The 72,089-nt window shown below is 40.7% G+C and overlaps 1 protein-coding gene across 2 annotated transcripts; it reads left to right on the forward strand.

Moving 5' to 3' along the window:
- Positions 1–18,934: 18,934 nt before the first annotated feature.
- LOC144931512 (catenin alpha-2-like) lies at positions 18,935–45,806 on the forward strand. 2 transcript variants are annotated; one of them, XM_078855446.1, is made up of 19 exons: positions 18,935–19,023; positions 20,874–20,918; positions 22,632–22,745; positions 23,649–23,844; positions 24,346–24,512; positions 25,262–25,381; positions 26,616–26,882; positions 29,055–29,258; positions 35,060–35,140; positions 36,301–36,453; positions 38,240–38,332; positions 38,532–38,688; positions 39,657–39,857; positions 40,500–40,651; positions 40,818–40,922; positions 42,088–42,269; positions 42,688–42,793; positions 43,273–43,407; positions 43,823–45,806. In XM_078855446.1, exons 3-19 carry the CDS (start codon positions 22,641–22,643, stop codon positions 44,105–44,107), a joined length of 2,709 nt encoding a protein of 902 aa, XP_078711572.1. In that variant the 5' UTR covers positions 18,935–19,023; positions 20,874–20,918; positions 22,632–22,640; the 3' UTR covers positions 44,108–45,806. The 2 variants fall into 2 exon arrangements, with proteins under 2 accessions (XP_078711572.1, XP_078711573.1); XM_078855447.1 differs by lacking the exon at positions 18,935–19,023 and adding an exon at positions 19,315–19,333.
- The last annotated feature ends 26,283 nt before the right edge of the window (positions 45,807–72,089 follow it).

A 72,089-nucleotide genomic window follows, 5' to 3' on the forward strand; every position in this document is an offset into this window, starting at 1 on the left:
GCGTTAATTACAGAGGTCGCAAACGGGTTTTGATTCCTTACCCGTACCCGTACCCGGCCGCACCAGGGTCGCAAACGGCTACCCGTACCTGGCCGGGTACAGGTAGCCGGGTATCGGGTAGGGTACGGGTATCGGGTACCCGGTTGCGACCTCTGGTTAATTACGAATAATAGAATGCAATGTGCTCACTTTAAACCTTTGGACCCTTTGCTTGTGAACTGCCGCAGGACTTGGCTCTGCGTTTATATTTAACAATTATTTAGCCGACGCTTTAAAACATATGACCGTGACATTTAAAAAAAACACAATGACACTTTTATGATTCTCAAGTAAAAAAAATATACCAACGCCATATTCTTCTGCAATGTAACAATCCACCCAACGTCTGCACGTGGACTAATTTCGTCGCTATACCTCAATTGATGTCTCCTCGGACGTGTTCCATCCATATTGAGCATGTGTTTTTTTTTCAATAAAGCAGGATTATACCATTCTATAATCTACATGATTTTTTTAACCAAATGTAAGAAATGGGAATATTGGCAGAAATACAAACAAATACGATTTCAGTAGGACTGCATCAGTACAATGGGAAATAGCCTTACGTATGCAACAAGGAACCATAGCAAATCCCCTATCGCGACTGCATTTATTTTTCACTGGAAGCAGTTCTGCCGTGGTTCTCGCTCGCTCGCATGCACCCCGGGGCCACGTATCCTACCGTGACACATTTTTCATCAATGCTTGCAAATAACCTCTAGCTATGGTTGCTGTACATTTCCGAGCACCATTTTAAAAGCACACACTTGTACGTGCTGTGTGTGTGTGTGGAAAAATATAACTGCGGAGTGAAGTACGTGGAAGCTCTCGGAGCATTGTCTATATTCGGTACTTGAACAATTAGACACGAAGCATTTTTTTTTATTTGTATATACAGTCTTTTCACTCCACTTACATGCACAGTACTGCCTTGGATTGGGTGACCTCGACGCAAAAAACAGATGTTGTAGGCTGCTGCTGGCCTATTTTTGCCAGCAGAGGGCAGGGCAGTATAGTACATCATAGTTGTACTATACTAATGCCCCAACGTCTATGTGCCTCGCCTTCACTCACCCGACAAGGGTTGCCAGTTGTCCGGGTTTGACGTGGACAGTCTGGGAATTGGCATCTGTGTTCGGGTGGCAGGGATCGATTTTGTACCGAGGTCTATTATGCTGCACAGTTTTGATAGCCCTTGGCTCCCTGACAAATATCCGGGGTTGGTCCGTGGGACAGGTGCCAACGCTACAAACCACACTGGCTAACGTGGTGAAGTATGGTCAAATAACCCCATTGCCTGCATGGATTAAGAATAATAGTTGTAGTAAAAAAAAGGCCGCACATTTCACACATTTCAATATAGGATACAGGACAGTGTCACGTGTATGGCTCGTTGTTGACAAAGGTTATGGGTGGATATGTAAAAAAATTGGAATGTTTGGACAACGCGAGAAAACTAGTAACAGTATTCGACGCACAAATACCGGTGTGTGAGGTTAAATGCGTTAGCGATTTGCCAATGCAGCAAGGTACAATTTGTTCATATAATATCCTTCTACTTTGTGATAACAAAACAGGCATAACACACACTCTATGTGTTGACCATGAAAATAGAACGAATCCCTCAGGGAAATATGGTGCTTAAATAAAGCACATCAATCGATCAAGAAATCGAAAGACTCACGAGTGGTAACATTGCCATTTTTTTTCATTAAAAAGTATTAATACTGAATTCAAACCCCAAGTAGGTCGTTATCTTTTGCTTATAGGAGAAGCTGTCTCAAAAATAAACAAATTACATTTAATTGCTCGAGATTGTATGATGCGCTGAACTGTTTAGTATTTTTAAAATAAATGTTCGTAAAATAATAGTTATGCACACCCTTGTCAACCCATTTCTGGCTGAAGCTACCTCCCCATACCGTGTTGGTCGTCAGGGATATTTGACCATACTTCATCATAATCATTTGCTAAAGATACAATGTTGGGCTTAAGATAAATGATCAGAACAAAGGTCATGTACTACGAGTCACTGAACAAAAATAAATGTTGGAGGGACACAACTGAAAACACAACACTACTTCATTCATAAACGTAACTAGCCTTGATCCCAAGGTCAAAATGAAAATGATATAATATGTGGGGATTCTGGCAATGACCCTTCTTCTATGTACTGTGAAAAAGTGCTGTGAAGATGTGCCATTGCCCAAACCGTTGCCTATTATACTTTCATTTTAAGGCATTGTTATTGACGAATGTGTTGGAGTTTTACTTATTTGTGCTTTTGCACCGCTGCCAATGCAGTATCGCCAAATAATTTTCTCCCATGGGGTGTGCTTATATACAGATGCAACTTATTAAATGAATTCAGTGTTGTATGGGCCCTCTTTACTTTCATCCCTCAAGGCCCAAGCTATTTTCTGAATTCTGAACTCCAGATCTGTATTGAAGAATACATTAGCTCTGTAGTGCTAATTTGGAAGTTTGAGATGTAATGCTATGTAAGAGACATGTCCTTATTTTCTCATGACTTTCACACCAATGTGCTGACCAAACTTTGTTGCAATCCTCCGGGGTGAATATAACTCATGTAGTGTACTTAGATTTCCAGGAGTTGTCGAGACATAAACTAACCCGATGCTATATGACACATGTCTCCGGCTAACTCTACACACGGTGTCTTGGAATTCTTAAATGTTGCCGAAAATGGTCCGGGTAAATAATCGGTCGATGGGAAGCGTTTGGTGTCGGTGTCACCATATGAGTGAGCACTCTGATCTTAGCTCGCCTCGAGGCGACGCAAAAAAAACGGCCGCACGCATTTCAAGGGCAGACGTGAATTCTTCACGCCCACACTGGATCCCTCCACTGGCACGCAAGTAGTCTTTTACTGTTGACCCCCCCTCCCCCCATCTTCTCGTTACATTACGTAACTGCACTCAATTAAATTTTTTGTTGGATTATTTTAACAGTTAAAAAAATGTACTTAGTTCAACCTAGTGTAGCGTAACCCCAAGAAAATTAGTTGCCTGCAAAGTGTTCGCCATTCCATTTGGGAATATTGCCTCTGTTGCCCTTCACATGTCCTCTACATTTCACTTGCCAATCTCTGGTTCATGTAATCCTTTGGGCACCATTAGCATAGAATTGCTTGACTTGCCTCTATAAGTGGCTGTAAACAATTGTTTTCCCATCAGCATCACTGTTGGGGCAAGTGAACATTAATGCCCCTCTAATGCACAAATATTCCCTCCTTAAATTTCCAAATCTGTTACGCTACCTCCTTCTTAATTTAAAATCTGTTTTTTTATTCCGACTGCTGGTTAAGTCCTTATGAATATTTCCTTTAAAAATAATCTTTTGTAAATTATCTCCCACTGATTTCAGACTCTATATGTATCATGCATGATATATTTAATTTTTTAAATCGTAGGTTTATAAACGATGCGTATATTCATTGAGCAAAATAGATTCTTACACTCATGATACATGTGTAGTGATGTAAAATGGATCACTACGGCGCGTAGCGCTGAGTGCAGTCTTCTTCTTCTTAAGTGCTGCCTAACGGCGTGTGCGACTTCACGATGATATTGGTCCCGGTCTAGCACGGCGTGTAGAGTTTGTGCTGTTATTGTTAATTGTAGCCATGTTTTGATGTCACTGAGCCATGTCGTTTTTGGCCGTCCTGGTCGTTTTTTCCCTTCGATTTTTCCTTCCAGGATTTGCTTTAATAGCTGGTATTTGTGGTCGTTTCGGGCAATGTGGCCTAGGTAGTAACACTTCCTGCAGTCTAACATGGAAATATGGGGACAGAGGTTAGCACACCGTGCAGTACCGTAGTGGGTCACTGGGGGCGTGGTACCGGGTGCTCGCAGAAAGACGCAAAGGAGCCCTACCGACAGAATAGGGAATAGCAGCCACTCCACCAGCGCCACGAGTAACTGCCGCATAATTGGTCACGAGGGAACGTGATGAGGGCTGCTGGCGGAGGGGGTCGGTGAGGACGAGTTACCCCGGCTCTGGGTGAAGAGCGTGATGGGCCGGGGTGAGGGGTAGGGGGAACAGGTGACCGAGGGGACACGGGTCGTGTAACTGAGAAGCTTCTGGAGAGTTCCTGAGGGGGGCGTGGTTAAGGGCGGAGCCGGGCAGGTAGAATGTGCGAGGTTGTCGGGAACATTCGAGAATGTTCCAGGGGGGGGGGGGCGCGGCCGAGGGTGGAGCCAGGTCGCGCCGACAGGGATAAAAGGGGAGCCCCGATCGCATATCGGGGCTGTTCGTGGGTGAAGTGGAACCAAGGTGCTACGTCTACGTCTTCAACATCGTGGGTCAGACAGCACGTGGCTGCTCTGACCCGATTATAGTTATCCCGTATAGGTAACAAGAGTGGGAGACAGGCGTATTAGTCCTGTGTATAACGGTGTCGTGTAAAGTGTAGAATAAACGTTTCCTTCTAATAGTGTCTCTGAAATGATTCACTACACATGCACTAAATCAAAAATTAATATGGTGGTAAATAATTGTTGTAAATATTTAATTGTTAATGGTTAGATATATAATGCATGTTGTTCATAATTGTTGTTTTTCATGTGTAGTGACATAGCGCTGACTGTTGTACAGCAGCTGCAACTGCTGGTAGACACTTAGAGCACACGGGTGTGCTGGCAGGGCAGAGGAACTGGGGCAAGGGTCACAGTAGACCTCGTGGGGAGGCCCCTGGAACCCTCTGGTGGGTTCGAGAAGGCAAACGCGGCTAGGGCAGAGCCAAGTCGTGCCAAGGGGACTACAAGCAGCGGAGAGCGAGAGCTCCGGGCTGCCCGTTCTGGGAGTGGACTCGTCTCGTCGTCACTGATGTCGTCGCCGCCTTCGTCGCTGCCGCCTTCGCTTGATCATTGCGCAGCCGGACATTAGTTGGCTGTCTTGGTCGATGCCGTCGGTGCGTATACGTGGACGGGGTCATGTCTGGGCCGTGTCGTATGACAGAGTGGTCGTGAGAGAGGCGGCAGGAGTTTGGTTGCGTGAACACAACAATGAAAGGGAAGGACGGTACCTCCTGCGTCTCCGACTGAGTGTGTGTGCGACGCACGCCACCCGCACACACTCACACAAGCCTCGAGCAAAAGGAAGAAGAGACCTACAACACTACACATGTATTGAATCATGCATGTAAGGAATACTGATTTGTGTAAATATATACACACTTGGGCAAATTAATTGACCAAAAATTGTACACAATACAGAAATTATATGGTTAAAGCAAGGCAATATTCATGGATTCTTGAATTGACTCAAGGTCTCAAATCATGATAATGCATCAGTAAACCACTGGGGAGGAGGTTCCTTATTACATGCTTATTCTTCTACATTTCATGGGTGCCGTAGTGGCGAGATGTTAACTACCTCGCCTGGTATACAGGAGGTCGTGGGTTCGATCCTGACCCTGAAGCCTGTATGTTTGGAGTTTGCACGTTCTCCTCGTGGTTGCGTGGGTTTTTCTCCAAGTCCTCCGCTTTTTACCTCCACATTAAGAAACATGCGTTTAGAGTATTTTCCTGCTATAAAATGTCCACATGATAAGCCACTTCATTGGGCTATCGCTTCTGAAAAGATCTGTATAGCTCAGATGGTCTTACCGAATAAAATAAAAACAGTTAATAATTTATAGGTTAAGAGGCATTATGCCAATCAGCCATGTGCTATCTATCCACTGTTGAATGAAGGTGATTACCAGTCCCTACTTTTAGCTGCCACTCTATTGTTAGTCTCAACCACTGGGAAAGTGAGTAAAATACCAAAATGTGTTTCTAACATTGCGGTGATTACAAATGCACGGCAGTCTTAATCCTACAAATCCTACAAATCCATTTAAACCATTGATGAATGTGGCCGGCATTCAGTTTTGCCTCGTTTGGAAATTGAATACCCAATAAAAAAAAAAGGACTCATAACCTCTACCCGAGGAATCACCCATTGCGTTTAGTACCACACTGTTCCACCCATCAAGTACTGTACCGTATACCTAAGGGTACCCAACAAACGCTGACATGTTGTGGTTCTCAGGCCACGACAAACATGATGAATGACTCCCACGTTCAAAGTCCTCTTTCGTGTGGCTCAACGGAAAAGCACAATAAAAGGTGTTTGACTGTCGAGTGCATAGAGGTAGCTATTGTACAATTGCAGATAAACAATACGTGTATTCACGCTCAAAATGATCATTTTCAGTTTTGACCGTTATCCTGTTTAATATACATGCTTAATATTAAAATTACTTCTGAGGTCCTATAAGCAGGCTAAAGTTAGGAACATAATGTTAAACTACGTGTTAGCGTCTCGACATGAACCCTGTTTTGATCTTGGGGCTTCGAATATTTAAGGCCAATGTATATGTGCGTTTCGTGTTAATCTTCACAGTCACATTTTATTTGCCCTAAGCAATTTAACTGAGATGAGTAAAAGCATCCCAAGTAACTATACGTACTTAACATTCAAGATGCGAACATTCAAATGATAAAGTATTTTATTTGCTCTTTAGCCAGTTAACCTCATGAAGATGCCCATTATTGGTGGGTGAGACATTGCCGTTTTTCTCAAAAGGGGATACTTTTTTTATGACTTTAACAGGTTGAAAATTACATCGCTCATTTAGCACCAGCAATACGGACGTTATGGTAAATAATTGCATCCATTTCATAAAAAAAAACTCGACAGTACTGTCTATAATTCAAGTCATAAAGAAGATATGCATAGATGGAAACCAACACCGAAGTGTCAGATTAACTGGCCTTGGCCAATGTAATCTAATGTTAATACAAAAAACAATGTACAGCCCTTTGTCAAATTCAATACTGGATTGAGCCCCCCCCCCCCCAGTGCCTTTTATTAAATGGGGGTGTTTGACCATACTTCTCCTACACTGGTCAATGCAAGTTGGTGAAGACGGGCGCTCACTTCCAGTTCAGATGTCGTTGCCCACTGATGTTATCTGTTGCCGGGAATCAAAGTCAGCTTTGCTGGGTTCATAGTGCAGTAGAGCGAACAACTGCACCACCATTCCACTGCTCCACCCCAAACCGCCAATTGTCAACATTTAGTGTTGGGGTAACAAAAGCAGCTGGTCGTGTGAGCAAACCGCACCACCCCCCAAATGCACCTTGGCAGCCTTTATAAAGTTGAGAGGTCTTCTATTCTCATAATGCTTCTCTCAACAGTCCTCAAGGGTAAATGGGGGGGGGGGGGGGGATGTTTTTTCTTATTTACTGGATACAGCGAAATGTCAAGTATAGTTGCCAAGCACGGATATTGCCAACCTCAAACTAAGTGTCGTACTGTACAATGCTCATCAAACATTTAGCACACAATGCAAGAATTGTGTTTTTATAGCTATGAAGATGCAATTTACAATGTACATGACACAGGCAAAAAAATAATGCTGTAATCATGCCCACAAAATATCAGTGGTAGTAGAGAATATATTAATTCCTCTTGTTGATAGCTCAACCAACTAGTAAATGTGCACGCAGTATAAATACAGTCAAATAAAGTGCTTGACTTGTCAATACTAGTTTCTGGAAGTGTCCTAAACAAAATGTGCACAATTGAAATGCTACGTAAATAATACAATTATAAAATAATAAAAATAAAACATAATAAAACAATTCTATTTTTATTATTTTATTACTTCCCTTCTACGTGACTTTACCGAAAGAACCAAGAAGATGAATCCCTGCAGTCACGAAAGCTTTAAATCGAAAAATACAATTATAATTCCTGAGCGTCTGCAAAATTACATATGATGCACAAAGCGAACGAGCGTAGCAAAAGACCACATTCATAATACCAAAACGGTTGAATATTTACCGAAAAAAACATTTCCATGGGACAGAGTGCGCCGTGAACGGCACTTTTTCATTCCCCCTATTTTTCCAGGCTGTGTGTGGTATAGGGCACGGCATGGCACAAGCCGCAGTTCCTTAAAGGTATTTGGCACAGCATGCCACGAGCTGCCCAGCCCAACATTCCAGCGAACACAGCTGTGACAGATTCAGGGCTGATCCCTGTTGCTGAACTGCCACACATGCTTGAGATGCAGGCACACGGGGGGTGGGGGGTGGGCTGTAGAGGCACTCTAGAGGCAGACTGCATTTCTGTTTAATGCACCCTGTTGGCAGTGTTGTCGAGAGGCCCTCGGTGTAAGGAATACTAAATAAGGAAACCCTCTCGGTGTAGTATTTGGTTCTTAATGAGGGCTTCGGGGTCTTGGAACAGAAAGAGGTGGTGTTGTGCAGGAGCCTCTTGTGTCACCAAGATGCTGCCCGTAGGCAAGGTCTGCTAACGTCCCCCGATGACCGAGGATTTTCATCGCCCTGGGGCCCCAGGTGTTTTAAACCTACCACCACTCCCATACTCTTGACCCTCAATGTATGAGCATTGCCATATGGGAATGTGAACAAGCCATGAAGTAAACAGTCTTCTGGCTGCGGTCATTACAATATCAATCCCTGGACACCCGTCGAAGTTTTATGGCGAAAGCTACTACAATCACTTCAAACACCTGTGCTTGTTCTGCCATATGCCCTTGCTAAATGAGACCTGTCTGCTGAAGTGAGACAAGCCGCGTTAACAGCGTGTCCTAGCGAATTCTTAATGTTTAATGAAGAGAGGAAATTGTGTTCAAAAGGTATTGCATTTTAATTTACCGTGCTGAGCACGTACAGAGTTTTCTGAACATTCAGTACACTCGCATAATCCCAGATGTAATGAATAATCATTAAAAAAAACCTTGACCTTTCATACCACTTTAATGATTACTTACACAAGGTATCCTGAAGATGATTAAAAGTACTAGGGTTAACATAGGACATGTTATCACTTTAGGGTCATGCGAATCAAGACATGTTGTACCAAGACTGGCTGCTGTATTATGCAGTACAACATTCTGCAAACTACACTGCACTTTTCTCTCACCCTTAAACCTGCTCATGTTTGTACAAATACAGAATTTGCGGGAAACCGCCGTGGTCTAATGAATCACACATTCTACTTACAATCCAAATGTTGCCGGTTCAATATCCCGCTATCTTCATCCACCCAACAGTATTAATGGGTACGCCACATACAGTCAGTTGGCAGGTTGCTTGGTGTCGAGTATTGGATGGGTGCTCCCATCTCTATCATGATGTCTGGCCAACGTGGAAGCGTAGGTCGAATTCCCTCTAGAGCTATCCTCTGGTAATAACAATTTCCATTTGTAAATGGAAATTTACAAATGCAATAGTCAAGAATTGTGCAATATTGGGCATGTTGTTCGATACTTTTTTATGCAAACAATAAGATTGTGCCTGAGAGGACATCCACCGCTGAGATGGAGCGATGACAATGGCTTGGGGAGTCCTTCACCCAGCAGTGGATAGATCATGGCTGATGATGATATTGGTAGGGATCAGGAAATTGTACAGTACTCTTATATTAATGTTAGAAAATTGTAAGAGGGTAAATAATCAGGAGCATCATGCTTATGTCAGAACACGATTGTTTCTATCAACTTAAATTCTCTTTTTAAAGAACTGCAAACGATCCACATTGCAGACACATTTCCATGCATTCAATATAGCTTCCAAATGGATGTGGTTCCTGTGAAAGTAGCTTAAGATGACAAGCTAATTTGCAATTCAGTACATAAATAATGGCGGGAAAAAACTGCCAATGCAGTCTTGGCTGCACAAAGGCATACCATTTATGTAGACCAATGCAATTACCATGTTTTACACAAGCTCAGAGTTGATCAATTTACATTGTGAAAGGATTCCAAGTAATTTAAAACATTTGTAGTGCTTTTTTATTCATGCAAATAAAAAAAATAACATAAATCTAATAAAACATTCCCTTGATTTTGTGGTGCAATTATATTTCAAGGGGCTATGTTAAACATGTGTAACATTTATTTTAAATAAACATATGCTATTACAAAATATATTTAAATGGTAACTGTGCAAAATACAGCTTGTAAACTCGGTCTCATACCATCCTGTGAAAGATTAATGTGGAGCTGCAGTGTTTTTACTGCATCTGCCTTCATGCTTTACTCTAGAAGCTGCAACATATCTAAATAATGCAGAATTTGTTTTTGGTTAGACCAGGTATACAACTACCTACTATTTTAAAAAATTAAAATCGCAACGGTGTTATAAATTGCCTGATTGTTATTTTGTGTGAAGGCTGATATTTTAGGGAGATTTTTTTTTACCATGATATAAATACACAACATAAATAATATTCATGGACATATATTGATGGTGCTGTTGTATTGACTTATACATAATTTAAGTTACACTACTCCTGTCTGTCACACATGAGAGGATGATGGCATTTACGAACATATTTGTTGCTTTTCTGAGAATCGTATAAAAGGCTTGGGAATGGTGGCTGTAAATGATTAATGGACACCTTTGGCAGCTGTATCTTACAAAATTGATCTTGCTGGTTTATTTATACATCAGCACAACATTATAATGAGTTTTACATTTTGGATAACATTCATGGTATTGTATGGTGTCAACTTTCATTTTTAGTCGGCATGTGGTTTTATTTTTATCTGCAGTTGCTTATTTTGACCTTCCATTAATTCCACTGTGAAGGACATGCAGATGTTGGAGGGAAACTAAATAATACCATTCCACTGTAATTTTAATGTATACAGCATCCATGTCAGGTCGTCATAGACAGCTGCGTGGCTGTACTTTGCTGTGTGTAGCTGAAGGCAGAAAATACAAATATATTATTGTACTGTGATTATATGTTCCTCGTCTGCTGCTCCACCTTCACCAACCTGCACTGACCAATGTGGGGAAGTATGGACAGATAATTCCCATGATCCCAGATGCACTGGGGAGAACCTTTTCCCAGCACAAAGTTGCACTTACCACAACCCTGTCTCGCTGCCATTTAAACAGTGTGCATACTTAACCAAGCAAAACTCATCTATGAATTAACACAATTTACATTTAATCATATTGGTAGAAAAAAAGCCACGTGACTTCTAACACCCCCATACGCCGAGAACACACTCATAAATATAGAATCACATATACTTTCTGGTAAATACATTATACATTGTGCACACATAAATAATTAAGATAATTATTGACGAGGAGGTACGGGAAACATCAGCCTTGGTTCTCAGAAAAAGCATACAGTGTGTAATTTAATTCACATTTGGACGTACACCCAAGTCTATGTATCTTCTGTTCACAAATTCAGCACATGCTTCTGGATGTAAAACTCATCTTCCAGTTGATTTGGTGGTATCATCGAAACCACTGATATTATTTCTGCATTGGGCAGGTGCAATGGTTTGATTAAATGTCGCGTATGCGGTCCATATGAGAGTAAATTACCACTTAAAGTATTTTTTGCCAGACAGTTAAACAATTAACCACACTCACTGCCTTTACATTCCCCCTGACTTGAAACAAACGATAAACACAAATCATACACCACAGTGTGTGGTGTGTTCGGGTTGTAATGATTTACTACCCACGGCTGGCTCCTACCGTCGCAATTCAATGAATTGTCAGGATACAGGAGTGCAATTGGATTCAAGAACACATTTTTTTTTAAAGCATTGTGATGATTATAGCTGTGTCTAGTGGAGGGTTAAGTTGCCATAGTGTAATGATCGCACACTGGAATTTCAATCTAAGAGTTGCCGGTTGGTTCTTCCGTACCTGTCAGTTGAAGCAATTGGAAAAAGTTTTATTCCGATTTAAAGCTATCGTGACTGCAGGGATTCATATTATTTTTTTCGGTAACGTCACGTCTGTCTTTCCGACAGCTCTGTTTCTTCACCTGATGACGGCTGCTTGCGTTGTGGCCGAAACGTCGTGAGAATTTTATTTTATTATGTTTTATTTGTATTATTTTATTATTTCCCTTCTACGTGACTTTACCGAAAGAACCAAGAATAAGTATTTTATTCAACAAACGATTCAGGTACACACAGAGGGCAAGTATGGGAATTCACACGAGTACAAACACAATGCGAAGTTCAATTATAATTATTAATTGGAACATTTTTTTTATTACTCCCTCTGTCTACTAAGCAGTACACCAATGTGGATTGACAGGTTACCTCTGCTGGGGTAAAACGTGGGTACACCCACCTCTCCCAAGACATCTTGCATGAAAAAGTCGGCCAGAATACACTCTGGAGCTATCTCTTGTTGAGGTCCTTCCACCAGCAGTGACACGAGGAAACTCTTTCAGGGCAGTCTATCGACAAATTCAATCACGTGTTTACAAACCACATACTGTACTGTGCTGCATATACATGGCATTGACTGGTGTAGGGGAGGAAACGGTGAAATATTGAGCAGATTTTATCTATTGAAACAATAACAACAGCATGCCAGATTTGGCGTCCGCGTCTGCCACTGAGATGGAGAAATTTACATCAGCTCGTGTGCCGGAGCTACCGAGGCGCTTCAGCCAGCAGTGGAGTGAGCAAGCAATTGCAGGGCTGCACCTTTACCTTGTATGTACAACTACCTTGTCAAGAGGAGGGGTTCAAGTGAACCTCCTACATTTGACATTTACGAATAAAAAAAAACATCGGCTCCTTACAGACACGCAATTTGTTATATGTATCGCGAGATTATGAATCAAAGTTATCAATGAATGTATGCACTGTCAGTCCAATAACGTTAATATCACGGAACAAATATGATTTGACGAGCAGGCAAGACAGGATAGCCAGAGAGCAGAGGGAGTGCAGAGTCTGAGAGTGTGTTAAAATACAGTCGTACCATGTGTGTGCAGTTGTTCCTGTAACACCTACATTCATCACTGGGCAAAGAATGGGTAGCTATTTAAGTTTTCTTTGGTTCTTTCGCTAAAGGCACGTAGACTGTAGTAATGGTTATTAAGCTGGGTGAGCGTATTTGCTTTCTATAATGTAGACTGTAGACTGGTTCTTAAATTGAGTGAGCGTACTGGCAGTCTATAATGTAGACTTATTCTTGGTTCTTTCAGTAATAAAAATAATAAAACATTTATAAAGATAATTTGTATTTATTTTTATCTGTATTTATTCTTTTTTTATTTTATATGTTTTTTATTACTGAAAGAACCAAGAATACGTCTCCATTATAGACTGCCAGTACGCTCACTCAATTTAAGAACCAGGCTACAGTCTATACTGTAGACTGCCAGTACACTCACCAAACGTAATAACCAGGCTACAGTCTACATTAATGTTTTTTTTTATTGTTTAATAATTTTTATTTTTATTCACTTTATTTTGTTAAATTCTTCTATCTACGTGACTTTACCAAAAGAAACAAAGAATATTAATGCCTGCAGTAAGTCAAATTAGCAATCTTTGGGAGAACGTTAATCAACCAGGCTATGCGTTAACTGTGTGTTAACCGACCCTCTGTGTTGCATTGCATTACACTTAATTTTACTGGTAGGAACCACCTGGTTCCACCAGCCCACAGGGGATTATTGTGTCCGTCCGTCCGTCGTGCATCCAAAAATGGGAGGGGTCGGGCTGGGTGGAGAGGGGAGGGTGGGGAGGGGCTGGGTGGGGAGGGTGGGGAGGGGCTGGGTGGGGAGGGGAGGGGGGGGTGGGGAGGGTGGGGCTGGGTGGGGGGTGGGAGGGCTGGGGCTGGGTGGGGAGGGGCTGGGTGGGGAGGGAGGAGCTGGGTGGGGAGGGGTTGGGTGGGGAGGGTGGGGCTGGGTGTGGAGGGTGGGTGGGGAGGGGCTGGGTGGGGAGGGTGGGGAGGGGCTGGGTGGGGCTGGGTGGGGAAGGTTTGGGCTTGGTGGGGGTGGGAGGGGTGGGGCTGGGTGGGGAGGGGCGGGTGGGGAGGGGCTGGGTGTGGAGGGTGGGGCTGGGTGTGGAGGGTGGGTGGGGAGGGGCTGGGTGGGGAGGGTGGGGAGGGGCTGGGTGGGGCTGGGTGGGGAAGGTTTGGGCTTGGTGGGGGTGGGAGGGGTGGGGCTGGGTGGGGAGGGGAGGGTGGGGAGGGGCTGGGTGTGGAGGGTGGGGCTGGGTGGGGAGGGGAGGGTGGGGAGGGTGGGGAGGGGCTGGGTGGGGAGGGTGGGGCTGGGTGGGGGGTGGGAGGGTTGGGGCTAGGTGGGGAGTGGCTGGTCACCCCGTGGTGCCCTTATAAAACTCAACGTTTAACCTACTCACGCCGGCTTGTGCCCGCCCTCACAGTCGGGCATATTTGTGGAATACACCACGCCGCCGTTGACCCTGGCCATTGACCGAGCAACCCAACGTTCTTACCAGCTCCCTCCGCAGGAATGTGTTACTAAATTTGCTTTCTCAAACTTTCGATTTTCTTGCTCTAAACCATTGTCTCTCCTCCGGCCACTGTGGTCCGGAATTCCACATTGCTCCCTCCTTGTCCCCATGTCTGTCCGCCTCCCCAGTCCTCTCTCTGCCCCCTCTCTCTCTTTAAGGCCTCGGCACAGATTCGTTGTCCTTCTGTTTGTCTTGGTGTATGTCTTTGTGGGTGTCTCTCTCTGCATGTGTGTCTGCCTATGTTGTTGCCGTGTCTGTGTTTTATCATACATTCCTACCTGTGTTGCTTGTGTTGCAATCGAAACGTCGTCTTCTATTATTATTCGATTTTATTTTCTTCGTGACTTTACCGAGAGAACCAAAGAGACTATTTAAGTGTATTTGTATTTCAAGTTGAGAACTCAATACACCAGCACAGTTTCGTTGGCAAGGAGTACCTGCGTCAAAAATTACAATACGACGTAAAATCAAATGATATGCAGCAATGAAGCAAATTTTAATCAGGGCATAAACAACTGTATTACGGAATAAATCGATACGCATTCAGTACAGGTAGTCCTCTCCTAGCGATGGAGATGCGTTACGACAACCCCATCGTAAGTCGAAAATATCGTAAGTTAAAGATGGTCAAGCCTACCCATGAGTCTTAAAGAATGGTGATAATTTAGCAAAACAGAGCAATTGTATAAACTATATACTGTATGTATTTATTAATTACAATACTGTATTGCACAGCAAAATGTAAAGTAAAAAATACAAGGTAAATTCTTAGCCTACCTATATGAACTGCAATTTAATAGAAAGGCGAGAGATGCGTATAATTTTGTCGTATCGTTATCACCATCGTAAGATCGAAATATCGTAAGTCGGGCCATCGTAACTCGGGGATGATCTGTATATGTGCAGTCATAGCTAAACATCGTTATGTACATAGTGCCATACGTGACTCAGCTTTATCGCGAAACGCAAATACATTTCTGACTGTTGTTGTGATGCCACACATACAGGCCCTAGTTCATGGGAGTTAAGTAATCCGATAAGTGACCACAAAAATGCAGTACAGTACGGGGCAAATGTGAGCATGTGTCACACCCTCCTGTGTTCTTAGTCATTTCCTGGGAGCACGTAAAGCCTTTGCTGGTTTTTAGTTGTTTAGTAGCCAGCGGCTCGACGGCCTATGTCCAAACATTCCATATGGAGAGTATTAAACGTTAGATAAGACGCGGGGTTGCTTGCGTCTGATATGCAGTAAGAGCTTGTTCTTTGAAGTGCATGCACTTAGAATATATTTTAGACTTCAAAATGTGCAAGTTTTTCATAAACCTCCGTGGACTTGGCCCTCTCTCCCTCTCGTCTCACTCAACGTCTGTCCACACACCCTCCGCTCCAGCGGACCATGGCTTTTTGTCGAATTCCCGAGTCATCATTTGCTCAGTGGAAGGTCGCTCATTCCTCCTCAACTGGCCACATGATCTGGAATTTCCTCGCCCCCCCCCCCGTAGCTGACTGTGCTGTTGACTCTCTGTCCATATTCAAGTCAACACCTCCTTATCCTCCTTTTGCTCAGCGAATGCCTCTTTATTTCCATAACATAAGTGGGGTGGAACAGTGGCATTGTGCTTGAGTGCACTGCATCATGAACCCAGCAACCTGAATTTGATTCCTGGCCGAACAGGTCCCTAGCGCGCCTCACAAACTCGCACTGACCAGAGTGGTGAAGTATGGTCAAACAACCTCGACAACCGATTTGGCGTAGCGAGCCCTACATCCAGCAGTGGATTGAGAAAGGTCTAAAAAAATTATGAGTTAAAATAAAAAAATAATGATGCCACCTCTTTCCGTACAGCATTATTCAGATGCGATTTGCATTTAGACGCCGCTATATAAATCCACACTGTATCATATGAATCCACATTGTACTGTATTGTGCAAGTGTGCTGTAGATTTTTCATTGCAACAAAGGAGAAAAAGTCCATTCACACGCCGCACGCGTCGGGGGTAATCCTGATTGCATCATCTGATTGTTGTTTAGTCATGGAATGTTGATGAGGTCATTCGCAGGGGGAAATCTCTCTTCAGCGTTTCCTGTATTTTGTGAAAACATATTCCGTTCTCTCTTCGACCTAACTTGTTTGGCACATACTCACGACACAGAAATGACACATTTCTTTACAGACATGCTTGTAAATATACGTGGCCAAGTCACCCAGACTGAACCTAATCTTATCAGAACGCAGATGCTAAGCAGGGTTGAGCTTAGAAGTGGCTCGGATGGGTGACCACCACGCATGCCAGGTACTATAGGTTAATTTGGTGCTACATTGTGGGCAGCAGAGGGGAATGCAGACAAATCCATGAATGTGCTCTACTTCTATGCTCTCGCATATGCTCATCCATTTACCAATCCGTTATTGGCCAGCGTGTTGAAGTATGGTTAAATATTTCCATGACCTGCATTCCAGTAGATTTACAACAGGGCTGTATATGGTTAGTTTGTTATAGCCCTTTGTTAATCCACTGCTGGATAAAGGCTACCCACACCGTGTCAATCATCGGGTTGTTTCACCACTCCTCACCATACTGGTCGTCGTGGGTTGATGAAGGGGGGCCCAGAACAGGCTCAGATTTCACACACCACTGATACACGCTTGATAAATGCAATTTAGAATAGTACTCATCATGCTTTGTCTTATTCATATAACGTTGGTTTTTTTTTCTGCCAGGAAAACAATTACTGTACATGACACTGTAAGTTTAAATTAGGATTGCCACCGGTCTAGATTTAACTTGGACAGTCTGGGAATTGGCATCTGTGTTCGGATGGCAGGAATTGTTTTGTAATGAGATATGGTAGAACTCTGTTGCACATCGTTATCAGAATAAAATCGGATCAGAATATGTATTTATACTGGAGGGATCTGATGACCTATTATAGTGTTCTGCACAGTTTTGATAGATGTAGGCTGACTGATAAAATGTCTGTGTTTAGTTTGTGGAAAAGGTGGCGAACCCAGTTTAAATCATGTGGCTAGACTCGAAGACAAACCAAGAGGGAATTTCGTGTTGCGTATTAGGCGTGGCAAGTGTGGGGGCGGTTGACCGAGACAGACATTGTGCTGTAGTGGGCACCCAGAGGTCAGTCAAGCTTGGAACATTCTTCAGAACAGATGGTGAGAGACAAGTGAGTTACAGTCTGAAATGGGACCCCTCCTTAGAATGTGTGGATTCCTAAACACTTGTGGAACCCCGAATGGCAGATACCCCTGGAACAAAAGAGTGTGCAAATAAGCATGGGGAGAAAATGAATACATGGATTCGAGAACAAACATAGGTTAATGACATCATTCAAAACCGTTTAAAAGAAGTGGACTTGGGCAGAAGACGTCACAAAAAAAAACTATTTTTAATTACCATCTAAGGTCTACTGAACTATACAGATTTTTTTCAGAAGCCACCTGGCCACAAATGATAGCTCATCGAAGCGGCTTATCATGCCACTCGACCACGGGGAGAGAGACACGCACACTGCAAATATACAGGCGTCAGGGTCGGGATCGAACCCCAGCTCTGCTTGCTCTTGATCATCGGGATGATGGCCGATGATCAAGATCAGTGACGGTTTGTCAGCCAGAGAATGGAATGTGTCCGAGAAATACATCCATCAAAGGAGATGGAGTGATGAAATTTGCTCGCCGAGTGGATTCTTGCACAAACAGGATTGTGAGATATTATTACGGCTGTGGGAGGATATCATCCAGCAGTGGATTGATCATGGTTGATGTTAGAACAAGTGTGTGGGGAGGCGTGGCCTTGTTGCATGTCAAGAAAATACTCAACACGCTCGTCGACAACAATGCCTTTAAAAGATAAAGTTTAAAAATGATGGACCACTTTGTTGAGCTATCATTTGTGGCCAGGTAGCTTCTGAAAAATTGGTTAACATCTCAGTGGGCTTTACTGGTAGGATGGGGATGATTTATTTGTATGTGTTTGGGTGATTTGTTTACCTTTATTGTACTTTGCATAATCGTATTTGTTTTACTGCTTGTTGGTGTAACGTTCTTACTCGCTCTTTCTGGACATCCGTGAAAAAAAGAGCTTTATAGCTCATCGGATTCCTCCAGTACAAATAAATATCCTCGATATATAATTTGCGACGTTTCGGGAATTGTTTATGTTCATGCCTTTAAATCCTCCCACTCACAACACGCGCCCCCAACATTACCACCCAAGCCACCCACCTCAATTCTAGATTTGAAGCTTTCGTGACTGCAAGGAATAATACTCTTAGTTTTTTCGGTAAAGTCACGTAGGTAAAAAATGAAATTAAAATTAATATTCTTTTATTTTTTATAAATTTTAATTTCATTTTTTACCACCCACCTCAATTAATGAGACCCCCCTCGCCCACTGGCGAGTTAGCCCCGCCCACTGGCGAGTTAGCCCCTCCCACTGACGAGTTAGCCCCACCCACTGGCGAGTTAGCCACGGCCACTGGCGAGCAAGCCCCTCCCACTGGCCAAATAAACCCGCCCACTAGCGAGCAAGCCCCGCCCACGCTGGCCTACGTCACGCCTGTTTCCACACAAGGCCCCTCCCACTCGTACAACAAAGCCACGCCCCCACCATCGCGTCGTCTGCTCGTCGTCGCTTCCATTGCTCGGCCGTCGCCTTCAACTTTGGTACGGCAGGTACGGGCCTTGCTTCCGCAGCTTTGAGGCACATTTTCCTTGCGTAATTTACCAGAGTTGAGTTATCGTTTTAGCTCGACGACGGCGGCCGCGTTTGTGTGTGTGTGTGCGTTGGGTTTTAAATGTTGCGTTGAGGTTTGTAAATGGGTCGTTCACTGCCTGGGGAGGTGCCCACCACCTAATACGGGGCCGCCATGTTGGGCGCTGGTTTTTTTTTGTATTTCCCCTCCTCGACTGGCGACTTTAGACATTTATTTATCTCTCTACTCTCTCTTTCTCTCCTTCCTCTCGCCTTTTTGAGGTACGCACACACAGTTCGATTTTTGTTGACGATTCTCTCGTTATAATTAAAAGGCACCCGCGCTGTGGTTGAGCGAGCGGGCGGGCGGGGAGGGGGAGATTATTTATACGACTAAAGTTTCGCATCTGGGTTTGTGGTGATATGGGACTGAGGCCCTCTGGGGGAGGCTTTTGTGGGGGTTTTTTTTATGTTATACGTACACTTAGACGATTGTGCTTCTTAACGCGTTTTTTAACGATGCTTTTGCTGCGTGTAAATGTGGGTTTTGAAGCGGATCTTGCAGGGCGGAAATGCCCATTGTTGGTCTCGTACTGTGTTGAGTTCGGGCCGACTAACCCCGGCCCGCCCATGGTCACGGTGCTTTAAGTCACAGGGATGTAATAAAGTATACGCATTTGGTTCCCCCTTATGGTATTACCACGTTATTTTACCTAATCCAGGTGGGACGTCCTCTGTAAACGAATCTAGCAATGTATTGGCCTCGACGTAGCTGTCTTTGAGAGTTAATGGATTGTGTACGGTGCACGCTATGGGCATGCTGATGTGGTGAGTTTACATTTGTGTAATATACTCTTTGGTTTTTTCGGTAAAGTCACGTAGGTAAAATTTTATTTATTGATTGTTGTACCTACGTGACTTTACCGAAAAAAACATAGATTATGAATCCTTGCAGTCACGAAAGCTTCAAATCTAGAATTTATGTAATATGTATATGCACATTCCTTTTTTTTTCAAACTCCTCAATGAAGGCCTCCTCATGTGGAAAAATGGGGGTTATTTGCTAGTCAGTGCGGGTTGATCGCAGGATCATACAAGTTGGGACAGTACAACAATGTATGTTCTGCACTGCTATCTGGACAACGTGACCTTGTAGCATCCAAAATCATTTTTTATGCATGATGGTCACCGAATCAATCCCCACCAATTGTCCGCGCTCTTAACTCTGCTTCTGAGATCTTGCCTATATTCTCGGGTCATTCGGTTGTTTGCTGTCCTTTTGAAACTATTTTTGCAAGGTAGACCTGTACACTCATTCTTTAGCGTTTAGATGCCGCTTGACTTTGTCTAAACCGTGGCCGGATTAACTGGGACATCCCTGTCATCAGCCATGGGTGCACATTTCTCCCATGTCGGTCATGAGACGGCCACTTAACTTTGTGCTATAAGTTCAGTTCTTTGGCGAGTTGCCATGTGTGTCCTCTATTTAACCAGTGGAACATCCCGGTAATTATTATGGCAAGATACACCCAACAACCTTGTTATGAGATTTTATAGGCAAGCCTGCTGTGGTCTCTCCCATTTAATGTAGTGCTTTGGTGTAGGTCAACATTTGGTATTGTTAACCCAGGTGAGACATCCCTGTTATTCATCAACGCATGAATGGTAATGGTTCTGTTTTATTTGTGCTACATGGCCTCGGTGTTTAGATCTGAGTTTGTCCTTTAACATGGGACAGTTGACGTGGTCTGGAAAGATTGACCCCTATTGTATTCGTGCTTGAGAGTTAAGTGGACTGACTACCTTATCTTGTCTCCAACAGGTGCGCAGTGCTTTGGTGTGAGTTTGGTGTTTTATATTTAACCAGGTGAGAACATCGCTGCCTGTAATCCGTCTTGCACAGTAGACTTGCAAAAGCCCAACCATTATTTTAAAGTTTAGAAGTCTGCTTCCTCTTGTCTGTGCCATGTGACCACAGTGCTTTTGTATGAGTTCACATTGGTTATCCTTAAAATACCTATCTTTTGAATGTTTTTGCAAGGTAGACCTGAACATCTGTGTTTGAGAGTTTAGAGGATCACTTGCTTGTCTGTCCTATATCCACAATGTGGTGTGTTTATCACACGCATCACAACTAGAGGTCAGGAGCTTTCTGTTTTGGCAAATTGCCATGCAGCTGGTTGTGATCACACCATCGAAACGTCTATTCTAATCGTAAATCTTGTGGGTTTACTCTCCAACACACCGGTGTGCTGTAGTCACTAATTGGCACTTTTTCACGCGACAACCCTTACTAATTGGCTGGCGGGTGGTAGGTTGACACATTTGTATTTACGCGATCTAACCCAAAAACCTTCATTATGAATGATATTGGTAGTCAAAGCCCACGTTAAATTAGATTTGTATGTCTATGCATGAATGAATAATATGGTTGCAGATGAGCCTTCGTCAAATAGATAAGCATCTACCTGCAAACTAAACTAAAAAGCAGGGATTATTGTTACTTAGTTTCCAGTACTTTTTATATTTGGTATTTTAGCCTTTGACTTGTGCACACGGGTCTACTATCGTAAATGATGTTACATGACAGCTTCGGGAACCAAAATGTGGGTGATAAACTTGCAGACCGCATTCTATTAATCCAACTTTTAAATGTTTGTTTAATTTAATCTGGTCGAGTTTCGGTTGCAAGTAAATGCGATACTTTTTTCTGTGTTTTTGTGAAATGATTGTTTTTTTACGTTAAGGGAGGTTTATTTAGGAGTTGGTGGTAGCAGTAAAAGGTAGAAATGTGTTAAAGTAGGGATGTGTTCTCATAAAAGTGTATTACTTCGGAGTATCACGTAAAAAAAAATGCTAGCCAGCAGTGTACAAGTCATATCACTTTATTTTGACAATGTATTAATTATTATAACATTAGTTTGATATTTTCTTGTAAAATTTACAGTTTTAGAACTGATATATATAAACATTGTTGCAGGCCGCATGGCTATCCAATTACGTCAGTAAACAGCATGCATTGATTATGGTGAGGTTGAGCGGCTGTCTAGGGATTAACACATTGCTTTGTGAACCCGGAGGTCTGAGTTATTGCCGACCACTGATAACGAGTGATATCCTAATCACTCCTGGTCTCCCCCCTTTACAAACTCTCATTGATTAGCATGGCGAAGTTTTCTACAACCCCCTTGACCAGCATCCAGCAGTGGATTGAAAGTGCTGTAAATAAATGTTATTATCAATTCCATATCATTCAATAAATGAAAATATGTTTAACGTTTCCCTTGAGCATGGTCCGATGAAAAGACATAAAAATTGTGTAATTGTTCTGTCGGAAATACTTGCTTTAACATTTTGTAAGAATGTGTAGGTGAGTTGTGAGTGGTTATAAATGTTGAAACATGCGAGTGAAAAATACATGGGTCAACTTGGGTGACAAACATTTCGTTTACTTGGAAAAAATAAATTAAAGTAGGGCATGTCTTTGAGATTTTGATGACACTGTCCTGTTTTTTTAGTTTGAATGGTTTTTAGACTTGAGCGAAAGTTTTGAGTCCGAAATATTTTTGCTGTTTTCCAGGAGAACAAAATGTCCTCCATCACGTCTCCAAACATCCAGTTCAAATGGGATCCGAAAACCCTCGAAATTCGCACCCTCTCGGTGGAAAAGACCTTGGAACCATTAGTGCAGCAGGTGAAGCTTGTTTGTTATTGCACACACAATACCATCAATGATAAGAAATTGATAATTAGATTGACTTATTGTTTAACTCCAGTAATTACCCAGGTCACAAATAAGGGGCATAGAGCAAAGGTGACATTTGTAATGACACTTTTCCATTCAAGATGAAGGTAACACCTTTTTGTCGTATCCTGCGCCATTAACATGAGCATTATCTAGAGTGAAGTGAATTATCACCATGTAGCACTGATGCCTACTGGAAAGCGGAGGAAATTATACAAGTGTCGTTTAGTTTACAAAATCCATTCAAGTGTTGACAGTTTACTCGCTTTTAAGGGATTACATCTTGAATCATTGCCTCACTTGATGCAGCTAATCTGGCTGTGACGGTCCCACCTGATGACGGAGACTTGTGTTGCCTCCGAAACGTCGTGATTTTTGATTTTATTTTATTTTATTTTCATTCATTTTGATGTTTTACCTACGTGACTTTACCGAAAAAACCTAAGAAGATGTTGACAGTTTGTTTTGATTATTGTTCTAGTTATATATTTTTAATGGAAAAAAAAGACATCAAAGCTGCATACTTACGTGCAATCTTAATATATGAAATTCACTGTCTAGTCAATGTATACATTATTAAGCTAAAAATATCGTGTCAAAGTGTAAAGTGCTGTCACATCCACGATATGGAAATAGCTGCAGTATGTTTCCCATCGCTCACACATGATAAAGCCACTGAAAAATCTAGTCATGTCTGCAGGTTACGGTGATGTCATATGGACCCCGTGACACTGATAACGTAATGGACTGCACAATGTTCAATGCAGCCTTTGAAAGTACGTTTCAATTTGTATTATTTTCTATTTAGCACTTGCATGTCCCCGATTAAACGTATGTTTTAACATTCTTTAGGTGACTACTTTGGTGAATATCAACAGCAAGGGACCATCCAACAAGAAGAAAGGGCGCTCCAAGAAGGCCCATGTGCTCAGTGCTTCAGTGGAAAAGGCCACACAAAACTTTATTGACAAGGGAGACCAGATTGCCCGTGAAAGTGAATATCTCAAGGATGAACTTATGGATGCAGTTGAGCAAGTCCGCACCCATGGTAAGGCTGTAGCTGTAATTCTTGACTCTTTAATGAACGATTTTGTGATAATTGTATATGCCTATGGTACAGTGTGAATGGTGTTTCTTTGCAATCATTAAACATTAAAAATTTATGTAAACAAAATGTGAATGCGTGTTACAGTATTAATGTAATATTTCGGTTTTCTAATTGAAAAGTTTATTTTTCTGGAAGCTTAGCTTCACCTGTGAAATGGACTCCTGTAAACATGAGTAGCAAAAATGTTCATTGCCAAGTGTAAATGATTCATGTTACAAACACTTATTGTTTTGCTCAGGATTGACAATTGCAAGCAAAAAATTACATTACTTGATGGAAATTACCATTGGAAATAATTTGAAGTCAGTTTTTTTATGTTGCTGAAAAGTACTTGGCAAATAAAGTAATACACAATTATTGCATTTGCCAAAATGTATGAATTGGAAAAAAGGACCACCATTCTTGAATACGTTTTTCGGCGCTTGCATCTGCTGTGCTCAGGCGAGAGCATGCGTTCGGCAGCCGGGGAGTTTGCCGATGACCCGTGCTCGTCAATGAAACGTGGGGCGATGGTGCGCGCTGCTCGTGCCCTGCTCACGGCTGTGACTCGTCTGCTCATCCTCGCTGACATGGCCGACGTTATGAAGCTCCTGCGACACCTGCGCATCGTGCGTTCTTTGTACTCTTGTTGTGAATGTTTCTGCCCTTGGTGAATTGGTAATGCATGTACACGTTTATTTTCTCAAGTATAGAACATTTATGGGTATGAGTTCGGAGATAATGCGTGTATTTTGGTTTTACAAGAGGAGTGTTTCGTTTAGAAAATGTTTTTTGCTTTGATAGAGCTGAGATGGCTTCCCACCTTTTCACAAAAGCTCTATACAACCCTTAAACCTAACTTCAATACATGACTTACCAATATCATTGTCCGGATAGTTTTTTTACAATTTGGAAATGAATTTCAGTTCAGCAAACTCCCATCGTGATATGCATACATTTGTTAAACCATTCATATTTTGATGTAAGTTTGTACATCTGCATGCATATGTGCATTTGTATTTTTGTACAGTGGAATCCCCTTATGAAATAGATGCTCTGTAATTTGGCTGGTCCGCCAGCTTTTTTCTAATTACGAGAGTGACGTATTGCTTGTCTGCTGTTTGTCTCTGAGCTAGCGGTTTAAATTCCATTCCTATGAGGAAGGCTCGTTGCCCTGCTGTTGATGGTACTCAAATTGCTCTGAAAGAGGTGCAGTGCTTATTCCACTTGCGAGTTGGATATGAATCTGCGGCCTTTGCATGAGATGTGCACTCTTAACCACAGCACCTGGTACACTGTTGTGCAGTAATGCATGAACATTTGCTGTTGGCTGTAATGATCAGTAATTTAAAAGTGTCCTTCCTGCTGTATGTATTAGGTTGAAGAAACTCTGGAGAAAGTGCGCATGGCTGGAAGTCAACAGGAGCTTGCCAACACTTTTAAGAAATTTGGCCAGGAGATGGTGACTCTAAACCATCTGGCAGCCAGACGACAGCAGGTACGTAGGTGCTCTTGTTATCATGTAAGAAATATTGTGTTTATGCCCTAGAGTGTATATAAAATATCAAACTACATATGAAGAATCGCTTGCAAATGAAACATCTAAGTAAGAAATTGTATTTAAACACTCTTTTGGTAAATTTAAATACTATATTTTTTAAAGTATCAGTTTACCACAAACCAGTGTGGTGCAGAGCTCAGGGTCTTGCTTACAGAGCTGACCCAGTGTTTGCAATTCCACATCCTTGTGGCTGGGGCAAGCGTAATCTATTGGAAAGCCCACCATTATTGACTTCCCAAAGTGAAACACGTTTTGTCTATCCAACAGGAATTAAAGGGCTTATTTGACCCCTATCAAGGGTTTAAACTCACAACCTTTAACTTGCAAGCCATATGCTCTATCTGTTGTGCACCCTGACTGTTTATACATATACATATAATGAATGTTAATGTAATATGTACAATGTACTTTGGAGGTAATGACTTTCGCACCACCTGACTTGTCAGACATTCACCACAGACTCAATGCTTGCCAGTCAACTCGCCGAATCATCATCATAGCTCATCAATGTATTCAAGTACAGCGGGAAGCCCATTGAGATTTAACAGCTCCCTTCTGCTATCACACCTCTGCCCAATGGCGCATGCCTACCCATTTTATGATTTTAAACAAGATTGTGGTGCTTGTTTCAGGCTGCAGGCCATCATTTCACATGGTTGAGTTGATAAGCAGCAATGGTTCCGATATTTTGATTTAGAATGTTTGGCAGATTAAAAAAGGCATTTTTTACCATTAATGGCCTTGACTTTGTATTATTTCATGTTCAATATAGTTAGTACATTACGTGGGACTGCTACAACTAAAACAGAACCAGTTTGAATTAAAGCCCTACATTGCACATTTTTCTTTGAAACTTTACTTGAAGAAGAATAATCACGCAGTAGTATTTACGAGTGGATATTTTTTCATTCCTTTTATAGCAGTGACAAGCAACCAAGGACTGCTTAATTTAGCACTTTTTTGTATTTCGGTGCTGCCTTTGTCAAGCAGCAAAATGCTTCTAGGCTTGTAGCTTGCTCAGCAAAGGATAATGACTGCATTCATTGCGTTGACTTCTGCATTGACTTTGTACAGTGGTAAGTTTGGCCTTTTTATCTTTGCCTGTTTAATGGGAATAGATTTTGAAGTGATTTAAGCGCTTACAAAAAAAACAATGCATGGTGTTGTGTAGGACCTCAAGGACCCACGCCTGCGTGATGAGATGGCAGCAGCACGTGGGAGCCTGAAGAAGAATGCTACCATGCTGTACACGGCTTCACAGGCCTTCCTCAACCACCCAGATGTGGCGGCCACCAAGGCCAACAGAGACTACGTCTACAAACAGGTCCAGGAGGCCATTGCCAGCATCTCCAATGCTGCTCAGGCAACTTCCGTGCCCAGCCGCACGCAGGCCGCAGACAATGTGGGCGAGCTGGCTGCTGCCCTCAATGACTTTGATGTAAGTCAATTGTGTGCTTGTTTTGGTTTCACATTGAGGTATAGCATTTTGTGCATAGCCACTCGGAGGAAAGTATGTAATAATTTGAAATAAGTTACTTGTCAGTAGTTTTACATGATGCAGGGTGTACTTTGTTTTTTTATGCAACAAATTAAGTTTTAATACTTGCGTGTGATGTTACATTGATAATTGTGTGTGCTACATTGAACATACAAAACAGTATTTGCGTTAATATCTGAAATTACATAAAAGGAGTGAACCTGCTATTCATTGGAATTGTATTACCAATTATGTATTGCAGTTATAGTTGTCCATATTAATCTGTAAATAGGTATTTTTATAACTTTAAAACTGACATTAAAACACTTTTACACGATATAAAATTGCAAGTGACTGACGGTGGCCTTATTCTACTTTGCTGGCTTGAGCATCACTTAGAAAACGTCACAAAAAAATGTTAATCTAAATGTAATTTGTATTTGGCACCCTGGAGAACCCACAGATATAATTTTTCATCACCGCAATGAAATAGAAAAAAAATCTCTCTTTGCAGTATCCAAAATGAACAATTATGGTTTTCGGATGATTGCGAATGTAGAAATATTTAGTCGACTTGGTTTAAAAAAAGTTCACTTAACCCAACCCCCCATTTGCTATTTGAAATCATGCTTTTGGATTTCAAAGTAGAGATTTTTAACCAAGTTTGAGGTCCCTATCTGTATAAACAAGATTACCAGAATTAACACTGCGGCCGACGTCAAAAATATACATCTCATACAAGACCCCACCTTCGACCCCTCCCCGTTTCAACCTTTCATCGTTTCAACCTTCCACGTCGCCAATGGTCGACCAGCGACAGAATTGTGACTGGGCATGGCCGATGCGGCCACCCGATGCACAAATGGCGCATCAAAGATTCGGCGGCCTGCGAGTGCGGGCCCCCTATCCAAAACGATCGACCACATGAACAGCGAATGTCTTCATTCCTTTAAAGAAGGAAGGGACGAGATCCCCTCTGCGTCTGAACAGACAATTGAGTGGATAGCAAATCTAAAATTGCATCTTTAATCTGCTGCTATGAATCCATACGAAAGAAGAAGACCAGAATTCATGTCGCTCTGGTGCGAAAGATCAGCGAATATATAAAATTAGGAAAAGCTACTCGGTGATACCCACTGTGTGGCACTGTTTTCACAAATGATGCATTAAGTTGTACTGATAAAATTATGGACTGTGCTGCCACCTGCTGTTATTGACGAACGTGTTATTTTGGAAATTAATGTACAAGCATCCTTGGTGTGCACGGACATAAAAATATGGCAAACGTCACAGAATGGCTGCCCGAGACATTTTAGGTTGTGTTCATAAAATGTTATTTGCCTTCCATTGAATTTATCATACGTAAAGTATTTTTTTTTTATGAAAGCAGTAATACCATAATTTTGGCATAAATTTGCATTGTTATGAGTGAAATTAGCTGTAGAAAAGTAATTGTGCAAGTCTTAGTTTTACAATGACAAACTTGATATTCTCAGTTAATATCGGTCTTATGTTGCATTTATTTATTGGTACCGTTTAAGATGTGTTCTGGGTATTGATAATGATAGTTTGTACAAATGTATTTATTTTGCAAGGGGTTACACTGACATTAGCAGGGGGAAGGGGGTAGTAGTATACAGCTGTATATCGATAATGCAACTCCCTGGCCAGATTTTACTTGTGTATTGTCAAAAATATTACAAAGGACAATTTGTGGTGTATTTTTGCGTCATCTACTCTTAGATTGAAAATATAAATTATTTACAATCCAAGTGTGATCTTCCGGGTTCAGCCGGAAGGACATTCTTGGATTACGACTGACTGCAAAAACCTACGTACAAAGGACATTTTTGGTGTTTTCAGATGCTTAGCTGAGCATAGAACTGAAAAATACAGTGCATTTTCATAATACCCCAGGTTGACATGACGAATGCTTGGCTTGCACTTGTCTGATACATTCATGAACAACGTATTGATTTCATCTGATGTTATTTAAGCAAACTTGGAGACCTATTCAGATTAAGATCGCTTGGCTTAGGAAACATGTGGTTTCTATTGGCTAAATTAAGTACTTGTTTTCTGGTGAGCTCGTTCCCAATCGGCGTCATCAGAAAATAAATGTGTACCTTGCAGACCAAGATTGTGCTGGATCCCAAGACCTACAATGAGGCCCGTATGCGTCCATCGTTGGAGGAGCGTCTGGAGAGCATCATCAGTGGAGCAGCTCTGATGGCAGACTCCTCCTGCACTCGGGATGATCGACGCGAAAGAATTGTGGCCGAGTGCAACTCTGTGCGTCAGGCCCTGCAGGACCTTCTGACAGAGTACATGAACAATGTAAGTAGATGTGTGCTCATGCCAAACTTCAAAAATGCACAATGGAAGTTTGTGATAAACCCGGTCTTTCATGGTTAATATTATGCTTGGAGAATATAATGTTCGTGTAACGGAAGCTCGCTTCCTATTTTAAAGGTTTTTCCATGAACATTTTACTCTTGGGCATTGAAATGGTTTGTCTCTTACCAAACAAAGCAGGAGAGTCTTCAGCTTATCCAATATAAAAAAAATGTAAAAGGTTATCAAGTTTAAGCATTGAGAATAATGCCCTTTAGCCCCTTTGCAGTTTTGTGAAATACCATAACCTGCTTATAATGCTTATTGGCGTGTAATGTTTATGGATATGAAACATTTGTAAGTACATTGTACTTTGTACTGCACAAATGTGTATCTTGAAATTTTAAGTTAATGTGATTTGGCTTACAGTTGCACTGCTTTAAAGTTAATTGCAATATGGTTCAGTAAATGTGCTGAAGACACTAGTTTTTGAAAGTGCAAGTTTCTTATGACCCTTATTTATTGCAAAAATTGCGCTGCCGACTTAAAATGGTGAAGCCGTGAAAGATTTAATCCGATGGAAAGGCCACGTGCCCGTAGCCGCATTGGTATACTAAAATGAATTATGAACTGAGTAGGGGGAAGGCTTCTGGCTGAAAATGCAAGCACCTTGCAGCGCTTAAAAGCCATTACCATAAAATCCCTTGCAGAGGCTCATATGGTCACTTCCGACAGCTCTCAATAAATGGCGAGATGGCGATCGAGATGGGCGAGTGGATTTTTTCATTATGTGATTGTGTTCCTTGATATGGGCCCAGCGTTATTACTTTCCTGCACAGTAGGCTGTTCCCATGTGGATTTTTTGATTGTGACCTGCATAAATGAGGCTTCTCATTCATGTTTTTTACCTTCCCCTCGCCTTTTATTCGTGGTGGTTAACAAGTACAAAGTGACACGTTGAAATTAGTTAAGTATACATTCGTTTTCTTGTAATAATGAATCTTCATATTTTATAAAGCATATGCAATTACTATACCAGTTTTAATAATTTTAATTTGCTTTACTGGGCTGAACATCTAAATTCAATGGTGTTGTGTGGTTGTAGGTTTGACAGTAATTTGACATTTCAATGGGAATCTGCTTAATGGTTGAAGTTATAAAATGTAATTTTGCATTGCTTTCATTAACAATGGAGCATTTGACCAAATGTATTGTTCCTATTGTCATAAAATCATGAACTACTTGGGTGACATGAATCATGTTAACATGTCTATTTTGGCATTTAACTGTATTTTCAAATATATTTTGAATCAATTTTGTTTGGCAGACACTAAACCTATTACATGTGTCTTGAAAAATGCAAAGTGTTTCTTGGAATATTTTTGTATCATTTTATATCATATACATTAACATAGACAATTCATGCCTCCATTGTTTTGTGTTCAATATTTAACAAGTAATAAATAAATAAGAATTCAAACTTATTCCCTGATCAAATCTAATAAGTGTTTCAAATAAAGCACTAGGTTAGGCTTTTGAGCCTGTTAAATTAAATGTATGGTGACAGTTTGATTGCAAACTGCTGTGTAGCAATCAAAATGAATTGAAAATTTAACCCCCTCTGACGAAGTACAGATGAATTGCTTGTCTATCCTATTGCTAATTTAAGCTGTCTTCATATTGCCTTTTAACATTCTATTAAGGACAGTGCAGTTCTGCATATTTTAGTGCTGATCTTTAATGGAGTTTAGTGGCATTGCAAGTCATGTTAGTATTCTTTATGGAGTGCTCTTGTAAGCTTGGGTGTCATTACGAACTATAACGGGTACTTTTGATATTTTGATGCTTTGGAAGGTAATGTTCACTTTTGCCATTTCTCTTTGCTGTCGAAACAACAATTGGTAACGTAATTAATGTTTCTCGGGGAAAGGAAAACAATGGATTTTAGCTTAAGGACAATTTCTTGTTAAATTGTCTCATGTCTAATTCATGGTCGGTGATCAAAGTATGCACTGCACTGAATTTAGCAACTGAAGTTGGATTTCCATCCATGGTAAAAATTTGTGATAAGCGATAGGCAAAACCGGTCCCCATCACCAATCTGCACTGACCAGCATGGTGAAGAATGGTCAAACAACTCCCTCAATCAAGTGTGAGAATGCTCTCTCTTGCATAACATAAAGTGCTGCACATATAAAAAACAGTACCGTTGGCAAAGAACGAGAATGTATCTGATACTTTTATCTTCAGCTTTTCAGATACGTAATAATAGCATTCTTTTGAATTCTCATGCAATTATATTTGTTGAATGTCTTAAATAAATAAAAAGTCTGACACACTTTTTTTTACCAGATAAAAAGCAATTTCATTGGTGTGCAGTATTATGAGCCCTTAACTTGTTTTTCAGGTAATTGTACCAAAATCATCCAAATATATTTTATTTCCCTCGCTTATCACGTGGGTTTTGGTGTTTGGGGAGAGCTACATTATTATTTGTTTTGAGCGAAAAGGCATTACACGGTGTGATTAACATTGCATTTAGAAGTGGCACCTTGGGTGCTGTGCATGCTAACCTGACTTCGCTTGGAGATTAGGTCAAAAGTTAACATTAATAGGCATGAAAATAACCAACTTTTAAAAAATCCAACGAACATAGTTGTTAATGACATTAATGATTAACCTCCCCAGTGTTTGAAAAGTACCATGAAATGAAAAAGCGTTTGCTTGTATTTTCCTCTCATCACGTAATTATTTCTCAACACATGTTAATTTGTCATTCTTGATCAACAATTAAGGTTTATATATTGCTGTAAACCGTTAATTAAATTTAATTAGACGCTGGTTTAGAGCCAGCATTGGGTACAATTTTCACAGCACTGTACTGAAATGACCAGGTGCATGGAATTATTGGTTGACTTGAATGTGCATTGGCCGTTAGGCAAGTAATTGCCAACTTTACAGAAGCAAAGTATTTCTCATGTCTTGGTGTAATCAGCTTTCGAGCACTGCCTGTATTCGGGCACGATGATAAATCCATGGAAAGGAAATTTCACGCTTGAGATTACAACGGTCACACTCAGCTGCAAACGAGGCTGTGTTTGCCAGGTTATACAGTGATAAATAAGGTACAGAATGCACCAAAGGGTTTGCATGGTACTCTGTAAATTTGAAGATTGATGGTGGCTTGATCAGTGTTCATTTTTAAGTCTCGTGCTCCTTTAAAGCATTCCACATTTGTAGTATTAAAATGTATATTACTAGCTTGTTTGCCCATCCTAGGATGGAAGCTGTAATATTTATGAAAAAATTGAGCAGAGTGTAATTGTATCTTGGGTAAATTTAATGGCAGTGAATCTTGCACCAAAGTATGTCATAAAACACCTCTTCATGTCACTAGCACTATATAACTGACCTTCAATTTGTTCGAATTCCCTGCTCTGATACTTTATTCTCTTCTGCTTTCGATTGCTGGGGTTTAAATAAATTGGAATTCAATACAATATCTGGAAAATAACCGAGAAATTTATATTTTACCATAATGTAGAAGCAGAAATGAGACTTACCTTTCGTCTCAAGTGCTGAAGAAATAAATGGAGACATCTAATCCACTTTGTTGCTGCGTATAATTATTTATTAGATTAGCTTTCAATAAAGCAACGTCAAACTTAAAGCGAATTTGCGAAATAAAAAATTCAACTCGACCTGCGTGAGTGTAAAATCCACCCGCTCATGATTATTAATGATGTGGGGGGTGCGGCATGTGAAGTGACGTCACGTGCGTTACACACAAACACATTCTTGGCTCATTATCGTAGTAATTTGCTCTGCCAGTGAGTAAATTAGAAACAAGACCGACCTTCACAATAAGTGGTGTAGTTTGCCTTTTTTCCACCTTCAACATTGTTTTTTTTTATTATCCTTAACATATTTGTTTTGGTTGGTTTAAAAACGAATTAAATTGTTAAACTTCCCTGTTTACGCGGAAAGATACGAATTGCTTAAATACCATTTCTGTTTGTAATACCTTGCCACCTTGCAGATATTTTACCAAACGTTGGCACCAAGAGCATATTTTGTTTAGATTGTATGGAGTAATTAAAATGTACACATTCAATGCATAACACCACTTATGGTCATGAAATCAACCAGTGCTCTGCATGTTGTGTTAAACTGGAAGGTGCAACAGACAGAAATGGATTCTTAGCATTCGGTGGCTAATTTTTGGCCAGCTAATTAAACTGGCCAGAAAAATGCATCACAGTATTGTTCCAAAAGAACAGATCCTTGAATATGTTAACCTTTAAGCTTAACTTGGGTTCATTTTTAGTTTTTGGATTAAGTCTAGTTGGTATGATGGAGTGGATTTTTAGTACGTGGTATGGAACTTTATTAACCTAGATTTTTTTTAGCATTGGTGATACACTAATGTGAAGTAAGTATGTATAATTGGAAGCATTTCTCTGGATTTGGAAAAGCACATGTTTTGATTTGGTAATGTCATAAAAGTGTAGTTCCATCTGCATTTCTACTTGGCGATTTGATAATTACACAATCTCCTTATGCATGATTGATAGTGAGCTGATTGAAATGCCATTGCTGGCCTCCTTGCAAAATTGCTTCGGTGTCTATATTCCACTTGCACCAGGATTTATAGTGCACAAGTTAGAATGTTAGCAGAATGCATGTAATTAAAATGAAACCAATTTTAGCCCAACCTTTATGTTCATGCTTTTAGCAAGCAAAACTCAATTTCGGAGGGCATTTCGACACATTCTATGACAATGAGATGTATTCAAATTAACGTGGATCGTTTGGTTTAGTTTTCGCTCTGGTAATGCTAATTATTAAAAATAAATAATTGTTGAGCGTGTGCTCAAAAGTTGTATGCTTGTATAGACCAGTGGTGGCATGCATATAAGTTATCTTTTTTAAATGTGATATTGCTGATAATACCTTTCTAGAATTTTTGTGCATGGCGTTCAAAATGGAATAGAATACGAGTTGCATTTCAAAGTAATGCATGACAATGTGCTGATATGTAAACATTTATAATTCCCTGCCTCTAGAATGTGCATACGAGTGTTAAAGCTACGTATATTTATGAAGGGAATTCGTTTATTGGGCATGTTAATTATCACATTATGGGTGTTATCACAAAGGATATAGTTTTGCCAGTTAAGGTGTCTTACAACTCTCACGGGCATAGTGAATGGCCCTCAAAATATAAAAACATAATTTAAAATGTTCTTGGTATCTAGAAGAGTGTTATCTCCCAGCCATATACTATGAATAAATCAATGTCTTACACTTCGTTTTCAATGGATTTACAGAGGTGTGTTTAAATGATTAAAATAAAAAAAAATTGTTGGGATACTGCCATGGTGTAATAGTGAGCACACTGGACTTGCAATCCAGAGGTTAGATCATCACATCTCGATTGGTGGGGTAAAGTGTGGGTGCTCCCATGTCTTCCATGGCCTCTAGCCAGCATGAGTAGGCCAAAATATCCTCCAGAGGGTGGTGTCTAGAGCTCCCTTGAGGAGAAGCGCTTAAACCACAAGTCGCACAAGAAAGCGATGGCAGGACTGCACCTTTAACTGTTTACCTATTATGTTAATCATATTTTAACAAACATTTGAGGTGGTGACTTTAGTGGAAAATATAAATGGTCTTGGTTTCAATATCGCTCTTACATCACTGGCTACAGATTATATTCTGTTGTCATCTGAATTGTGTAAATCTACACTTTAAAAACTGTAAAAGCAACAAATATGGAATTGACATGACCTTCATATTTTTTTCAGGCTGGTCGCAAAGAGCCCACTGATGTGCTCAATGTGGCAATTGACAGAATGTGCCAGAAGACACGAGACCTTCGCAGACAGGTGAGAACTTTACCCTTCGAGTGATACTGTGAGGCAGTGTTTAAGCTTGCAAAGCAGTTTCCTTTTTCTCTTTCTAGTGAAATATACATTGTTGTTTGGATATGTCCAATGTTCTTTACTGCATTGCAACTATATATGCAGATTTACATCTAGATAAGCCCCATTAAATACGTGCAGCGGCACTACAATTTGACCGAAAAATTGAGTTATTTTCCTCCCATTATTGTATTTAAAACTTAATATTTCGTGCAACAATTAGCTTGGAAATTAATGTTCTTTGAATTTGCATTATATAGCTAGTTATGTTAAGATACTGTAGGTATTAATGCGCTCAAAGCAATTTCCTGTCTTGTTAGGAGATTATTACATGTACGATAAATAAACTGTAGCAAGTAAAATGTTCTTTGGAATGTTGCATTTACCAAGGTGTGTGTGTTAAGTGGAGCATGTCTGTTTTTAACACATTGAAGGGCAGCTTGATGGATGCTCAAGTTCATTTTTAATGCACTTTACATATATACACACCCACATTTTGGAATGCTCCTCGTAAAAGAATACACGATTATCTTCCAGTGACTGCTCGCTATTTAGAACAGCTTTACATTGTGAGTAGTGTATTAAGTATTAATATGGTGCACATGAATTTGATTTGGTTTTCAGTGGATTTTAATGGTATTGTGGTTTTAATTGTGTTTTTGTCATGCAAAACATTCTTATTCCTGAGCAGGCTGTGCCAGCTCTTATAAATCTCCCTTTGTATATGTTTGCTTAATTAATATTTAATTGTCCATTTCCTTGGTTGCTTTGTGGGTTGTCGCGTTGAAAATATTTTTCTAGGATTTAGCAGCTGAAAGCACAGATTTTATAATTACGAAGATTTGACCATTGTTAGAAAATTTATTGAGTCTTAGTGGAGCTCACTGCTTGTGCAATGCAAATATTGTTCTGGTTCTCGGAGCATTGTAAGGTGACCATTATTTTAGTAGAAAATATGTTTGCACATGTAAATAAAATGTTAACTTCATTTGTATTTTTAGGATATTTTATTTTTGTGTAATTGCAATATTTTGTACATGTAAAATTGTCATGAAGGGAAGAAAATAACTTTTCAGAGCTTCAAAGTGTTGCTTTAACATTTCCTTGGCTCGTGTGTTTCTTAGCTGCGTAAAGCTGTGATGGACCACATTTCTGATTCCTTCCTGGAGACCACAGTGCCCCTTCTTGTGCTGATTGAGGCAGCCAAAAAGGGCAATGAAAAAGAAGTGAAGGAGTATGCCCAAGTGTTCCGTGAGCATGCCAACAAACTGGTGGAGGTGAGCGGTCTTTACCTATTGTGTGCAAGTTCCTCACCTTGAATAACCTCCAAGAAAAGAGCTATGGCTTGGTTAGATGGATACTGATTGTCAAGAAAATCAGAACGTAGGCTCTGAAATACGATTGTACGCGAGTGTTTGTTCATCACATTTTATTTTACACAAAGCATCGAAAGCCATACTGGAAACGGATTCCTTTCGATTGGAAATTATTAACACGATAATTGTTTTATTTATTCTATTTGCAAATACTTGAAATACAATTCATATTTGTTTCCGTGAAAAATGTACATTTTCTCAAAAAATATCTACATATGGCCGAGTTGATGTGGGTTTGTAACCAAATTAACTGGAATATGCCTGATTCTGTCAAAAATAAAGCTTTGCAGGGTTGAGATTGGATAGTGCTTGAATGGGTGACCACCATGCACAAAAGCTTGTTATGGGGCTTTCATGGCCAAAAGGTGGCATCATTGGGCAGTGCAGCAAAATCCATTTGTTGTCCTGTACTTTTGTGCTCCCTTGTCTTTGCTCCCCACCTTGCCAAACCGCAATGGCCGGTCTGGTGAAGTATGGTCAAATAATATCCACAACTCACACGATGTGGTGTGGCCCTCATCCAGCAGTGGATTGACAACAGGGCTGTGCATATGTGCATTTATATGCATGATGCCACACAATTCTTGTTGGAATGTAAGCATTCAAGCACTTAGGCTGGTAAATAGTGCCGACATGTCCTTCCATTCTGGCAAGCAGCCAACTTGATTGCAAATCACAAATATTGCTTGGTGTAAGCATTTGCCCCAAGCAACACACATAGCTTTCGATGCTTTGTGTTTTTTCATAATGTTGATTAATTTGGGGCACTTATGAAAGGTTATGGAACGAATCCCACTGAAATTAATCACGTGCTTTCTGAACATTAAAACACATCAGTTTATAATGTTCAAAGATTACCATTAATTTAGATTACAAACTTTATTTCATTGAAGAAATGCAGTAGGTTCTGTTTTTGTTATATTCCAAAAACATTTCTTTAGATAACGAGTCCTATGATTGTGTGCATATTTAAATATCCTGACATTTCCCCATTTGTCACTTTTTATTCATTAAATAATGTAATGTAATGGCAGCTGCTTTAATTAACACAAATGTCTTTATGAGGTTTTCTTTTTAATATTTAAAGAGTACAAGAATAAAAGTACCATAACTCATTAAGAGGAGCAGTCTGACAAGTGACACATTGACCAGTGTTATTCTAAATGTTAATATAATAATGTTCTGAAAATAAGTGCTTCGAATGATGCTTGCCTTGAAGAGAGAGAAAGAATACATGGATAAGAAAGTGCATAAGGTTAAATACATAATCCAAACTTTAAAAAAGCAAGTGGATTTGGGCAGGACATGTCACTCCAAGGGGGATAGTGGCAAACGGTAAAGATTAATAAATGAGTGGCAGCCATGGGATTAAAAGCATCTGAGAGATGTCTTCACGGGAGATGGAGCAATGAAAGCAGCTCTCGTGTAGTGTAGTTGCTAGGTGATTACATTTTAGAATCGTGAGATGACAGCAGTTTTGGAAGGCCTTGATTCTGCAGTGGATTGAAATGTTTAAAAACAGGAAGCATATGAAGTTAAATTTTCATTAAAATGTGGAATGTTACATTACCTCCTTTGATTACATTTCATGTATGCTTATTGAATGGTTTGCAAAATATATAGAACCGTGCTGTACTTGAACCTTTTGTTATACGTGTGTGCATTAATTTTAAATTCATTCTTGCAGGTGGCCAATCTCGCCTGCTCCCTGTCCAGCAATGAGGAAGGAGTGAAACTTGTCCGCATGGCAGCACAGCAAATCGAGACATTGTGCCCTCAGGTTAGAATATGTGTGTTGGATTGCATATAATGCCTACTTTAATTTCCACGTTAACATTAACCCATTCATGCCACGATAAACCTCTCAATTTAAGAAGAAAAATCCGTGAAACGTTTGCTTTATTATAACATGTGCTTGAATGCTTTCAGCGCCCAACTGTTTAACCCGTTTTCAAATATTGCCGACTCCAATTATCCAGGTCATTAATGCCGCCCTGACGCTGGCTGCCAAGCCCAATAGCAAGATAGCTCAAGATAACATGGATGTGTTTAAGGAGACTTGGGAAAACCAAGTTCGACTCCTCACCGAAGCGGTAGATGACATTACCAGCATTGATGACTTCTTGGCAGTCTCTGGTAAGCTGCTGTTTATTTTGACAAACCTATTTATGTATATTGTTAGACTTGCGTTCTTCTGTTAAGGACTTGCAAAATGAACCTTTAATTTCATACCGTCATTTATTTATTTTACTCATAATAAAAATAACCTAACTTTATTTTGTTGTGGGATCTCAAAACGAGCCATTTTATAAATAGATAAATTAACCTAATTAAGGCTATAAACATAGACCATGGTGACATAGAGGTAATGGATTGCTGTGACCTCAATACTTCATGAATAAGACCAATAAAATTACCCTGAAAGGCAAGGGGCAACCCATTAATCACGTACACAAAATAGCTATTTAGGTCCACCCCAGAAGTCAGCTGTGCACATATACAACTTAAATATGTATTGGATAAATATGCAGATTTTAGTTTTTTTATCTGTATTGTACTTGTACATGTTTGTGATATCACATGATATGTGTATTTCATTGAAAAGCCCAGTGATCTGTGAGCTTCATTGCAGATGAAGGTCTCATTCTTTTAAGGATGTACATGGGATAACCCTTTTTAATCTTAAGATCAGCAGGTACTTTGCAGCTTCCAAATTTATAATTACAAACCGATGCTTTGCAAATTGCATTCATATGATTGAATAAAGTATTCTATCAAGAGTGTGACACTGGCTATTTATAGCCAGCTTCAAATGTATAATTGCTTTGTTACTTCTCGAGTGATTTTTTTTTATCTCAAACAGTTGGAATGCATGGTATCTTTTATGGAGTAGATGTACAATGTTATGGATGGTTGTATACAACAGGATGCAATTTATCTTGCTTTGAAGTATTTCTAATTCCAATAAGGGATGGATTAAATAATGTGTGGATTATCTGTTACAGTGACAGTCACGTCATTGCGTTTACCAGCGGGATTCTGCGGGATAGTCCACTGCCTACATTATTTTGTTGTTGACATTTTCTCCGCTTGGCTTTTTTCAGAGAACCACATCCTAGAGGATGTGAATAAATGCGTGATGGCACTGCAGGAGGGCGATGTGGATGCCTTGGATCGCACAGCTGGCGCCATTCGTGGCCGCGCTGCACGTGTGGTTCATGTGGTCAATGGAGAAATGGAAAATTACGAACCGGGTATCTACACTGAGAAGGTGCTCGAGAGCACCACCATGTTGGCCGACAGCGGTGAGTGCTGTGGATAATCTAAAAGAACAAAGACATTGCAGATATGCCAACAACTCCATTGTGCAAAACCCGATTGTTGAAATACTGTATATGAATAGTGTTCAATTATGCGTTTGCTGTCGATGGCCTATTACTTTTTGACGTGGTTCAGTGTTTATAATGAATGATACATCTTTATTTAATTTGAAGCCTTTTGTTAATTCAATGCTGGCTGCTGCATCGGTCATAGTTGGCGTTTGATCATACTTCACCACTCTAGACTGTTGGTGAAGGGCAGGGGTGGCCCATGACATTTTCAGATATCATTCACTTCTGATGTTAACCGTGGCTTGGAATTGATCTCGAATAATTTGGTTCATAGCATAGTGGGCAAACCACTATACATTTTACAGGTCATACTACTTTTGGGCATATATTTTTGACAATGATTAATATCAAGTACAATATAAACCACAGTATCACAGATTTTTTGGAAAATCTCCCATTAAAGTTACATAGCATTCATGTTTGTTTGGTTTGTGAGGTTAGTCATTTTCTTTAAATGGCTGTTATTTATAATTAGTCTGTACTTTTACTTCAGTGGATTGTTGCCATTCTTTATTGACAAACATGTTCACAAATAACCATCATTCCTTTTTCCAGTGATGCCAAGATTTGCAGAGCAAGTGGAAAATGCAATAGATGCTTTAAGTTCAAACCCTTCAAGGCCCGTGGATGAAAATGAGTTCATCGATGCTTCTCGTCTGGTGTATGATGGAATACGTGATATCAGGAAGGCTGTGCTTATGATCAGGGTACGAAGTCATGCTTATATGGATTCATTGTTCTTTTACATTTTCTTTTATATTTAATATCCTCATGGATTTTTTTTACTTTGCATGTAATCGTAGCTAAAGCGTTTTCTGTACATGCCGTATCCTTGAAATCGTCGATTAACTTATTGCCATTTTTTATTGACAGACTCCTGATGAGCTGGATGACTCTGACATGGAGGATGAAACGGAAGTCCGCAGCTATACGAGCGTGAAGACTGAGAATGATCAGATCATTGAAGGGAGTGCTCGGGTAAATTGTTCACTTAAAAAAGAATATAAATTACAATTCCAACGTTGCTTCATACGGCCTGCATGAAAGTGATGCTTTTGCCAATGATATGATAGACCATGGACAGCATTAAACTTGTCTAGAACTCCATTTTATTGTTACCACGCAAAGAAGTTTGCTAATTTTTATTGCTCTTGAGTTTTTGTTGCATTGTAGGGAAGAGCTGTGTCCACACTTGCGTGGAGTGTGATCAGTAAAGTGATGGAAAGCTCTTGTCATTGCCCTCGGACATAAAAGGTCAACCTGGTGCATTTTTAACTAGATGTCAGTCGATTGCTGCAGCAACTGCGCGAGGTCTTTTTACTGATGAATAATGCTGGCACGCATCATGACAGTCTATTCACAGAAGTGTCCTCCATGTCAAAAGAGCCATTGTTTATTAACCGTGCCTCCTGGCAAGCTGTTCAACAGCAGATTATGTAAAGTATGATGGGTCCATGACAAAATAGTAATGGTAATGGTTTCACCATTAACATTTGATCTCTTTAAGATTACTTGTGTATTAATAGGTATTAGAATATTTCCATATTAATGTAGTACTTTATTATGAGTTTTACCTTTTACAGTTTGTAGTTTAAATTCAGTGGGGTGGTTATTATTTTAAAATGTATTATCATGATGCATGTTTTTTCCTTCCCCTGCCATTGCCATCCCTCATGGTCCTGTGATGCCACAATCTATCTCCTTGTACATAAATTGCTCTAATTTCACCACATGCACACAGTGGTCGTTTCACCAGGATATATTTGCTCCTGTGGTTACCATTATGATACCAGCTTTGTCCATTGGATCAATCGTCTCTTCTTTTTTGGCAGTCAATTAGATTTGTCTGATTGGCATTTGTTCTCTGATGTATGTGCTTGAATTTCTTGTTTTCACCGAAATGTTTACGAGGTAAATTTTGACTTAACTTTCGTGACTGCAGGAATTCATATTCTTTCAATGGGCTACTATCTAATGTTTTCAACCAATATAAAATGTACACGATTGTTGGTGAAAACTGACGAAACACGTGTTTTGGTAGTGCTTTATGTGATTTTCTCGTTTGGTGTAGATATCTAGGCACCTTTGGCTTTTTATTAAGCTCAAGTGTAAACTGTGTGCTGCAATCTCTTCGACTTGTCAGGCCCTCATGGCTCAGCTGCCCCAAGAGGAGAAGGCCAAGATTGCTGAGCAAGTGGAACGCTTCCAGGAGGAGAAGAGCAAGCTGGATGCCGAGGTGGCCAAGTGGGATGACAGTGGCAATGACATTATTGTCCTTTCTAAGCAGATGTGTATGATCATGATGGAAATGACCGACTTCACCAGGTATTGTAGCCCTGCTGCATGTGATTTGGATTTTTTTTACTTGTTTGTCTTATGTCTGTTGCAAGTGCTTTTGTAAAAACGCATCATGCTGTGAAATAGATTAGATATTTTGCTACCATGTAACTTTAATGTAGGTTTTTGGTAACTTTAGTTTCAAACATTCTCTTGTTTTAAAAACTGATAAATGTAATACTTGCAAATGCTTCGTCTGTCAAGATACGTGGTGTTAATTGAGCAACACATTTAGTATTTTTAACAGTAATTCAGGGAAACAATTTGAGGATAATTATCATCAAAGCTGTAATAACGAGTTTTGCACCTTTGAAGTAAATTTCATAATTCATTACCCTTAATACCTTTTAAAATGTCATGTCGTGTAACCTCTTTCTCACCCAATTGTTTTACATCTCTGTTGCAGAGGCAAAGGGCCACTGAAGAATACATCCAATGTCATTAATGCTGCCAAAAAGATTGCAGACTTGGGCTCTAAGATGGACAAACTTGCTCGTGTTATTGCTGACCAGGTAATTGCAGATCCTGAGACTCTAAAGTGCATATGGTTGAATTTCGATTTAAAGCTTTCGTGACTGCAGGGATTCATCTTCTTGGTTCTTTCGGTAAAGTCACGTAGAAGGGAAGTAATAAAATAATAAAAATAAAACACAATAAAATAATTCTCACGACGATTCGGCCACAACGCAAGCAGCCGTCCTCAGGTGAAAACCAGGTCTGTCGAGGCGACAGAGTCTGAATGTCGTCTGGTTTTCACCTGAGGACGGCTGCTTGCGTTGTGGCCAAAACGTGAGAATTATTTTATTGTGTTTTATTTTTATTATTTTATTACTTCCCTTCTACGTGACTTTACCGAAAGAACCAAGAAGATGCATATGGTTGGTTGTTTCTGAATGCATGTATGTGTGCATGTCATAAAAAAATAGAAAAGCATTGTATGTTGAATTCAATTAATGGTGCCTGTTGAAATGGTGTTTTCTTTCCTGGACAGTGTCCAGATTCAGCTTCAAAGCAGGATCTGCTGGCCTACTTGCAGCGCATTGCCCTGTATTGCCACCAGCTGAATATCTGCAGCAAAGTAAAAGCTGAAGTTCAAAACATCAGTGGAGAAGTTGTTGTTTCTGGGGTAAGACTCATAACTTACTGGCATATATAAAATGTTTGAAAATCTGTGCAGATATTTCTTTGTCTGCTATGGGCATAACATGATTCATGCCCGATGGCAATTTGAGAAGTAATTATTTGATTAAGGCATCTGTAATGCCTTATTTTTACCATCTCATTTCTTCTTTGTTCTGCATGTAAAGTTTTGTTTACTTATTAACCTAAATGTAACGGCATACTATTCGCACAATTTGCAAGAATTGTAAATGATCAGTTCTCATATGCATTTTTGATGTATTTATCTTGTTGGCTTAATAAATAATTTTATTAGAACACGGGCATCTTAACATTCTTAGTCAGCAGTATACGTCACTTGAGGCTTTTGTGCATTCATTTTCATCTCTGAACTCATTACATGTTTGTGTATTCCTCTTCAGCTGGACAGCGCAACATCTCTGATTCAGGCAGCCAAGAACCTGATGAACGCTGTTGTACTGACTGTCAAGGCCTCCTACGTGGCATCCAGCAAGTTCCATAAGGTGCAGCATACCAACATCAACTCGCCGGTTGTGTCCTGGAAGATGAAAGCGCCCGAGAAGAAGCCGCTGGTGAAGCGCGAGCGAGGTGATGACGTCAGCTCGCACGTCCGTCGGGGCTCGCAGAAGAAGCATATCTCACCAGTCCAAGCCCTCAGTGAATTTAAGGGAAGAGAAACGTACTAGTGTGGCAGCAGCCTGGAAAGTTTTCTCCCCTGTTTGAATGACTTGGCTGTGTGTGTAGGCTAGGTTGTTAGCAAACTTGTATATACAAGTTTTTTTTTGTTCGCAAACTTGTGCGTACAAGTTCAGTTCAAGATGATTTTCATGGCTTCTAAAACATTGTCTCATGTGGGATTAAAATCATTTTCAGTGGCTTGACATGTTGAAGCTATTCATTTTACCAAGTTGAATTAAAATTATTTTACTCGGTGGTTTAATAAAACGGTTACTATTGTTTATCATTGCAAACATCTTTTCTACTTTAGTTTTGGTTTAGATTGGGTCACCTTAACCTAAATGTGTCTTGTATATTGTATGTGATTTTTTTTTAAGTGGGTAAATTTTATTGGTACCCATGGCACGAGTCATTTTACTACATTAGCTTTGAAAATGTCACAAATCAGAAATGTTCGTGTTAATGGCCATTTTAACCCAATACCTACATTTTATACATCCAGATTAATTTATATTCTATGATTTACATTTTTAGTAATATATAATATGCCAAATTCTGAAAATTCTTAGTTCTTTAGGTACCAATAAAATATTGCCTGGATGGTTTGCAGTAAAGTTTCTACTCATTCCTATACTAACAAAAGTTAAAGTGAGTACATAAAAGAATGACATTTCCAGGCATCTTAATTTCTTTGGCAGTGCTCTCGGTTATTTCATATTGCTCGAAATAGATTGGTTTAATGTGGTTCATTAATGTCCAGGTAATGACTACGCTTGCTATGAGTTACAAATCTGTTATGAATGGCTAATGCTAGTATTTTTCATATGGATAAAATGCACATAGCATCCAGTTCAAAGGGATTTTTTGTGCAAATAGATTTTGAAGTATTCAGTCTGGCCGATTTGAACACTGCATAAAACATATAAGGTGAATGCCCTTTAATGTCAATGAATGCAAAGTAAAACAAATCAAAGCACAGTATTTAACCATTCGGTCTCTGATGCATTTAATGTTTAGTTATAAAATCGGCTCAAATCTAACAATATATCAATAGTTAGAATTCCTTGAAGTTTTATACTAATACACTTCAAGTACATCAAGTGAAGGTTGGTTGAATACTGTAGTTTAATTTTTTGAAGTTTTTGGTTTAGGTTTCATTAACAGTTATTTTAACAGTACAATTATGTTTGTCAACCTATCAACATAGTAACGTTTAGGTTTTGAACTTTTTCTAATTATTTGGTGCATTTTTCTGATTAAATTTTCATTTTATACTGTATGCAAATAGCTGCCAATAGATACAAACAGTTATACTGGAAAATAGGAGTTCATTCATATTTTGTAACTGGTATTTTAAAGTGTAACAAAGGAAGTTATGTGGTATTTATGCAATCCTAAAATATAATCTTCATCTACCGACTGTGCTTTAAAAGAAAAAGAAAAAAAACCTTACAATTTCTTATTTTCCACATAGATATAAAAGAACTACAGTAACTAAGTATAGTGAAATGTCTTGTAATTATTATGGTGCATGGTTATAGTGGTAGAGTTGCAGTGAGCAGGTGAACTGTTGTGTTTTTTATTCAGCATTAGTGTTTTTGATTTATTTTGCTTTTTTAAGTGCATGTTCTGTAGTGTTAGAAATGTCTTATTTTACCTTACTGCTCTGTAATGAATAATAATCACGAATAAAGTTTTAAGATGGGCTTAACGATGTATTTTTAAGCACGTAGAATTGTCACTTACCTGCAATGGCCATTGGCATCATGCTATACGTGTCATGACATTTCAGACAAAAGCACATGTAGCCAAACAATTTACGATGGTTAGTGCACAATGTAACAGGTGACACAAGTTCAGTTCACAGCCACGGCGTGCGTCAGTGGTGAGTGAAATATGAACCATTCCTGCCCTACATCTCGCTAACCAATACTGACTCGCGTGGTGAATTATGGCAAAACGATGCCACATGTTATAGAGACCTTCAGCAATGTACTGGCCATGGTGAAAGTAAAATTGTGTAAGGGTTAATTCTATACATCCACTAATTTGAATCAACTTGGTCTCCAGTGCTTTAGGGGCAAGATGGATTGGCATGCATTAACACGAAAGGCTTGGTGATATTTGATCTGTCATTAAGTAGAGTATGGAGAAATGCTTAACTGATATGGAAAACGAGTAGACTTCATTGTTTACAGTATATGTTTATTACGTTGCTATTTTAACACTGGGTTCCATTCGCTGCTGATATGCATGTTCGATTCGCCTTTTGAACTCTTCCTCGAACCCATTCCAGAATATTTGAACTGGAAATAGTTTTAAGCAACCACCAAATCGTTTCCCCCAGATCCTTAACCTTAAAATTAAGTTGAGTGGTGGGGTTTTCCTCCGTAGGTTTCGTGTTAAACTCCATATTGGCAATTTAGTTGGTGGGATTATTTTATTTTAGCACAAATTGCAGCGGTGTTGGGAAGTGAGAGGTTATTTCCAGGCGTGACAAAACGTTGCCTCGGCTCAGTGAGTCATCCTGTTTGGGGTTTCATTAGTGCAGCACGGTTTTGCCACCATATCCATGGTGATACAAAAAGCTGAATGGCTTCACTATGAGGCAAGTGTTCCATGGACACCTGCCACTGCCTTTTCCCCTGCCTTAGACCCCAGAATTAACCGTTCCAATGTCACGAGGGGTTGCCAACACACGTGTCAAAAGAACAACAGTGAAGTTAACTGGTGGCTGATTGGAAGTGCATAATGGCCTGTTGGTGAAAGGTTACTCGCCACAGAGGACTGAGGTCCTGGTCACACCGAATGCGTATAACGTCCTCGTGTGTAAATCGAAGGAGTTGGTGGCACTGAAGGTGTTCACAATGGTATTTGGAATTCATATTCGTTGACTTTTCCGGTAAAGTCACGTAGATAGGTTCAAAGAAAATAACCAAAACTACGACGTTTCGTTTTTTTGTTTTAAGGGTTAGCCTTTAGAGGCCTTTAGAGGCTAACCCCCTTTTCCTGATGACGACCGCTTGTGTTGCGATCGAAACGTAGTTTTTCGTTATTCTCTTTAACCTATCTACGTGGCTTTACCGAAAGACCCAAAGAATTTGAATTCCTGCAGTCACGAAAGCTTTAAGTCAAGATATTTGGAATCTCAGAACCTAGTCCCGACAAAGGGCTTTGGTTTTCCGGGGACTTATGGGAAATGAGTCAGAGTGCATCCACTGAGGAGTCTGGAAATTCAAACCCTTGGCAGCAAGCACCCCATTTGCTCATGCTTGTCTGCAGAGCCTATTAATCCACCAGCCACAGATCAATGTGCCAGGGAAAATAATAGTGTGGACGTCAATTCTAGGTGGATTTCATGCCAGTATAAGAACTGCTTAGAGTTTTTCATCCAGCAATGGATTGATTATCACTGATGATGAGACTGGTATCACACCTGCAGTCCAAGGCATATTCCCTTCAATCGATTCGAGATTCGCCTCATCCACACGCTGGAAGAACACTGGCTTGCGTAAGTTAACTTGACAGACGCTTTCCTGCATGTGCGCATTAGGGATGGTCACGGGCATGTCCCTGCATATCGCAGTAAGGGATCTTCAGCGATTGGCATTCAAGCTCTTGTCACGTGTGCTCAAGTTTTGGTGGCGTGAGAAGCGAGCTTCAAAAGGTGGAAGGTCTGCACCTATCTGCGCGTTGACAACCTTGACAGAGCGGTGTCTCAATACATATTGTCCCAGATGGAGATTTTTTTTGGGCGGTTTTGTCTCCGTTTCTACATACGGAAGCATGAGCAGACGGGGTACGTGTTGCCAAGGTATTTGCACTCCATGGAAGATTGGTCGCAAAACTGGGAAAATATAAACTTCCTCGAGTCCTGGGTGATCAAATATCTCTTGACAGGTGGCTTACAGGTCCAAGTGCTGAGCTGACAAAAGTTAATGGGTTTAAAAGCAGAAAGTTGCTTTGTGGTTACAGCAGATTTTCAAGTGTAATGAGTTGACATTCTATGACTGGCCACCAATTACCGTGCACACTATCACGTTCAATTTGGCTCTCTTAATTTAGTTTGGAGAAGTAAAAATATTGACTCATGTGATGCCATTACTTTCTACCAAGGTGAATGGGAAAAATGCTACCCTCTACTTTGTGGACAAGAGGTCTCTTTAAGGGCTTTCAGATGTAGCTCTGGGATAACACATTTACGTGAGTCGCTATCTAACACGTTGCATTGCTCTGCAAATATGCAATTTGGATGAAAGCAAATGTGGGTATCCAGGTTTAGGGATCGATTGACTGAGGAGGTAGTATTTATACAATGAACGGCTGTGTGGCTTGTCTTGTGATTTTGAGGCTTAAACATTGCTAGGACTGTCCGTGGCGACTTGTAAAGGTATCCAGTACCAGTGCTGTCAGATGTGCTTCTACGGCCGTCTGGAACGCTCTTCCGATATTCGGAAGCCACTTGAGCTATGCACTTTAAAATCTTGTTTGAAAACTAATTTCTCATTAACTGCTTTTTCATGTTTACTTTATCCTTCCCCCGCACCTCCCGATTATCACGGTTGGCTACTTACGGTGCTAAAGAAGTTCAACTGCATACATGCTGCAGAAATGGCTTGTGTGCAGAGCTGCAAGGGCTGGGGTGTTTATTGAGGCAATGTCATATGAACTCTGTTGACGCTAGGTTTGGCAGCGTGGTTTTCATAATCAACGATTTTTGGGTTTAGATCGCGTTATTTATAAATGTGTCGTAACCCTCCACCACCCGACACGGCCAATCAGTAAAAAAAGTGTCACGTTGACAAAAGACAAATAGTTCACTGCTTTAGCCCACCGGTGTGTTGAAGCGTGGAACCACAACATTTACAATTTGAGTACGACGTTTCGCTGGTAATTGCATCCAGCATCATCGGGCAATTCGCCAGAATGGTGAGGCTCTGCTGTGTCTCCCGTTCTTATATAGAGCAGCAGCAGGGTGACGTCATCATTAACTCATTAACTCATCAGGTGCAAAGATTTGAGGGGGGGGTTATTGTAATTATATACTTGATTAGTAATAAGGCTATTGTTACGATGCGAGTTGTAGATTAGTAATCATTTGGAATGTGTTCTATTGTGATTATGCTACATTAATAATCAGTTAGTGCTTGTCTCCCTTATAAGGAATTGTAATGCATCTTATTTAATAATACGCTTCCAGGCCGCACTAAGCCTGTAGCTGTCTGAGCGATTAAAGTTATTTCTGTTTCTCTCAATCTCAATGGATTCTCTAATTAGTCTTTGCCAGTAGTAACTAGTTTTACACAACACTTCAACGTTGTCAAAATCAATTGAGTGTCCCTGTTGGCAAGCATTATGAACAATATTGGTCGCGAAAGCCTACGTGTTAAACTGACTAACCTCTATGGGGAGGATACTTTTCTTAAAACCAGAAAATTGGAGAAGCTCCGCATTAAGCGGATGAAATTGATATCTTCATTGGCGTTCCTCAAAAGGTGCAGAGATTCGAAGGTAATACCAAACGCAGTTAAAATAACACATCACATAAAGTCTTCTAAAGCTAACAAAATACTACACAAAGCTAGCGAATTATTATTAATAGAGAGAATACAACACAACAGGAGTGAATTATCCAGCATTTCTGAATCGCTAAAGCATTTACATTTAAATATAAGCAATAGTGTGTCCATGCATGATTGGAATATAATCGATACTATAACACAACAATCGGCTGATAATGTGTTTAATCTAACAAATGCTAACCAAATTAACAAATTTTCTAGACTTTACAATAAACAAATCCCTATTAAAAACGAACAATTTAAAAACAAAACCGTAATGAACTTGACTAACACTAATTTAACCACTGACATGATTTCTGTCCTTTCTAAAGGCCTTAACTTTGCCGTTACCCCACGCACAATTCCAGTGGATGAGATAATTGCTGAGGTAGAATCAGCAGTAAGACTCCTTCCACATAATGAGGCAGAGATGACTAGACACGAGGTTGCCAAAATAATTGAGAATAGTAAAATACCGAAAGTAAATATTAGCTCGAACGAGGCAAAAGCCTTAAGAGAGCTTCGTTTAAATAAAGATATTCAAATCCTAGCAGCTGATAAGGGCCGCACTACTGTAGTGATGTCACGAGCCGATTATGATAATAAAATTAAAGATTTATTAGAGGAAAGTACCTACATTAAAATTAAACGAGATCCAACAAATACTCTGGAACGTAAGACTACTGCAATCATTGCAAATTCATTAATCCCAAAAAATGAGCAATTCCTAATTAAGCCAAGGGCTTCAAAACCACCTAGACTGTATGGGCTACCAAAGATCCATAAAATCGGCATCCCTTTACGACCCATAGTCAGTACAATTGGCTCTGCCACATATAAATTAGCAAAATATGTAACTAAACAAATACAGCCCTACATCGGTAGGACATCATCATTCATAAGAAATTCAGAACATCTTGTGAATATGATCAAAGATATTAAACTTAACCCTAATGATATTTTGGTGAGTTTTGATGTGATTTCGCTATTCACTAAGGTTCCAGTGAGCGAGTCGCTTAAATTACTTGATACACTGGTAAAGAATACAGATTTACCAAAAGATATTCCGAAACTCGCTGACCATTGTTTAAATAACACTTACTTCTTATGGAGAGGTGAATTCTTTAAACAAAGGGAGGGAGCAGCAATGGGCTCTCCTTTATCTCCTGCTATAGCAAATTTGTACATGGAAAACTTTGAAACCAGAGCACTTGCCTCGAGCACATTAAAACCATCCTTTTGGTTTAGATATGTGGATGACACTTTGGTTGTCTGGCCACATGGTAAAGATACACTTAACGATTTTCTAAATCATCTCAATGCACAAAACCCGGCCATTCAGTTCACCATGGAAATGGAGGTGAATAACACACTCCCGTTCCTGGATATTTTACTTGGGCATGGCCTAAATGGTAAAATAACACACAGCGTTTACAGAAAGCAAACGCACACTGATGCCTATCTGAATGCGAAATCGCATCATCACCCAGCTCAGAAATCCTCTCTAATCAAGACGCTCATACATCGGGCTAAAACAGTGTCAGATGATGAAAGTCTAGTGAGAGAGATTAAACATGTTAAAGAAGCACTAAGACAGAATGGCTACAATAATGCTCAAATTAACAGAGCACTAAATGCCAAATCACGATCGCAAAGCAACACTGCTGAAAGCGATCAGATTATTAAAACAATAAAAATACCATTTATCTCAGGAGTAACTGACAAATTAGCCCGTGTTTTGCAAAAGCAAAACATTACAGTAAGATTTGGTACAGTACACAAAATTCAACAACTAGTAACGTGCACTAAAGACGAATTACCTAAATTATCAACAGAAGGTGTATATCGGATTAATTGTGTATGTGGCAGATGCTATATTGGACAGACAGGGCGTAACGTTAGTGTAAGACTAAAAGAACACCAGAGAAATATTAAACTATCGCAAACACAACTGTCGGCAGTGGCAGAACATGCTTGCCAACAGGGACACTCAATTGATTTTGACAACGTTGAAGTGTTGTGTAAAACTAGTTACTACTGGCAAAGACTAATTAGAGAATCCATTGAGATTGAGAGAAACAGAAATAACTTTAATCGCTCAGACAGCTACAGGCTTAGTGCGGCCTGGAAGCGTATTATTAAATAAGATGCATTACAATTCCTTATAAGGGAGACAAGCACTAACTGATTATTAATGTAGCATAATCACAATAGAACACATTCCAAATGATTACTAATCTACAACTCGCATCGTAACAATAGCCTTATTACTAATCAAGTATATAATTACAATAACCCCCCCCTCAAATCTTTGCACCTGATGAGTTAATGAGTTAATGATGACGTCACCCTGCTGCTGCTCTATATAAGAACGGGAGACACAGCAGAGCCTCACCATTCTGGCGAATTGCCCGATGATGCTGGATGCAATTACCAGCGAAACGTCGTACTCAAATTGTAAATGTTGTGGTTCCACGCTTCAACACACCGGTGGGCTAAAGCAGTGAACTATTTGTCTTTTGTCAACGTGACACTTTTTTTACTGATTGGCCGTGTCGGGTGGTGGAGGGTTACGACACATTTATAAATAACGCGATCTAAACCCAAAAATCGTTGATTATGAACAATATTGGTCGTGAAAGCCTACGTGTTAAACCAGCGTGGTTTTGTCAGCCAGCTTAGCAATCCTAAGTCAGGCCCTTTTGTTTTGGGGGCACTTACGGATTCAAGGCTGGTTCAAGAATATGATCACAACGTGAGTCTGAAAAGCAGTGGCGGATGGGGGGGGACGACACAAAATGTCAAACTTTTAAAATGGGTTGCTACATTTATTGACGTAAAAAGTCACGGACATTTTTTTCGTGAAATAATTAAATATCAAAGTGTGTGTGTGGCCAAGAGGGACAACCCGGTCGGCTGCCATGGGTTTCGCTACTTCCTAAAACTGCATCGATTGTTGTTATCTGAATGTCAGCAAAGGGCACGATAAACATTTAGGGATTGTATTCAAAATGCAGGTACCTGTAATATTAACATAATTTCTGTAACGTCTTTCTGATATACATCACGGAAAGTGTGATTGCGTTTACGTATACCGTGCTGTTTCTAGAATTGTTTTAATAGTTGTAAAAAAAATTTGTTTAATGCAATACCATTAGACCCATTAATCAGTCTGTGGGAGTCTGGTGACACTCCATTATATGGAGAGGTAGAGAATACAGTACTCAATTATTGATACTGTATATTAATATCGTAATGCTGTTTGCTAGTGTAGAGAGAGATAGATGACTTGATTACAAGATTAAATGTAGGTTAGTGAATAATGTTTTTTCCCCCCATGCACATTTCTAGCTCCGGTAAAAGGTGAGGTAAGTATGTTTAAATTACATTTCGATCCAGGCAGTCACAAACTTCAGTAGTATTCACTCCATCTATCTGGCCTTTCTATGTGTTATGAAGGATGGGTGATTACAAAAAAAACTTTCCCTATTAAATACAAGCATATGCTTGTTTTCCTTCTACGGCAGTCTTATTGACAAATGTGTTCGGTAAGTGTATATAAAGTATTAAAGACAAAATTCCCCCATGCAATCAAGGCACGTGATTCGTGGTGATTGATCTCAATTCTGGAAAGAGCAGGTAAACATGCATAAGGTGATCATAATAACTTTGATTGTGCACTTTCGTGTCGGCTGTGTGATGTTTAGGGCTTGAGCTCGGCAAGTGTTAGCAAAAAACGATGACCTTGCATTAATGCATTCTATTGATGTTCAAATACGCATGACAATGTTTCAATTTACTCACTTAATATTGGAACGTTATGAAATTACACTTTAAATATGACTGGTGGAGGATAAGCAACAACAACAAAATGTCCCACGTTCCGTGTTTTTGAACTTTCGAAGCCACGTAAATTGGTATGAATAGAGAAACCATTAAACCGAGATTTTGCAGTCGCAAAAGCAATTTGCTTTCAATTAAACGAAGATATATTAATTCACACAGAGTATTGAGCAAATAGTGTGTGCTCTGTTTAATAAAAAGGGATGATTCGTTTCGCATATTGAATCAGGGGACACATACTCCGGGCACCGACCCATATAATACGAAGATTAATAGGGGGGGGGGGGGGGGTGACTTACATTCATATAATTCGTGAAAGACGAGTGGCAGTGTGCTGCTTTCAGTGATGTCATAATAATCATCACGAGTTTAAACTCCAAAATGCACATTCACTCTTAATTGTATTACGGTGGGCACGAAACAAAGCTAAACATTCGAACCTCATTTGCCAGAAGAAAAAATATGATAATTGGTTTTATACCCTTTTATCTGGCAACAAACCTGACACCTTTTTTACAAGGAGTCATGTTTGCATAGACCACAATACCTGCAGTCATAATGCAAACAAAAAAACATAACTCTGATAATGTGTGCACTGTCCTTGAAGTTGATTGGTCCACACCCGAGACAGCTTTCCTTAGAGCCTAGTCTCACATGGTGTTGGACATGGTGTTGGACCAGTGCGCCTTTTGGCGTCATCTGGTCCAACACCATGTGAGACTAGGCTCTAAGGAAAGCTGTCTCGGGTGTGGACCAATCAACTTCACGGACAGTGCACACATTATCAGAGTTATGTTTTTTGTTTGCATTATGACTGCAGGTATTGTGGTCTATGCAAACATGACTCCTTGTAAAAAAAAGGTGTCAGTTTTGTTGCCAGATAAAAGGGTAATAAACCAATTATCAAAGCTAAACATCGTTTATACATTAACATACACATTTTTGTCACCCCGCTGCTGTTGCATGTGCATCGTACACAACGGGAGTGGACGCATCGACGCTGTATCCATCGCTGAAAGTAAAGAAAGCTATAGATGTGCAACGTACTTACTCTGCGGATGGGTTACTTGACCTAGGCGGGGAGGTTATTTAATGGGCTTCTGTGAAAAAGATCTTGGTAGCTCATCGGATTCCTCCAGTATATATATTCTGATTCTGTTACGTTGCAAAATTCGAAGTTTAGATCGATAGCATACTCGGAATAACTCGGTTATACGTTATTTCGTTTTGTCCACTGGTCATTTTCAAACGTCAGTTCTGCCAAACAAAACATTGATGTTTTGTACAAGATCGTAACGACACAAATTCGAATACTGCACTGTACTATAACCAATTGCAACTATTTCGTACAACTGCACAACACACAACGGAAATTCAACTTCTCTGATGGGTTAAGGGGCTTGGGTTAAGACACATCACTGTACGTAATGGATGATGGCAGGTGCCTTGGCACGAATGGAGTGGGAATCCGGAGAGAGGGGACGTGCCCCAAGAGGACATCCACGTCAGAATCATAATATTTATTTATATACTTGGAGGAATCCCATGAGCTATGAAGCTCTTTTTGCACAGATGCTCAGTAGGGACGGCATCAGAACGTTCCAACTGACACACACGATAGGCTGCAAAGAACAGTATAGGAAAGGTAAACAAATCGCTTAAATATACAAATTAAAGTCAACTATCTTCTTGGTTCTTTCGGTAAAGTCACGTAGAAGGGAAATAAAAAAACATAATAAAATAATTCTCACGACGTTTCGGCCACAACGCAAGCAGCCGTCCTCAGGTGCAGCCGTCCTCAGGAGACGCCGTCTTTCCGACAGACCTGTTCTTCACCTGAGGACGGCTGCTTGCGTTGTGGCCGAAACGTCGTGAGAATTATTTTATCATGTTTTATTTTTTATTTATTTTTCCCTTTTACGTGACTTTACCGAAAGAACCAAGAGAAGATGAATCCCTGCAGTCACGAAAGCTTTAAATCGAAATAAAGTCAACTATGTTTTTTTTGCAGCCGTCCTCAGGTGAAGAACAGGTCTGTCGGAAAGACGGCGTCACCTGAGGACGGCTGCAACTGAGGACGGCTGCTTGCGTTGTGGCCGAAACGTCGTGAGAATTGTATTTTATTATGTTTTATTTGTATTATTTTATTATTTCCCTTCTACGTGACTTTACCGAAAGAACCAAGAAGATGAATCCCTGCAGTCACGAAAGCTTTAAATCGAAATTCAACTATGTTTTTTTTAATCTTACCAGGTAAAGCCCACTGAAGTATTAACTTTTTTTTCAGAAGCGACCTGGCCACAAATGATAGGTCAACAAAGTGACGTGTCTTGTGGAAATGTATCGCAGCAAAATAAACCAAACGATCTAAATGCACGTTTCTAAATGTGGAGGGGGATAAACGGAGGACCCGGAGAGAAAACAAATCCATGCGAGTACGGGGAGAACATTCAAACTGCAAATATATAGCAGCAGGCGTCAGGGTCGGGATCGAACCTTCGACCTCTCCTGCATACCAGTCGAGGAGGATAACATCACGACAAGCCGGGCCGTGAGAGATGGCGACTGCTTGGGAAGGCCTTCATCTAGCAGTGGGTAGATCATGGCTGGTGACAATTGGGTCACCAGTTATTAACAGGGTTGGAGTGATGAGATGGAATATTGCCATTCAGCTTCACGATTCGATCCAAAATGTGATGTTTTGACATTGTGATGAATAGTAGCACCTCGATTGGTGCAATGTTTTGGCGCAGACCCATTACATACAGAATATATTATTTGTATTAACAATAATTCGTACACATGCATTATGATGAATGTATCGTGAGTTTAAACTCAATATTAATCGACCACTGCATCCTTATGCTCGTCATGTTTAATGTGGTTCGCTTACATTTTGTGCACGTGTAAACATTGCAATGCGCACTTTTTTTTTGTTCTTAATAAAGAGTTGAAAGGCTTTTGCCTGACCAGTTCACAAGATCAAATGCATGACTTCACACTTGATTCAATCCTGCCATTCCTTTAAACTCCTTTGACAATGGTAAAATCTGGATTTCTCAGAGGTGGGAGGGATAATGGAAAATGTGCCATGTCACTGATAATGCTAAAGGTTATGTTGCAACACATGTAAGATTATTCCACAACAGACAGGAATTGTTTCAACATTCATGGTCAACTGACGTTTAGGTTAACAAGTTGAATGCATCCAATATGAAAACTGACAATTAAACGATTCGAAATAGTAAATGATCAACATGGGGGAAATAATAAAATAAGGGGATGTCTTTAAACTGCATAATGTAATTTCATAGAGTAGTTTCACTAAAAGTCAAAATAAATAAGCCTTTAATCTCATTTTCTTCATAGGTCACCGAAACACAATTAATTTCACTGGAACATTTCTTCACCATTATTAGATATTTTTGTTCAATCCTAACTTTAATTGAAATCCAAAGCGCTGCATACTGTGTGCTGCGTTATAATTGGTTGGTTTATTACTTGCTTATTTCTTGTGGTCTTGTTATGTCCCCTTACAAAGCAAATGTCACCTCAACTATCACTCAACAAGTGGTATAATTTAATGTAATGAACAAAACCATGGCCCATCAATATTCGGTGATGACATGAACACGTGGCCTTGTGTAACAAGTAAATTATGTTCATTGAAGCATCCAAGTAATTTAAACTAATTTGACATTAACCCGTTTAGTGTAATTTGCATGCATTAACCTGGATTGTGCTGCTTTCTTGCTAATTAAATAATTGAGATGGATTTGAGTGCTTTCGTACTCAAATTATCTCCAGTAATATCCTAAAACCTAACACTGCTGATGGCAAAAATTTGTATTCCAGAAGCTGACACTTTTAATATACAGACCACGACATTGCATGGGCAACGCTTTTCTGCAATTTAATTTTAACGGTGCAGCTTTTCAAAGTTTGATATCTGAGAAAACCTATTATATCATCTGTCCACTGCATTAATCTTTCGTTCGTAAAACTGTTGTAAAAAACCAATCTAATCTGAACTAGGTAAGTGATTAACCAAAAAGTAGACTAATTTAATAAGAAACATTAAACCTAGCGCATGCCTGTAGTTTTACACAAATAGCCTAGTAGCCAGCATTTATTAACACTGACAATAATTTGACAATGCCAGTGTATAACTGCCAATTATATAATTTTTTGCATTTCAGGACCACAATTTGAGTGCTAAAATGTTCCTGCGTTTTAACATCTCACCTACATTTTTCTGTTTTTGTTTTTGTTTTTGTTTGTACAGTTTTGTTCATTCTGATTAGCCTCGCCTAAATGCATAATTCATATTAATCGAAACCACATTTGTTTTTATCTTGACTTAAAGCTTTCGTGACTGCAGGAATTCATATTCTTTGGGTCTTTCGGTAAAGTCACGTAGATAGGTTCAAAGAAAATAACAAAAAACTACGACGTTTCGATCGCAATCACAAACGGTCGTCATCAGGTGCAGAAGAAAGAGGGGTTAGCCTCTAAAGGCAAACTGTTCATGAAGGTTTAAAAAAGGGGCCGTAGCCTAAGTGTCAGAATGGAGTGGGCGGGGCACAAGGGCCCTGGGGCAGCATGGGAGGAGGAGCTTATGTTAATGTCAGGGATTAAAAACGGTAGGCTGCTACATGTCGGGCGAAGAAGGTTATGTTAATGTGATGGGGGGGGGTTAAAAAAAACTGGTGAGCAACGGACAGTGCTGAAATGGCATTCAGCCAGTTATGACTTAAACTGTTTGATAACGTCCTTCCAGTGATTGCTCAGTTTGTACCAATCTTCTCGGCTCATGCAACATTCTCATAGTAGAATGTAGGAAAAGCGCGCCTTCTACTGGTCTAAAAGGTATCAAAGCCAGAAGTCCTGTTACAAAAATCCCCCTATACATCTTCTTTGACGCTCCGCAATATTCGAGTGGATTATTTGGCTCACGATATGATGCTGATAACACTATTGCAGTACATCGGCTCGTGTATGGCGTGCTGCTGATACGCAACTGATTTTTGGAACGGCAACAACACGTTATGAATTGATGTCCGGGTTCTTCACCCATCCATCGGCGATGACTACACTGGTCAACACACGTTTTCTGGCATAAGGTATTCCAACGGTCCTAACGTAATTTTGGGGTGCTGATTCCAAATCTGTTTTTGTCTATCACATCAGGTTTTTGAGATATCAAATATTGCATTTGATATTATAAACACACTCTCCTAAAAATACAGCACCATATTTTAACACTAAAGCAGGCATTGACTCGCAACAACTTGCAATCATAAGTGACAGAGTTAATTTCGGGTAAAATCAATGAAAATGGGGTATGCCGATATATAAAAATGATATGTGATAGAGCAAATCTGAGATCAGATTTGGAATCAGCACCCTGAAATTAGTCTAAAACAGCTGCAAAATTCCAGGCCAGAAAAAAATGTTTTTTTTTTGTTGACCAGTGGCTATGAGCTGATGAATTGCTTTGGTGCCGCCCGTTCAATGGGACCTGATGAGTGGCAACCAATTTGATGACCACGTGCTGCTCCACAGTTGCGAGTGTGGAACTTGCCGTCATCATCTTCCACTCGTCTAGAAGATTAGGTTCAACGTCTGTGGGGAGGTGAGAAACAAGGCCGGGGTCAGTCAGATCACTGATGATGCTTTGTTGTTGTTGTTGGGGCCGTCCATAAATGACGTCACGCACCTAGGGGGGGGGGGGGTCAGACATTTGTGACGATGTGCGACGAGGGGGGGGGGGGTGTTGAGAAATGTGACGTCACATCAAAATGCGCAACTTTAAGTAAATATAGACAACACGTTATACTTAATTTAATAGACTTTTTAATAAATGTTTTCTCCTATAACATCAAGAGTGCAGCGCCACATTAAATACGCACTACAATGACAATAGTTTAAAGCGATTTGAAGCCCTTGGTCACCTACATATCCCTCCATTTCGTTTGCCGCCTGTACGCTGTGGTCGGTGGTTGTAAATTGGAAAGAAAGATCAATAATATGTATTTTAAAAAATCAATAGGAAATGATCAACTGACGAATCGTTATACCCCTTCTATTATTATGCTTTAATTAATCTGGTGATCGTAAATTACGAAGCGAAATGAGCACTTTGAAATTAAACTCAAGAGCTCCGGTTGCTTTGTCACATTGCAATTTTAACAGCACCGCAAAATGGTGAAATGGATCTTGGTTTAATATTCACATGGGCATCCTTTTGAGTTTACTGTCGAAATACATTGATTCATGATCGGCATTTGTCAATCCACCGCTGGATGAGGGCCTCTCCATGCTATGTCGGTAGTTATTTGACCATACTTCACCCCGCTGGTCAATGCGGGCTGGTGAAGGTGGAGGAAGAGGGCAGAACAAAGGATTTCGCTGCACTCTCCACAAAGCTTAGGGGCCGTCCATAAATGACTTCACACGATTTTGGACGATTTTTGACCCCCCCCCCCGTCGTCACACGGCGTCACAAAAAGTCAGACCCCCCCTCAAATATGACGTCACAAAGCTCTGCCCCCCCCCCCCCAAAAAAAAAAACCATGCTTCAAATCGCTTTAAGCTATTGTCTTTGTAGTGCGTATTTAATGTGGTGCTGCACTGATGTTGTAGGAGAAAACATTTATTGAAAAGTCTATTTAATTCAGTAGAACGTGTTGTCTATATTTATTTAAAGTTGCGCATTTTGATGTGACGTCACATTTCTCACCCCCCCCCCCTCCCCCTTGTCACACATCGTCACAAATGTATGATCCCCCCTAGGTGCGTGACGTCATTTATGGACGGCCCGTTACCACATATTTTCGATATGATGGTCACCCATCCAATCACTATCTCGGCCAAACCCTGCTAATCTTCTGATGTCTGATAGTATCGGGCATATTGTAGGTGATTTGTTTATAGGCATTACTTCCTTCTAACTACTTGACATAAATTATTGATGAAAGCATAATAACTTTCCCAAAGAAGACGTATCATTATTTTTAATTGTCAAAAGTCAGACAAACTGCACTTGGGTATTTTACTGACATAACTCTCATCACTGTGCTGGTTTCTTTCACACATTGTACTGTACTGTGTGATTTTTAGCAAGTTAATTACACCATGACATTGGTCGTACATTTATATAAGTGCGCCAGCTCCAGCCAGTTTGAAAGGGTTCATTGGTTCACATCGAAGTCACCCATGGGTCATCCTACTCAATGAGACGTGACACAGATGAACAAATTACCAGCATCTTGCACAGTGCACATTAAAGTCACACGTTGTGGCTCCTAGCAAGCGGGTGAGATGTTAATGGGGTCAGATTCGGTACTATTCAACCAGCGCCACTTATATTTTGAGTCACGACAAACAGTGCCTATGCTCGACACATTTCAGATTTCTTTGTATGCCGCCTTTACAGAAAGGTTCAGGTGATTCAAATGTTTTACGGTGTTATACAAACGCAGCCACGCAGCAAAAATCCCTGTGGGTTTCTGTGCTAGGGGTTCATTATCGTTGTCTCATTCTTGGGTCTTTCGGTAAAGTCACGTAGATAGGTTCAAAGAAAATAAAAAAAAAATAACTATAAAAAGACGACCGCTTGTGTTGCGATCGAAACGTCGTAGTTTGTTTTTGTTATTTTCTTTGAACCTATCTACGTGACTTTGTCGAAGGACCCAAGAATATGAATTCCTGCAGTCACGAAAGCTTTAAGTCAAGGGTTTATCTCTGTCTTTTATGGTCCTATAAGTGTGTGGCATGAGCACTGAACATTTCAATGATATTTTTTAACGTTGTGTGTATAAGCAGAGTAATGCACAGAAGCTACGAAATGTCGCTTTTCACCCATTAATCGGATGACGATATTTAACGGTTAAGTTCCTGAGTGTAGTCTTTATTTTTGCCGAAAGGCCATACGCAAATACAATGACCATTTGTTGCATTTGCTGAGCGTGCAGACACCGCCGTGGGTTGTTATGGCCAGCACACTGGACTTGCAGTCCAGACATCGCCGGTTTGATTAAATATCCCGGCGCGGCAGTGGGAACCAAATGGACCCATTTTTCGATTTAAAGCTTTCGTGACTGCAGGGATTCATCTTCTTGGTTCTTTCGGTAAAGTCACGTAGAATGGAAATAATAAAAAATAATAAAAATAAAACAATAAAATAATTCTCACGACGTTTCGGCCACAACGCAAGCAGCCGTCCTCAGGTGAAGAACAGGTCTGTCGAAATATGCTAAATTCTTCTTGATATGCAAATTATTTTGTCAAGGCGCTCTCCCCCCCCTCCAACCCTGCTTAAAAAGACGCTCCAAGCCTGGGGTGTGTCATTCAGACTCTGTCTTCGCATCACGGACGAGTCACTCATCCACGCGCACACCCAATCGGTATCGCTGCAATCCATCCAACGTCTACTGGCGCCTTGGATTCGTTGAAGGACCCTTAGTATTCAACTATGACATCTATAATTGTTGATCCCCGCCCCCCTCCCCCATTCATGCCATACGAAAGAAGAAGTGGAAGCCCTTCTGCCAGCAGCAGCAGCAGGGGCACGAGAGACCAAGTCAGGGCTGTATCTTTACTGAAATCGCAAGGATCCTGGCCTGACACTTACCATCATCTAAAGCCACTCCCACTATCCACAGTGCACTTCCATGTCCTTCGTTTCTTTTTCCCACAATGTTTCGTGTGAAGTGCTTGTATGTGTGTGTGGGGAGCGGTAGTGCAGCGGTTAGCGCGCTGCGCTATGAACCCTGCGACCCGGGTTCGATTCCCGCTCACGGCCAACACCGGTGACGATTATCTTAACCAGTCCTGGGCCTCCCCGAGGTCGACTCAGCCTCAAATGAGTACCTAGTGTGGTGTGTAAGCATCGCCACTGAGGAGACAAAGGCGGTCGGGTGTGGTGCTGGGCACCCACCCCCTCGTGTACCGTTCTGGCCTTCATAGGTGCTCGCAAACAGCACTTGCCCTTTAGTCTGTTAAAGCTATATGGGGGAACTTTGTCTTTGGAGTGGGGGGGAGCTTGGGGCCAGCTCGAGGTCATTTCAGAACCTCTGCTGCGGGTCAAAGATGCTGCTCATTTCTGCCCTTTGTTTGTGTGTCATAAATCGGTAGAGCAAAGAGTTAAGGTCGTTGGCTTTCATTGTTTACCGAGACAAAGTCAAGTGTCTCAATTTTCTACGAGTTTAGAATTCACACCGAAGACATCGTGTATGCGGAGAGGTTAGGAATTACCGCGTTGTGTTACCTGTACCCTCTCAAAGGCCACGCACCCAATATTGTAAAGTGTGAAAACCCATCACAGATTACGTTACACTTAATACTAATGTAGTCTTATTAAGGGAAAAAGTACCGTCGTATTTACACATGCATTATTATGCATTCTAAATAGTGTGGGTTAAATGCGTAGATTTAAAATGCCAGTTCGGTTTTGCAGCTTAAACTGCATGAGATCAGAGGGTGGAGTATTTATAAATATAAGCGCACACACATATACTCTTTATCATTTCTAAAAAAAAAATAGGCGCGAGCTATTGAGAATAAAATATTTAGTGTGTTAAAGATTCACACGCACTACTGCAGTTTATTACCACTCGTGATTAGTACATTGTAAATTCGGTGCACTGAATCGAGCCTGTTTTACGTATGCGCGACTTTATTGGTGCCTTGTGTGAAGAAATAACAAGGGAACAGCATTTCCTTCCTGGCTCTGGTGTGCATACACACTCCATATATTTATACCAGAGTCGACGCATTGAAAAAGGCAAAGGTGGGTTGGGAAGGTTAACGTGTCTCACATTGCGCTCAGATCCTTTTAATTTCAACGCTGATTTAAAATATTGTGGCGCTTTTAATGGGCTGGTTTGTCGTGGTGGATTTCCACCTGAATTATTCAACCGCCGGTGCCTTGCACGGGAAACCAAAGGCATACGGCTCAGACCAAGTGGGGTTGACTCTGCAAACAGGGAGTGCGTGTCCTTGGCATATCAAACATGTTTTAGTGGAAATATTAACAAGCTGCCAGGATGAGGCAGGCAGGGAGAGCTCTTGCACGGCTGTGCACACCAGGCAAGACTGCTAATTATTGTATTGTGCTAAGAGCTGTAGAGCGAAGCGTATTTTCCCCCGTACAACAAGAAACATTCCACATTTTAATTTTATTTTATATGTGAAAGCGTGCCTGCAATCCTAATTCAAATCGCCTTGTTTCAGATACAAATTACCATCACTCAAAGATGTTTCTTTTGCTGGGAAATGTTACCTGTTTTAAAATCGACTGCTTGCTGGAAATGTACGTGGGGCTGTGGCACATGGAAAGCACATATTGCGTATTGAAATAATAACAATCTCAGAGATCGTCTTTAAACACCGTGATCGTTGTTTTTATTTGGGTCGATTGTAACTACGGAACGTTTTTTGATGTGCCCTAATGCATTTTACGTGCTCGATTCTCTCTACACGTTTCTCTCTTTGTCTGCCTCCATGGATGTCCCTGTTTTAGTGCACGTGGGAGGATGCTGGGAATCTCCACAGCGGGATAGAGTAAGCAACGTGGCGTTTCGGAATAGGATGTGTCATGTGAAAAAGAGACCAAGGCGCAGCCCCGTAATTGCTTGCTCACAGCACTGCCGGCAGAAGGGCTTCCCACGAGAGCGAATCCTGGAGGGCGTTCGGTCCACCCCCTCCCACGCTGAGCAGACGTTGTCGGAAGAGGTGGGCCTACCTGCATCCTGCCGATTGTTTACCCAGCAGCATGAGTCCACTGCAGTAGTCAGACTTTGACTTTGAAACAACTTTTATTGCTGCCAGCAGCAAAAGCACTGGAGGCGATTTCAATATGAAATACACAAAGTCACCAGCAAACAAAATAAAAAACAAACGCTACAAATCGACGCGCTGTGGCGCTGAAAGCACCGCGCACAATACAAAAGAAAAGTCACGTGGTGGTGGTGGTGGCCATCGCGCACGCCACGGTGACGAGCGAGCGCTTCAGAAGGTGAACACGAGGGTGCCGTCCACGCTGGTGCAGAGGGCCTTTCCGGCTCCCCAGCGTTCGAAGAAGACGTGCACATCACCAACGTGTGTGTGGTATGCGTGCTCCAGCCGGAGCCGCGCCTTAAGCAGGCCTCTGAACACTGGAAGCAGCACAGAGCAGCCGTCAGTGTCACCTTCCAGCGGCGGGGGAGGGGGGGATTGAGAAGTAAAGTTGAGGTGTCGTGGCATCAACGTAATTAGCCCCGCATGACCGCCTAACCTTGACTTGTGAATTATCGATAACGCAGATTTAGCTGTTGGTTTCTACGCCATCGCTGTGCTAATGTGGGCGTAGAGAAAATGTATTTAAATAGTTGAATGTGAAAAACGAAGTCTCAACCATTTAAAACAAAACAATGCTCTCGTTTATTAATTTACTTTCACCTTTGCGTTTTAAATCCCCTTTTCTTTTCACGCTTGTTTGTTTGACGTGAACACAGCATTTTCACAAACGCTCGCTGCAAACATCTCAGCGCCGGCACGCAAGCCGAAAGGAATTACCGCCTGTGTTTTTTCCCCCGGTAGATTTATGCTTCACAGAAGGTCAACAGGAGTTAGGTTACGCAACGTGAGTCATTGGGAAGAAGGGGTCGGGGGGGGGGAAGTGTACAGGAGGGTGATGCACTGAGTATTTTGGGTGCCGGGGAAAGCAGGATTTTAAATCAACGTGCACATCCTGCGATGACGTATGGTTCAGAAATCGTAGGCATTAAACATAAAATATAGAACAAAAACTGAAAGGTGCATCGAGAAGCTTGGAGATATGCATGCTTGAATCTATATTGGGAGACAGCAAGAGGAACACATTGGATTATTGGACAAAGGCAGGTTGGTGACAGCATTCAAGCTAGACATTGAAAGTAAGTGGGCTTGGGCAGGATATGTTGCTTGGTGGGATGATGACCGATGGTCAAGAATAAACACATTCCTACGGAGGGAGCTGGTAGGAACGTTGGGTTGCTCGGTCAATGGCCAGGGTCAACGGCGGCGTGGTGTATTCCGCAAATATTCCCGACTGTGAGGGCGGGCAGGTTAAACGTTGAGTTTTCTAAGGGCACCACGGGGTGACCAGCCCCTCCCCACCCAGCCCCACCCATCCCACCCCCCACCCAGCCCCACTCTCCCCACCCAGCCCCTCTCCTCCCTCCCCACCCAGCCCCTCCTTGCACGACGGATGGACGGACACAATAATCCCCTGTGGGCTCGTGGAACCAGTGGGTTCCTACCAGTATAACGGAATGGTAGCCAAGGAATGAAAAGATGAAATAAGTGTGCGTGTGTGCAGATGGTATGTGGATTATTATATCACAGGGTCATGAGAGTTGATAGTTGCTTGGGGAGGCTTTCATTCAGCATTGGATTGAGCATGGCTTATGATGATGATGGTGTCTCTTGAGATTGTGGGCACCGTGCAATGTAGCCGAGTAATACCACTTTAATTAAAACGTGTGATATTTCACCGAGGGTTACAACTGGAATCCCTCTATTCCGTTGGTGATGGCTAGGAATGCATGCAATAAAGGTGGAGAGCACAGGTCATTTTCTGCCTGTACTTTGAACCGCTATTCAAGAATGGTGTATTGGATGTAAAACACACGACTCATTTAAGTATGTAACGTTTAACTTATGCTGAGTCCACACTTAATAGGTTGACGTGCATCTGGCTCAGGGCCACACAAATCCACAATCATTTCTCAAAAACATGTTCTTAATTTAATTGAATCCCTAGTTGCATTAATTGTCTGATACTCATGACTAATTAATAATAGAAGTTTTTGGGTTAGATCGTGATCTAACCCAAAAACCTCTATTTATGCGATCTAACCCAAAAATCTCTATTATGGATGATATTGGTCGCGAAAGCCTACGTGTTGGCATGACTAATTATCAGCACTATAAATGTCTAAGACCCGTATTTTACACATTTTGCATCGTTAGAAGAATGCAATATTATATAAAGTTTTTGAAATGACACAAAACATGAGTAGAATATTATTTTGAACGTTATTTTTCTCATTATTTGTTTCGCATTAACACATATTTGGTCATTGTATGTATATTTCAACACAAGCTACTTTAACTGTGAAAACTGCCTTAACTGCCTAAATGAAGCATTCATGTGGCAATTAAAATATTCTGATTTAGCTTGTAAATCTTTCACATAATCATTTGCAGTCATTACACGAATTTTGAGATATTGTTGTCTACAATACATACTTCTATATATATAAAAAAGGGAAATTTGTGAATGTGTGTCTGTTCAAAATATTTAGCGTACTTCCCGACATGCAACAAACTTGAAATTTGCCATGTGGGTACTTTCCAGACTGTACACCATGCAACAATTATATAAATAGACTTTTGTATTTTGGGGGGGGGCGCAATAATGTATATACTTTGCACGGCAAGTGAGCTGTGACGTCACATCTCTGTCATGTCACCCGCATTTGGAAGCGTCACGCAGTGTGCCTGCTGATGTCACGCATCCCCCCCCCCCAGTAAAGTTCCATACAAATGTGTTGCAGGTCTAAGGCGTTCTTCGCGCAGCATTGCTTTATTATTTCAGTCGTTTACTGCCGTACGCACCCTGAAAGTTGTGTGTGTCTGCAGCAAGCGCGTGTATGTGTACCTATGGACGCGCGCGAGTGTGTGTGTGTGTGGGGGGAGCGGTAGTGTAGTGGTTAGCGCGCTGCGCTACGAACCTGGTCGACCCGAGTTCGATTCTCGCTCACGGCCACCACCGGTGACGATTATTTGAACCGGTCCTGGGCCTCTCCTAGGTCGACTCGGCCTCAAACGAGTAACTGGTGTGGTGTGTGAACATTGCCACTGGGGAGACAAAGGCGGCCGGGCGTGGTGAATCCAAGTCCCGGGCGAAGCCGGGTAGTAAAGCTAGTTGATACATATAAAGACACACACACACACACCCATCTGTGTAAGCCTAATTGACCACATTGGTAAATAATAATGCCTTTAAAAGATATTTTAAAAAATATCTATATAATGGGTTGAGTTATTTAGCAGAGCAGGGATAGAGGGCAGAGAGATTGAATGGTTTGCAGTTGGAAATTGTACTTTACACTGTGGGGACTCACAGTCCTTTAACTGTTTGTTTAATGTTGTGTGAGAGGAGGAAGGTATAGTTGGGAAAAAATTAAATAATAAAAATAAACAATAAAATTCTCACGACGTTTCCATTGCAATACAAGCAATCATCATTTGGTGTGAAACCCACAGCAAGAAAATTTGTTAAATTAGTATTATTTCCCTTCAACGTGACTTTACCGAAAGAACCAAGAATATGAATCCCTGCAGTCACGAGAGCTTTAAATCGAAGGTGTAGTTGTTCATCTGCACCAGAGGGCCACACCTGGACAGAGGCAACAAAGGAAAGAAGTGAGTGGAAGAAATGGGGGAGGGGAGGTATTTGCCCAGCAATGGGAGTCTGACAACAACTACGGTGGCAATAATCAAAGGCATGGGGCACGGGTGAGAAGTTGAACAACTGAGTCCCTTATTAAACATGTTAGCTCCTGGCAAAAGTGTTAATAATAGGGTTTTTCCCCTTTTTTCTGCCAACAAAACTGAAACCTTTTTACAAGGAATCATGTGTGCATTAACCACATTATTTGTGGTCAAAATGCACACTGATAATAATATCAGTGTTTTTTTTTCATTTTGACCACAAGTATTGTAGTTAATGCGCACATGATTCCTCGTAAAAAGGTTTCAATTTTGTTGCCATGAAAAAGGGGAAAACCCCTATTATTATATTTTGGTACTGGAAAAGGAGGTCTAATGATGTAAAAGTGTTAATGTTGATTTCGTTTTTTTTGCATCGGGCAAGGCATAATAATGTACAATCTTTCCGTTTGACTATACTTGGCCATGCTGGCCAATGCCAGGTGGATTACGGGGTGGCCCAGGGCCATTTCAAATATTGCTCGCCACTGATATTAGCCACGGCCGGAAATTGTTGTGTTTATAGCGCAGTGCGCTAGCCAATGCGCCACCACTCCACCCCTCCAATTTGCATGCTACGTAATAAAGAGCAGCCCTGATTTATTGGAAAGTAACTTTCAATCAGCGACTCTATTCGAGGTGAAGAAGCTTAATTGCGTATCCCTACCACAGACATCGGTGCAGTCTCTTGATTTTGACGTCGATCTGTGTGCTGCTGGGTTGGGAATTTAAACACATTTTCTGAAACGTTTCAGTACCTACTAGAGCTTCCTTGCATTGGCATGGTAGTCCATACTGAGCCAGATTTTAAAGCGATCTTAAAATCTGATGGCCTCTGTACCAGGAGCAAATAAAATAAAATCACTCATGCTAAATGTGTTATACATGCCATTCTCATGGCACGAGACAATCACAACGGTGCTATGATGTTTCACAGAGGAGTAGAGTCTGCAGTAATTTAAGAGTATGGTATGATTTCACCATGTGATTTAAACTAATTTATAAAATTTGGCAAATTGTGGATTGTGCCACTGATACATACGAACTTCTTTGAAAAACAACACGGGATAATTAACATCCACTGTGTAGCTAACAGCGTGTGTTGTTTATGGTTAATATAACCGCAGTAGAATCAGGATCTTTATTTATTCTGAAGAAATCCGATGCACTATGAAGCTCTTTTTCACAGATGTCCAGTAGGGGCTGGGTCAGAGAGTTACAAGAACAAACAATACAAAAACACGATTGGAGTGCAAAGTATAGGAAAGGTAAGCACATCGCAGTATTAACCGGGGTGGTCGTCGGGCTCGAACCGCGAACCTATGCAACAAGCCGCGGAACCGCTACCGATTGGCCAAATCCGCGAGCAGTGAATGTGAGCTTTTATATCACACTAATCCACCCAGTTGTTTGTGTCCCGCTTGATGTCAGAATCGCTTATTATGATGCAATTTTTAGATCTCAAAAGCATAGTATTAAGCAGGACATTCTTTGATGTGGTGTATGCGGTTACACGTCTTCAAATGATTTGCCCTCTTTGACCCACCCCAGTGCTTGGCTAAATCGGGAATGTGCGTGAAGAAATCGCTTATAATGAGTGTGATGGGCAGACTCGTGTGGCTTCATGCGCTTGGCTCTGTCCCACAGCTCCTCCACCACTCAAAAAAGCCACATGCATTATAAATAAGCGCATTACCTGCATTCCAATAAAATAAAAGGAGTCTGTCATTCAGGCTTATGATGATGGATGCTATTTGTCGCTGACATTCTAGCAACTCATTAGTTATTACCACGTGATTCCCACAACGCTCCTATGACTCCTGTCTCCAGCAGGTTCATCGGAGACTAAATACCATCTGACATTTTCCGATAATGCTCGGGCACAAAGGAAAAGGCACATATCTCCTGCTCGATATGCCCGACCATTTGCCTTCACTTTAAGGTTGTAATTGACAGTTCCTGAGAAAATGTAAATGACAAAATGCAGCGGTATTCATGAAACTAATAGCCCGTTGTATGTACTTCTCATTCAGGACAGCATGGTTGACAAAACGGTGATTTTTTTTGCGCAAAGTTACGAGCTCGCTGTAATAATACGCAGGCATTCTCTGCATTTGTAATAAGCAGTTTAATTTTTATGTTTAGAATGTATTTTATGACTCCCGTTTTATGTGCTGCATTTTGTAATCCGCAATATCCAATGGAGAAATACATTTTTTTATACGTACAGTGTGATACATATATTGCTTATTGGTTGTTTATTCCGTCGTAGGATCGTGAGTTATGGGTCCAGTTTGGGGAATTCTTTATCCAGCAGTGCATTAACCATAGCTTCTTCTCTGGGTGATAAAACGTTCTTGCAGTAACCAATGACTCGGCTGAAACCACAAAACTTGCCGCGATTTCTACACTAGAATAAATACAGCAAATGTATTTTTGGAGTATGTCATTGAAAAGTATTAGTTGTAATTATATGTAATGTAATTAAACAATGAAACAGACTAGGTGGTTCTTGTGTCTAACACAGCATATCAGGGTGTTGTGCCAACACTTCAGGCCTTGGTTTTTATCTCTCGGCAGATTGTGGGAAAATTGGGAAATGTATCTCCTCATGTACCACAGGTTTGTTAGTTTCGGCTGAGTCATTGGTTATTGCACAAACATATTGTCTATAAAATGTGTGGATACGCTATGTTGAATTGTACCCAGTTGCTGCAGTATAAATTAGATGCTAGTTGAGAATGGGCAATGATCCGTCATCCAGCGGGAGGTTACTTTTGCTGTTGTTGGAATTGAGGTGGACTATTACGTCGCCGGTATGAAATGTTGCACTGTAGCTGGTTCGGTATTGTTGTTGCTTTGGTGCACGGGGGGAGAGACACGAACGAGAAAGCGACTGGTTTTCCGCTGAGCTGCTCTGCGTCGCCCGTAAAGTTGCGGTAAAAAAAACCCATAAAAATATAACTGAGCTCTCACTGTAAAAAAAAAAGAATAGCATAATTCAGGATTAATTATGCGCGCATACAAAATGTCATTTGCGCTCATGGGATGGTTTTGAAAGAGAGAAAAAAAAACGACATGTGCTAATGACACGAGGTAGCTTTTGGTGGACGTGCAGGTGTGTGTGTGTGTGTTATTAGAAGGACATCGATCGCACTTGCGTTCGATGTGGTGATGTATTAGCACCGAGTCAGCGAGGATGAGTGCAATAGATCCCTGAACGAGAAAACAATCAATAACCTCTTATGCCCCGCACACTCCAATCTCTGCACAACGGGCGTCACTAAGTAATTGGCATTGTGGGAAAGTTTCGCTTTTGGTGGCTCACATTTCCTCATGTGAAATATGATGCATGATTAATTAGACTTCTGGGTCCCAAGTTTTAGCACGTAGTTTGGTACACTTGATGCTCGGAGACGTGTTTTTTTTTTGCCAGACCAACACATGCAGTAGCTGATGCACACGCTGGCAAGTCGACGTGTAACCCTGATGTTGGCACTGGCATGCAATTTGTGAATGTGTTTTATGTTTGGATCTGCTCCCACATTTGGTGAGCAGGTGTGTTGGCCAATTAAGGCTTCTGCTCAATTTGTGTGATTGCTCAAGGCTTCTCACGGAGATCGCTATCTGAGCATTTGTTTAACTACGTGGGATACAATTTTGACATTACATTATTCTACATACCACCGCTTGCAATTAGAATTATAATATCAAGTTGTGGTTGATTATTATTATGCTAATTTTTTTATTAATAAAGTGGCAACAAATAATTGTCTTTTTTCATAGAAGAATAAGCTGTCCGTGTGCACTGCAGGTGCATAAGATGAAAGTTAGATCCTGACGTGTCTACGGCATATAGTATTTCTCCTTCACAGCACTGAAACTCTCCAAACTGCTTTTGATCTTTAAAATACGATTGCTGTAAACTGGTCTTCAGAAGGAACAACAATGAATTTTACATACGCCAATTAAAATTAAATAAATATGATCCAATCTTATTCAATCATTGCCTTGCTTCAGCCTTTTTGACTGCCCGAGGCCAACACTGCAGCATAATTCACTTCTC

The sequence above is a fragment of the Lampetra fluviatilis genome, chromosome 4 (assembly GCF_964198595.1).
Source record: "Lampetra fluviatilis chromosome 4, kcLamFluv1.1, whole genome shotgun sequence".
Lineage (NCBI taxonomy): Eukaryota > Metazoa > Chordata > Hyperoartia > Petromyzontiformes > Petromyzontidae > Lampetra > Lampetra fluviatilis.

What these genes read in the sequence shown, in the direction of transcription:
- LOC144931512 (XM_078855446.1), top strand. Translation starts at nt 22,641, where the DNA reads ATGTCCTCCATCACGTCTCCAAACATCCAGTTCAAATGGGATCCGAAA. An exon ending in CTGCCCTCAATGACTTTGAT is followed by an intron (nt 26,883 to 29,054) that starts GTAAGTCAATTG and finishes TGTACCTTGCAG; the next exon opens with ACCAAGATTGTGCTGGATCC. An exon ending in GAAATGACCGACTTCACCAG is followed by an intron (nt 42,270 to 42,687) that starts GTATTGTAGCCC and finishes TCTCTGTTGCAG; the next exon opens with AGGCAAAGGGCCACTGAAGA.